Source organism: Lactuca virosa, chromosome 4, assembly GCF_052849685.1.
Source record: "Lactuca virosa cultivar CGN04683 chromosome 4, Lactuca_virosa_CGN04683_v6, whole genome shotgun sequence".
In the NCBI taxonomy this organism is placed as follows: domain Eukaryota; kingdom Viridiplantae; phylum Streptophyta; class Magnoliopsida; order Asterales; family Asteraceae; genus Lactuca; species Lactuca virosa.
In genome coordinates this window covers 515,180,404-515,252,492 of record NC_136429.1, presented here as the reverse complement: position 1 = coordinate 515,252,492, position 72,089 = coordinate 515,180,404, and the positions used below count along the sequence as shown (strand labels likewise).

The 72,089-nt window shown below is 37.4% G+C and overlaps 1 protein-coding gene across 1 annotated transcript; it reads right to left on the bottom strand.

Moving 5' to 3' along the window:
- Window positions 1–36,366: 36,366 nt before the first annotated feature.
- On the bottom strand, window positions 36,367–38,850 carry LOC145109409 (amino acid transporter AVT1I-like). Its single transcript, XM_079046559.1, has 3 exons — window positions 38,622–38,850; window positions 37,405–38,012; window positions 36,367–36,889 (listed from the first exon to the last, which is right to left on the bottom strand). The coding sequence occupies exons 1-3, from the start codon at window positions 38,794–38,796 to the stop codon at window positions 36,371–36,373; spliced, it is 1,302 nt and encodes a 433-aa protein (XP_078902685.1). The 5' UTR covers window positions 38,797–38,850; the 3' UTR covers window positions 36,367–36,370.
- Window positions 38,851–72,089: the final 33,239 nt, after the last annotated feature.

Sequence of the window (72,089 nt, the reverse complement as noted above, 5' to 3'; positions counted from 1 at the left end):
TTGTTGCATATGGACTTATTTGGTCCGGTTAACGTCCTCAGTATAAACAAAAATTCATACTGTCTAGTTGTGATCGATGACTTATCGCGGTTCACGTGGGTTTTCTTTTTTTCTAACAAGGCTAGGGTTGCTGACTTGATTAAGAAGTTTATTGTGATGATAGAGAACCAGACAAACCACCGGGTGAAGGCACTCAGTACCAACAATGGGACAGAGTTCAAGAATGCTGTTCTCGATCATTTTTGTGCTGAAAAGGGGATTGTGCGTCAATACAGTGCTGCTCGTACTCCACAACAAAATGGTGTTGCTGAGCGACGAAACAGAACTCTTCAAGACGCTGCGAGGATGATGTTATGTGACTCCAAACTTCCAGTTTTCTTTTGGGTCGAGGCGATCAACACAGCATGTTATGTTCAAAATCGTGTTCTGATCAACAAAGCTCAGATGAAAACTCCATATGAATTTCTTTACGGTCACAAACCATCTGTTAGTCATTTTCGTATCTTTGACTGTCCGTGCACCCTCCTTCATCTGGAATCCAACCCCAAATTCAATGCCAAAGCTGATGATTGTTACTTTGTGGGGTATGCTGCTCGCACGGCGTACAGGGTCTACAATAAGAAAACAAAGCAGATCGTGGAATCCTTCGACGTGCGCTGGTTGGAGGAGAACGAGACGGATGCTAGAGTTGGTACAGATTGGTTATTTGACTACACATCGCTTTTCAAACCATTCAATGGGTTTTCAAATGATTCATCTGGTTCCAGTTCTGGTTCGAATACTGTGATTGAAGGTGAAGACGAAGAAGTTGTCTACAGACCGCCGGTGGTGTCCTCTAAGACTCCTTCAGTGGATACATCTGTTCCAAGTAATATGTCTGATTCTCAAAGTCAAGAAAACAATCCAGATACTGATGCCACTCCTCTTACTCCTGATGAAAGAGAGTTCATGTCCAGAGAAGCTTCCGCTACTACACAAACGTTTATGAAACTTCTCTTTCCCGATCCAATCGATAACGAGTTCGTGGCAAGCCCCTCTCACGATTCTAGACCGTCTGAGGCGGATCATTCAGCAGGTGATGGATTTGTAAATATTCACAATCTTCCCGTAACGCTCAATGACATCAGCCAGGAGCTACCTTCCAGAATTCAACGCGATCACTTGATCGAAAACGTCATTGGTCAGTTGGGCGATGGTGTTCGAACGCGGAGGCAGAGTGGGGATGTAAATGCATGTCTCTATTCTTGCTTTATATCTTAAATAGAGCCAAAGAATGTTGAAATGGCTTTGAATGATCCCATCTGGGTGGATGCTATGCATAAGGAATTGAATCAATTTGAGAAGCTTGGGGTTTGGAAGCTGGTTGAGTTACCTAAGGGCAAGAAGTCACTCGACACGCGCTGGCTTTATCGAAACAAGCAAGATGATTCAGGGGTCATTGTGGGAAATAAGGCATGATTGGTTGTGCGTGGATTTCGTCAAATTGAGGGTCTTGACTACACCGAAGTTTTTGCTCCGGTAGCTCGCTTGGAGGCTATTCGCATCTTCCATGCGTATGCTTCTTACATGAATTTCACGGTTTACCAGATGGATGTCAAGACTGCCCTCTTGTACGACGCTGTGAAGGAAGAAATTTATGTTGATCAACCTCCTGGGATTGTCAATTCAAAGTTTCCAAATCACGTCTACAAGTTGGACAAAGCTTTATATGGGTTACACCAAGCTCCAAGGGCGTGGTATGCTACTCTTACGAAGCATTTGCTCGAGCATGGCTGTTCACGAGGGACAATCGATCAAACCTTATTCATTAAGCATGTTGGTACCGATCAGATTCTTGTTCAAATTTACGTCGATGATACCATTTTCAGGTCAACGAGTTCAAAGTTGTGCAAAGAGTTCGAAAGCGTTATGAAGAAGAGATTCGAGATGAGTTCTTTGGGGGAGATGACCATGTTTTTGGGGCTTCAGGTCAAACAAGAATCAACCGGAATCCTGCTACATCAAGCGAAGTATGTTGAAGATATGCTAGAGAAGTTCGGGTTTCGAGATGCAAAACCTGCACTGACGCCAATGGCTGAGAGACAACTATTGACTCCAGATATTGAAGGCGAATCCGTAGATCAAACTGATGGGTTTTGAGCATTCTAACACTTCCTAAGTGTACATGCAACCCTAATAACCTTGAATCTATGTTTTCTCTATATACATGCAAATTACTTTTTCAAGGTTATTTCCTAACTAGCATGGCATGAGGATTACATAAAACATAAAACTAGTAGAAATACATACCTTGTTGTTGCTTGGATTCCTTCAAGACTTTGTGAGCCTAGCACCCCAAATGTTGTGCCTCAAATGCTTCACACAACACCACAAGACTTGGAATAACTTGAGAGAATACTTCTAGCACTCAAAATTGGTTATGCCCTCTCTAGTAACACTATGTCCACTAGCTCCACTTTTTGCTAGCTATAGGGTTCCTTTTATAGTGTTGTCACAATTAGGGTTTACACATGAATGCCCTTAATTGTCATGACTCTTGATTTCCCATGACCCATGGATTTGTAACTCCCATGGACCATCCATGGAGCTCCATTTGGTTACATCCATAACCCATAAACTATGGATCATTAATCCACCATAAAAGAATTGATGATTGTCATAATCAACCCTATATATTTAATTAGTCTCACTTTGATCACCAAATTAATCCTAGATTAATACTTGATCAATACTAATTAAATAATACTATTATTAATATATTAGAACTTATAATATATTAATAATCATAAGTGCCTTATTCTCTCATTTAGTCTATCCAAGTATTGCAATGCCACGCAACCCAAATGGACAATGCCGGGTCGGGTCAAGTACATACCAAATAAAGTTATGGACTTAGACACTATATCCAACAGTCTCCCACTTGGATAAGTCTAATAACTATATTTGCGAATATGACTTCAAAATCCGACTAGCAATCGTAGCTCTTTCAAAGTCTCTCGGAACTGAGATGATGATGATACGCCATTTAAGATAAGTGATCATATAATCCTCTGTTCTCATAATATCAGCCGGACAAACACATGGAACATGGTCTTACTTATTGTCCAGCATTTGTTTCTCGATCTCTGATTTGTTTCGACATAGAACTAAATTGAACACATCAATTAGGTTCTGACCGGGCCCGGTACATAGGTCAAAACCAAATCATCGAGGGGCCCAGATATCGCTTCTATTTCTAGAAGGAACAGATAAACTTTGACTGATATGCTTGTACTAACTACTTGTTGAATTACTCACAAAGGCACGTTTTATGACATCGAGTTACCAATGCGTTTTCGTGCAATCAATGAATAACCAACTCATAGTCAACAACTCATATCTCTAGGTTTGAAGATTTATATGATATTATCGTCTCACGATCACTCGAGATAAATTCCATGAAGTGATGCAAGTGAGCGTGGGTTGGATCCAATACTCAGCCCTTATGAGTACTCATGAATGTTGTAGCAACCATTGCATTGTCCAAAGCACTTTTAGACAAATCATACAAGCCAAATTCATGACAGTCTTAAATCAATACTTACTTCCAAAGTTTGACTGACTGTGGATGGTTTGAATAATAACATAATTATTCTGGAAGTAAAAACATGCAAAATTGAAACATAGTAAACAATCAACATAAGATAGTAACACCTTACTCATAAATAAATAACAACTTTTATTTATCATCAAATGTCAATTACATTTTACAAGTTTCAGGAATCTAATTATTGAAACTAATATCATCCTTCAGCCCAATGCGCCTCGCATGCTGTAAATGCTTAACCCTGCTCAGTCCCTTCGTGAGGGGATCTGCCGGGTTCTCATCTAATGATACCCTCTTAGCCACGAGGAGTCCTTCTTCTATTCGATGTCTTATGAAATGGTATTTTCTGTCAATGTGCCTAGATCTCCCGTGATCTCTTGGTTCCTTAGCCAAAGCAACCGCACTTTCGCTGTCACAGAAAATTTCCATTGGCTCTTTTATAGCTGGTACAACTCCAAGGTCTCCGATGAAGTTCTTTAGCCATATCGCCTCCTTAGCTGCTTCACTTGCTGCTATGTACTCTGATTCACAAGTAGAATCAGCTACTGTCTCCTGCTTGGAACTTTTCCAAGTAATTGCCCCTCCATTTAGGATAAAGACCCAGCCTGACTGAGAGCGGAAATTATCCCTATCAGTCTGAAAGCTAGCATCGCTATATCCTTCCACTCTCAAGTCATCACTGCCCCCGAGGGTAAGGACCCAATCCTTAGTCCTCCGCAGATACTTGAGAATGTTCTTTACCGCTGTCCAGTGTGCCTTGCCAGGGTTCCCTTGATATCTACTGACCATGCTCAAAGCAAAGGCCACATCAGGGCGAGTACAAGTCATAGCATACATGATCGAGCCCACAGCGGAAGCATATGGTATATGACTCATTTCAGCTATCTCAGCCTCTGTACTCGGACTTTGAGTCTTACTCAGCTTGGCATTACTCTGGATTGGTAATTCTCCTTTCTTGGAATCTTGCATACTGAACCTCTTCAGTACCTTATCCACATAAGTACTTTGACTAAGTCCAATTAGTCTCTTACTCCTATCTCTCAATATCCTTATCCCTAGGATATAGGCAGCTTCCCCAAGGTCCTTCATAGCGAAACACTTCCCAAGCCAGGACTTAACCTCCTGCAAGGTTGGGACGTCGTTTCCTATGAGAAGTATGTCATCCACATACAACACCAAGAAGCTAACTATGCTCCCACTAGCCCTGACATACACACAAGACTCATCCTCACTCCTAGAAAAGCCAAACTCTTTGACTTTCTCATCAAAGCAAAGATTCCATCTGCGAGATGCTTGTTTCAATCCATAAATGGATTTATCAAGCTTACACACTCTATTAGGGTATCTTGTATCGACAAAACCCTCTTGTATCATGAAATGCAGCTATGGCTAACAATACTCTAATAGACTTAATTTTAGCTACTGGTGAGAAGGTGTCATCATAGTCAACTCCCGGAGTTTGAGTAAAGCCCTTCGCAACCAGTCGCGCTTTATAAGTGTGTACCTTCCCATCCATGTCGGTCTTCTTCTTGAAGATCCATTTGCACCCAACTGTCTTACGACCTGGTACATTGTTAACCAAGTTCCAAACTTGATTGTCATACATGGACTGAATCTCGCTGTCCATAGCCTCCTTCCATTTAGCAGACTCAGGGCCTGCCATGGCTTCCCTGTAATTATTAGGTTCATCCAAATCTATTAGTGTACTATCACTAATAAATGTATCACCTTCAGTGGTGATGTGATAACCATAATAAAAATCAGGTGTGTTCCTCACCCTAGTGGAACGTCTTGGAGGTACAGACTCATCTATCAGATCAACAGGAGTTTCCTCCTCAGGTTGGTCGATAGGATTAGAGGTTCCTTCACCACTTGACTCTTGAAGCTCTTCAAGGTCAATTTGCCTCCCACTGTCCCCTTGGCTTATGAATTCTCTCTCACGAAAGACTCCTCTTCTTGCTACAAAAACCACATTATCACTAGGTCTGTAGAAGAGGTAAGCAAAGGATCTCTGTGGGTAGCCGATGAAAAAACACCTCTCACTTCGAGGTTCAAGCTTATCATGAGTCTCACGCCTCACGAAAGCTTCACAACCCCAAATCTTGATGTGGTCCAAATTGGGAACTTTCCCAGTCCACATCTCGTGAGGTATTTTGGCAACCTTTTTAGTAGGGACTAGATTAAGGATATGGGCGGCAGTCTCTAAGGCATACCCCCAGAAAGAAATTGGTAATGAAGCTCGACTCATCATGGAACGAACCATATCCAACAAGGTTCGATTGCGCCTCTCAGCTACACCATTCAACTGTGGTGTTCTGGGTGGTGTCAATTGTGAGACAATCCCACATTCCTTAAGATAGTCAAGGAACTCAATGCTAAGATACTCTCCTCGATCGGATCGGAGCATCTTGATGTTCCTGCCCAATTGATTCTCAACTTCCTGCTTAAACTCTTTGAACTTTTCAAAGGTTTCTGACTTATGCTTGATTAAGTAAATATATCCATATCTACTATAATCATCAGTAAAAGTCACATAATAGCGATTAGCATCCCTTGTAGCAACTCTGAAGGGCCCACACACATCCGTGTGTACAAGGTCCAACAAACCTTCACCCCTATCACAAGTACCTGTGAAGGGTGACTTTGTCATTTTTCCAAGTAAACAAGACTCGCAACTATCATCTGACTTGAGGTCAAATGATTCCAAGACTCCAACCTTTTGGAGTTGGCCTATACGCTTCTTGTTAACATGTCCAAGACGACAATGCCACAAGGATGCTTTATCCAAGCTATCTGAAGAATCAATATACAACACATTATTTCCTAGATTGTCTACAACATTCACGGCTTCATATACACCATCACAAGGTAATGCTTTAAAGTAAAATACATCATTGTAATAAACATTAATAGCACCATTTTTATTATCAAATGAAAATGTAAAACCTTGTTTGTACAAGCCATGAAAGGAAATAATATTTCTCGCCATTTCGGGCGAGTAACAACACTTATTCAAATGTAACATTAACCCATTATTAAGCAATAAAGAATAAACTCCTATCTTGGTAACAGGTGATGCTTTCCTGTTGCCCATGACTAAGTTTATCTTCCTGTGCTCCACTTGCTCACTTCTTCTTAGTGCCTGCAAATCAGTACAAATGTGAATACCACACCCTGTATCAAGCACCCAAGAATTAGCATTAGATGAGTTGTTAGACAATATTGTGTAAATACCTGCATGGGTGGGTTTAACCTTCCCATCCTTTAGATCTTGCAGATATTTGGGGCAGCTTCGCTTGAAGTGTCCCTTATCCTGGCAATAGAAGCATTGTGCTTCCTTTGGGTTTGAAGAAGGAGTAATGGGACCTTTCTTTGTCCCACTTGAAGAGGAACCATCAAGAGTCTTACCCTTGGTACCCTTCGAATGGTTTTTCCTTTTCTTACCCTTTCCCTGCCCAATAGCCAGAACAGGGGCTGTTGAAGGAGTAGAAGTAGCAACCGCTTTACCCTTAAGGCCATTTTCAGCTGTCCTTAAGAGTCCTTGAAGTTTGCTAAGTGTGACTTCCTCCTTGTTCATATGATAAGTCATACGAAACTGATCATAACTTGGAGGTAAGGAATGGAGAATGATGTCAATCGCCATTTCCTCAGGAAAGTCAACATTTAGCTTCAGCAACCGGTCAACGAACCTTTGCATCTTCTGCAAGTGACCGATGATGGGTTCACCATCCTTCATCCTTGCGGTTATCATGGAGGAGATGATTTCATACCTCTCCTGACGCGCGCTCTGATGGTACCTTTCCATCAGATCCACGTGCATCTCATAGGGGTAGAAATCTTCATAGGATTTTTGAAGTTCAGGAGTCATGGTGGCCATCATGATGCATGCTACTTTAGTAGCATCCTTTTCATGTGCAACAAACTCCGCAAACTCTTCAGGAGTAGCAGTGGCTTCATTCACAACCTTAAGCTCCCTATCGAGGACATATTCTTTGTCCTCGTAGCGGGTAATCATTCTGATGTTTCTGATCCACTCATTGAAATTGGATCCATCAAAGATGACCTTACCACACAAGTTCATAAGGGAAAAGGAGCCTGTTGGGTTTGAGCCAGAAGCATTGTTGGAAGACATCTGAAAGGAAAGAAAGACAAGTTTCATTAGATTAGGAATCCTTAATAATTCACCCAAATGAAATATTAAGGCTAGGATCCAACAAACTATTTATAGTTGGAAGAGGGATGCCGTAATCCATACTATAAAATATTTGAAGGTAGGTAAATGACGATTTACCAATTTCCACCATAAGAACGAAATATTTTATTATTAGGTTTTATTGGTTTTGAAACTCCTAGATCTTTTGAGATACATTGAACTTTTCAATGGCATGTTTGAATCTCGATTGTGCCCTCTCAAGTTTGTGACTGGGATGCCGAGGATCACAAACAAGGTGTGAATAACCATACAAATTGACTTGGTACCCTCAACAATATTACCTAATCGATGTGCCGGTTAACCACACACGCTCCACCGATCTATAATAAAGTCAAGTTACCCTTTGCCACTCTTACTAGTCCATGTTAGTGTGCCGGTTAACCACACACGCTCCACTAACGACTTGGTAAGGTACAAAGTGTAATTTTATGGGCTAGCACCAATTTCACATTTTCCTAAAGTAACTAAGATTGGGAATTTATAATGTATAGTTACTTTATAATTCATTATACTTTTAACAAGTATTTAAAGTCGTATCCTACCCGTTCGGCTAACGACCCTCCACCGATCAAGGAAGCGGTGGGTGAGAGTGGACACCCATTAAGTCACCATTTTATAGGCAACAACCTTATACCCCCCTTATAGACCGGCTTCGTGAATAAGGCCTACTAACGGTAAGAATGACATATTCTTATACATATCTATATAATAAAATTATAATAATAGTATAAGTGTTGATTTTTAAACCTTTTTAAAAATCTAAGGTTTAATTTGGAATTAAAGTATTAAAGTATAAGACTTTTCAAATTCCAAAACTTGAGGGCAAGATTTGAAACTATTCCAAGTCTCTTCAATTTGTAACTTATGAGTTTTAATGGTTCATAAAAATGAAGACTCTTCATTTTATGAAACCTCTTTAGTTCTTTAATCATAATTAAAAGAAGTGACTTTTGGTTATCCATAACTTGAGGACAAGTTATGGACACCATCATAGCCATTAAGATCATGAATTAAACACACATGGTGGTTACACATAATTCCTATGATCTTCTAAAAACTCATAAGAACACAAATTCATATTAAGCAATTTCAAGAAATCATATAACTATATACAATACTTGAAAATTGATAAAAGCCATGTAAAATGGGTTAACATAATCATTATCATTTTGAAAAACAGATTTTACAAGTCCAAAACAGATTGGGATAATGATCTTAATCCATTTCCAGCAACAAAACTCGAAAAAAACTGCCCAGCACGCTCCTACTCGCCGAGTGCATTATTTTCGATTTTTAAGCAGTTTTGCATCAAGTATACAGAAAACAGTCCTAGGCTCTGATACCACTGATGGGTTTTGAGCATTCTAACACTTCCTAAGTGTACATGCAACCCTAATAACCTTGAATCTATGTTTTCTCTATATACATGCAAATTACTTTTTCAAGGTTATTTCCTAACTAGCATGGCATGAGGATTACATAAAACATAAAACTAGTAGAAATACATACCTTGTTGTTGCTTGGATTCCTTCAAGACTTTGTGAGCCTAGCACCCCAAATGTTGTGCCTCAAATGCTTCACACAACACCACAAGACTTGGAATAACTTGAGAGAATACTTCTAGCACTCAAAATTGGTTATGCCCTCTCTAGTAACACTATGTCCACTAGCTCCACTTTTTGCTAGCTATAGGGTTCCTTTTATAGTGTTGTCACAGTTAGGGTTTACACATGAATGCCCTTAATTGTCATGACTCTTGATTTCCCATGACCCATGGATTTGTAACTCCCATGGACCATCCATGGAGCTCCATTTGGTTACATCCATAACCCATAAACTATGGATCATTAATCCACCATAAAAGAATTGATGATTGTCATAATCAACCCTATATATTTAATTAGTCTCACTTTGATCACCAAATTAATCCTAGATTAATACTTGATCAATACTAATTAAATAATACTATTATTAATATATTAGAACTTATAATATATTAATAATCATAAGTGCCTTATTCTCTCATTTAGTCTATCCAAGTATTGCAATGCCATGCAACCCAAATGGACCATGCCGGGTCGGGTCAAGTACATACCAAATAAAGTTATGGACTTAGACACTATATCCAACACAAACTGCCTACAGATCAATGATCGGATCGTTGATGTTTTTAACTGCAAGCAGGCCAGACATCATGTTTGCGGTTTGTCAATACGCACGATATCAGGCTAATCCTAAACTTTCACATCTTATTGTTGTCAAAAGAATCTTTCGGTATCTCAAAGGCAGCCTAAAATTGGGTCTTTGGTATCCGAAAAATTCTGAATTTGATTTATATACTTTTGCTAACAGTAATTATGGAGGCTATGATCTTGACAGGAAATCAACGTCTAGAGGATATCAATATCTTGGTGATCGGCTGGTGTAATGGCAGTGCAAGAAACAGCATACAGTCTCCACCTCAACAACAGAGGCGGAATACGTAGCCGCTTCTGCTTGTTGTTCTCAAGTTATCTGGATACAACATCAGCTCATGGATTACGGTTTGAATTTTCTAGAAACCCCCATTTTTTGCGATAATGAGGCTGCAATACAAATTGCTAAAAATCCTGTCCAACACTCGAAAACCAAGCACATCGATATCAAAGTGCATTTTATCAGAGATTGTTATGAGTGTTCGCTCATTCGGTTAGAACAAGTTCCCATTGCTGATAATGTGGCGGATTTGTTCACAAAACCATTTAACAAAGCTCGATTCGATGTGCTTGTTGGATTTTTGAAAATGATACGCTTTGAGGACTAGTTTTTTGTTTTTTTTAGGTTAGTTTAAATTCGCGCATTTAGTTTTCATTCTTTCCCATGCACAAATTTAGGGGGCGAAATAAACAAAAATCAAAACAAAAAAATTAGAAAATTCAAAAAATCCAAAAATATTTTGTTTATGTTTTTTTTTCGGATCATATGAAAAACCCAAAAATATTGTGTGTTAACTTTGTTTTGTAGATGTTGTGATGGGAAGTGATATAAACTTGGTGATAACAGGTAATTTGAATTTGTGTAAAGTATCAAAGTTGAATTGTCTAGGCTCTGTGTTCGATGCGCTAGTAGGCACGAAAGATTTAAATTGGACTTGACTAGGCATAGATGAACTTAAGGAATCAAATGACTTGACAAATATTGACCTAGATAGACCCGTTTAGCTTGACAATACGATGCTCGGGTAGGTTGAGCAGGGAGATATACTGATAATCCATCGGTCACACTAAAGTAATCCATATCTAGAATCGTGGTTTAACTCTTCCTCGATGTACGGACTCTGTCCTTAATTCCGGTATTGATGGGGCGACTGGGGAATTCCGATAAAGTAGGTCTGTAGGAAATTATTTTCTTGCTTTCTTTCTGTTAGTCATATGTTGCCTCCTCTGTGTGATTGAAATACATCCGACCTGGACTACAACATATGCAATTCTATTTCTCTGCATCTTCTATCTATGCAATTCTTCCTATCCATTAGCCATATGTTGTCTCCTTTGTGTGACTAATAATCCGACCTGGTACACAGCATATGCACCATTCTACTTCTCAATCCCTCTAAATCTGGTAAGTCATATGTTTCACCCTCTGCGTGATCGGAAGATCCGACCTGGGTGTACAACATATGCATTCTAAATCCGTCTTCTCCCATAATAACTGTCTGCTCACCTAAAGTAAGGAGTATGAAGGGTCCAATTAATGGTTTGGTCTAGGCTTTCATTGTATTTTGTTCAGTATAAGTCTGTAATACAGTTTATGAGTTGTTTAAGTGTTTTTGGTCATTAAGTGTGTTTACGACCGTAAACTGTGTTTACGGCCGTAAACATGTTTACGACCGTAAACCCTGTTTACGGTCCTGTCTTGTATAAATAGTGGAGGTGTTGGTCTTTGTGTTGGTTGTGGATGCGATTGCGTTTACAGAGTGTTCCATCGAGTTGTACCTGACGTTTTTCTGAATATAAACGTGTGCAAGCTCGATTTCTTTTCATCTTATTCTTCTATTGTGGTTGTTTGTTGCTTGATTACTGGTAAAGATCCTTTTCAGGACCTTACAATTGGTATCAGAGCAAAAACCCGGTGTCAAAGCTTCATTCAATCGATTTTTGGGCTGTTTAAACTGATTTTCTTATTGTTCGAGCCTGGTTTTAGTGTTTTAGTGGTTGAAGGAACTGAATCTACTGCAAAAACATGTTTCTGAAGGCTTTTTGGGAGTTTACTGCCAACCGTAAACCCTATTTACGGTTGTAAACTCAAGATCTTGAAGAACCGTAAACTCTGAATCTTCAAAAACCGTAAACCAAGCTTCATTAACCGTAAACGTATAAACCGTAAACTGCTCAACCGTAAACACAGTTTACGGTCGTAAACTCTTCAACCGTAAACTCAGTTTACGGTCGTAAACATCATCAACCGTCAACACCTTTGTGACTTTAATTTGCTTCAATTTCAAATGGAATCTCAAAATCAAAATCATTTTCACGAACTTGATACTGTCATGGGCACTACTACGCGCATTCCAAGATTAATGTATGCAGATGGTTTCCCTGAGTGGAAGTATAGAATTGAAAAGTACATCAAAATGAAGGATTTTAAGGTCTGGAGAAGCATTCTTAGAGGACCTGTCAGAATCACTGTTATAGTTGGAGGACAGGTGATTGACAAGGCTGTTGAAAACTACACTGATGAGGAGTTTGAAAAGGTGGAAGAACATGAAAGGGCTTTAGCCACTCTAACCATGGCATTATCTCCTGATATTGCTCAAGGTTTCCGAGAGTACACATCAGCTAAAGATTTATGGGAAGCCGTAATTGAGGTATATGAGGGCAATGAAGATATGAAGGAGAGTCGCCAGGACATGTTGAGACAAAAGTTCAACATGTTCAACTACATTCCCGGAGAGACTCTTGAGACACAGCTGCAACGGTTCACAACTCTCACCACTGACATGAATATATCTGGGATTTTCTTGACCAAGTCAGAGATTAACAAGAAGCTTCTAAATGCTCTTCCTAGATCATGGGATATGAATGTCGCTGTGATTAAGAAGACCAAGGATCTAAACCGCCTTACTCTTGCTGAAATCATGGCAATCATCAAAGCTTGTGATATTGATGACAAGCAGAGAGAAATCAACCATGTGAACTCGTATTCTACTGCGAATCTTGGAATCTCATCCAACAATGCTCTCTCATCAATCATGACTTCCTCAGGCCAAGTGTTTGCTGCTCAACAACCTCAAATTCAAACTTTTGCTGCTACATCATCCATTCCACAAAGTCAGCCATTTGTCACTCCACAAGCTGTTCCCCATCCAAATGTACCAGTTGTAGCCTCTTCCTCAAACACAAAGGACACTGATGAAAATCTGGCTCTAGCCACTGGGCTTGTTAACTGCTACAATGCTTTCGTAGTTGGAGAGCTGCGACCTCAACTGTCATTTGCTGACCTGGATCAGATTCATCCAGAAGACGTGGAGGAGATGGATATCACATGGCAGATTGCTATGGCTGTCTTTAGGGCCAAGCAGTTTGCTAAGAAGACATGGAAGAGCAACTGGGGCATGAATGCTGACAAGAAGGTGGGATTCAACAAAAGGCATGCTACGTTGTTTCAACTGCCAAGAGCCGGGCCATTTTGCTCGTGAGTGTCCAAAGCCAGATCGTAGGACGAACAACAACAGGACGATGGTTGCAGTGGGAAACAACCGTGCAGGTGCTGCGGTTAATGGTGAAACTGTTATGGTCGCTTAATCTTTTGACTGGGAGGACCAGATTCAGGCTTTGAATATCTCAGGGCCAGAAAAAGCTCACCTAGCTCAGATTGATGATGCTTCCTTGAAGAATGATGCAGCTGATCCCGAAACAGAGATGATGGAGCTGCAGCATGCTCTAATGGTGTCTACTTCTTCCGAGCCCAGGAAAAGCGAGGTAAATCGACCGTCTTATTCTCAGGCCTGTAATGAATATGTTAAACTTCTACATGATGAAATTAAACTATTACGTAGAGAAGTAGAGGACCTTAGATATGAGGGCTACCAACTTAGGAAAGGACAAAAGCCCCTTAAGGCCCAGTTAGAAACTAAAATAAAAGATTTTAGAAGAATTCAGGCAGAATACAGTGAAAAGTGTGAGCTTTATGATTATGTTAAAAGACAAAATGATGCGCTAATTACCAAGCTTGATACATTAAAAGGACAATTTGAAACTGCAAATTTTGATTTTAGAAAATTTGATGGATCAAGCGAGGTAGTTGCCAACATGATTGATCACTGCATGCAGTTCAGACGAAATCAGTCAAAGGGTTTAGGATTTGATAGTGTACCTCCTCCTTATAATCATACATATCAGTATCAACCTTTGTCCAAGGATGAGATTGCCAATGAACCGTTTATGGTTTATGGCAAGCCATCTGGTTTCGTTTCAGGAGGATTTATTAATGTTGAAAGTACTGACATTTCTACTTCCCCTGCAGATCAACCATTAGATAAGGCAACGTGTGAAGCTAGAGAATCTGTTTCTGTTTCTGTTCCTAATTCTGATATTTTTGTTTCTGTTTGTGATTCTAATGTTAAGACTGATAATGTTTTGTGTGATGTTTCTACTTCTGATTCTGTTGAATTTAATTTCTTTGATATGTTTGATGAATTGTTTGGTAATTCTGATGCTTGTGATTCTCATGAAAAACCATCAATTCCACAAGTCACACCATCTGAGACACCCTCACTTATCTCACAACCTGTTTCTCATGCATGTTCTTCTGAGAAGAGTAAGAGTGTCTGTGAAGAAAATAAATCTGAGAAATGTAGTGCAAGTTCAAATAATAAACAGATTTGTTTTAATTGTGGTGTTGGTGGTCATATAGCTAGGAATTGTCAAAATAGGATCTTTGTGAACTATATGTCACCAAGAGGAGAGAATGAATCTCGAGGAAGGTCTTTAATTAGAAAATCCTCAAGAACTCGTTCTCGAAATGATGATTGGAAAGATGATCGAAGCAGAAAAGGGGCTGTTTTTCAAAAGAATAAAAGGGTTTTTACTAACAAATCTCCAAATAGTTTGCCAAAACCGAACAAGGCTCCGCCAAGATCGGTTTCGTCAAAAAGCAATTATAGGTCTTCCACCACTTCTGGTAGAACATCAAGAGGCTCAGTGCAAACTCATAAGAAACCTATTTCAAAACCACCTGAGAATGTTATAAAACCTAAATATCATTGGATGCCCAAAACAATTTCCAATCCCTCATTACCATTCTCTGAAGTGATTAGGAATGAGGATCCTAATTTGAAAACTTTAAAAGATAAATCAGAGAAAGTGAAAAGGAAACCCAGGACAGTGATGACCTGGGTTCCCAAATCTAAATGATTCCGCTCATTTTGCAGGGACAGTTGCGGAGGAATGTCGTTCGTCCTTGGTACGTCGACAACGGCTGCTCCCGGCATATGACAGGAGACATCTCCCAATTGAGCGAAATTCAATCTTTTAACGGGGGGTATGTTTCCTTCGCGGGCGGAGACGGTGGCAAGATCACTCAGAGAGGAACCGTTACAAATGGAGTGCTAAGCTTTGAAAAAGTCAACTTTGCTCCCTAGTTAAAGCACAACTTGTTGAGTGTTTCCCAAATTTGCGACAAACGCTATTCTACCCATTTTACCGATAAAGAATGCATGATACTCAAGCCAGGCATTGTCATCCCAAAAGAGTGGATTCTCGTCAAATCTAAGCGGGATGGGAATGCTTACATTATTGACATGAACAGTAACCTACCTGAACAAGTCACCTGCCTATTCTCAAAAGTCTCCGAACAAAACGCAATGCTGTGGCACCGAAGGCTCGGTCATGCTAACGCGAAAAACCTGAATCGCCTTGCTAAGAATGAGATGGTCCGAGGCTTACCTGTTATAGACTTTATTACATTTGAGAAGTGTGTGTCCTGTGCTCAAGGAAAACATCACAGAAAACCACACCTGCCCAAGCAAGTCAACTCAATCAGTCAGGTGCTCCAATTATTGCATATGGACTTATTTGGTCCGGTCAACGTCCTGAGCATCAATAGAAGCTCGTACTGTCTAGTTGTGATCGATGATTTCTCTCGGTTTACGTGGGTCTTCTTCTTATCCAACAAAGGGGGGGTTGCTGATCTGATAAAGAAGTTCATTGTGATGATTGAGAAACAAACCAACAACTAAGTAAAGGCGTTTCATACTGACAATGGAACTGAGTTCAAGAATGCAGTTCTTGACCATTTTTGCGCAGAAAAGAGGATTGTGCGTCAATACAGCTCTGCTCACACGCCTCAACAAAATGGCGTTGCTGAAAGGAGAAAGAGAACTTTAAAAGACGCCGCAAGGACAATGCTATGTGATTCCAAATTACCTATTTTCTTTTGGGCCGAGGCGATTAACACTGCTTGCTACGTGCAGAATCGTGTTCTAATCAACAAAGCACAGATGAAGACACCGTACGAGATTCTCTATGGACACAAGCCTTCAGTCAGCCATTTCCGCGTATTTGGCTGCCCTTGCACCCTTCTTCACTTGGAATCCAACCCTAATTTCAATGCCAAAGCCGATGATTGTTACTTTATAGGATATGCTGCGCGCACCGCGTATAGGGTTTACAACAAGAAGACTAAGTAGATTGTTGAATCCTATGACGTGCGCTGGTTGGAGGAGAATGAAACAGACGCTCGAGTGGGTCCTGACTGGCTATTTGATTACACGTCGCTTTTCAAATCCTTAAATGTGTCATCAGATGGTTCGAATGGATCCTCTTCTGGTTCGAAGATTGTTTCTGAAGACGAAGACGAAGAAGTTGTTTACAGACCTCCAACGGTTGAGGGGGAGTCCTCTGCTCCATCTGAGGGGGAGTCCTCTGCTCCACCTGAGGGGGAGTCATCTGATCGACCTACTGTTAACACGCTGTCGCGCACGTATTAAACAAATAAATTTATCACTGCTGGTTGCACTAAAAATATAGCACAGGGAAGCAGGGTCGAATCCTCAGGGACACAGCCTAAAAGTCAATGCCTTTTTGCATCAGGCGCATCTAGTCAAGAAACAGAATATAAAAAGGGGGGTTTTGATTAAAACTAATAACTAGAAATGCAGTGATAATAAAGTAAATGAAAATCAATAATAAAAATGGTTTCAGCTCTGCTGTGACTTTCCTAATCATGCAACTGATCCAGATCTGATTATTTGAGATGCGTTCTATCTAAGCTGGAACTGAGAAAAACTAACAAGCTCTAGTAATTTCTCTTTTACCTTATTTAGTTAACCAAAACAAGCTCTTCAATTAACCCTAACTTTTTACTGTCTAATCAAACAAGCTCTTAATTAAGATCAGAAAAGTTACATTAAGTTCTTTGTAAAATTCCCAACAATGCCCAATACTTCTCACAAGCTCGGAAGCATAAAGGTATGATTTTTACAGTTTATAATAAAGTCAAATCCCAAACACGGAACCGATTTATTACTTGTTACTTATTACCAATTAATTAGAAAAATTATGAATTCTATTAACTGATTAACTGGAATGATAAAACCCTAGCTAGGTGATCAGACTAACAAGAATTCAAATCAAACATTCATTAAGCTCAAAACTGAAGAATCTAGATAGAAACACAAATCAAAAACCAGATCTAATGATCAATCAAATGAAAAGTAATTGTCTTTGCAAAACTGAAAACTAGGGTTTAGCCAGACATGGCTAAAATTTGATCTAAAACAATAAAAAGAAACATTAAACTACTAAATCTTACTAAACTAAACGTAGGAGATGATCCACAGTCTTCAGATCTTAAAAAATCGCTAAAATCAGAGAAGAAACACCTCAAAAATCGTATTTTCGTCGTCTGGAACCTCTAGAATCGCCAACTTAGGTTACAGGAATGCTATCAGGGTCTATTTATATGTCCAGCAACAAAAACGGCGCACCTGCGATCACATGTACATAACCTGCGATCGCAGGTTTTGAAATAAACGCGTCTGGTGCCTTTTTAATGAAGTGGGATGCTATTTTGACATTTTTTGGCCAACCTGCGATCGCATGTACACAACCTGCAATCGCAGGTATTGAGTTTTCACTTCCGGATGAATTTTGGGCACAAAAGAACCTCGAAGACAAGTTGCGACCTAACCTGCGATCGCAAAAAGGGTCACCTGCGATCGCAAGGAGACAACCTGCAATCGCAGGTTGTGCCTATGACGTCCGAAATTTCGTCTACTTTTCAGATCATTTTGAATCGCGTCAATCGGAGTTACGGTTCTCGAGATATGGTCAAAATACTGACAGGGGGTCAAAGCTGCCAGCAACATCCTTTAACTTTAGATTGTAGATTCTTTCTTCGTGTGATCAATTCGATCGAATGCTTCTTGACCAAAGCATCTTCCAAACATTCCTCATAATCCTTCATAAGTCCCAAGCTCCATTTTAAGCTCCAAATGCGCATCCAACTGCTCCCAAAGCACTGCTCCACTCGAACTATCTGAAATTGACATAAAAACATGAGCAGTACGGGAATTCTAACGAAAGACATGAGCTGAACATTATTTAAATAAATGACATGGAAATATACAAAATATGATCCTAAATGATAATGAAAAGTACCCTAAAAGATGCATAAAATGACATCTAACAAATCTCCCCAAGCTTAAACCTTACTTGCCCTCAAGTAAGAAAAAGATAAAACATTATAAACAAATGGAAAGATGTAGATAACCAAAAAAGAAACTTAGAATTAAAAACTAAAACAAGATTAAGGAAACTAAAAATTTAAACTTTATCAAAACACTTCACTCTTTTTTTTGTCACATGATCAGATTTCACAACGAGGAAGCTCCAATGAAATCACTACCTAGACAACAGTCTCAATACTTAATATTAACGATTCATATTATATTTAATAAGTTAAACCAAGCTTGAGCAAATAATTTTACGTTGAATTAAATTTTTGAAAACAGTGTATTTTTAAAAATAATTTCACAAAAATTCGTTTATAAAAACTTAGCTTGTCCAACCCCTCCTTTTTTTCCGAACTCGTCCGGTAAACGCGGTAAGCTCCATTATGGACATAAAATCCAAGCTTACCCCTATGATTCCACTATCGAGGGATCAATATCATTATACCACACATCTTCTTTGTCTTGATCAACTCTTTAGATTTAACTTGCTTGCTTCTTGATTTTGACTTGAACTTGACTTTGATTTGACTTTGAATTGCAGATTTCTTCAAGTTGCTTGATATATCATTTCTAACATGTATATATTGACTGGGCGCGAATTTTACTTTGAGGCCCACCATATCTTCAATACTTCAAAAATGATAACAAATTGTAGGTATAACAAGAGTTCCCTCCCAACCTCAAAAGGCGCAGAAACTATAGCGTTCAGTACTTCAAGGAATGATAAGGGTTATCCAATCTAGGTTTTTTTTAAGGCATCTAAGGAAATTATTTTCAAAACACTGTTCGTTTTTCCATCCCACACTTCCATTGTAAAAAATATCTGACTCTTATGTTGGTTCATATTGAAAACATTTAAAGCACTTGAAAAGATAATTCTTAAAATTGATTGTAATGAGACCGTTATTTTTGGTAACTATCACACTTCATCTTAACAGAGCTATCGAATGTAAAAAAATATCCTCATCTCATGTAAAATATAAAATTTTTATTTTTTAATGATTTTTTTAAAATTTTTATATGCAGAAAATAAAAATAAAAATAACTAGAAATAAAATATTTTTGGGTTTTCTTTGTTTTTTTTTAATGCAGAAAAATAAAAAGGAAAATATAATATTTTTTGGATTTTCGAATTTTTATGTGCAAATACAATGCAGAAAATAAAATGCAAAAAGAAAAACTAAATTTGAAAATTTCAAATGAAAAACTGAAAATTTAAAATTTTAACAAAAAATGCAAAATTTTTACACTAACCCCCTCCGCAAGCTTAAAATGATGCATTGTCCTCAATGCTCAAAGAGGAATGAACAGCTCAATAAAGAAAATAAAAGCAAAAAGGGTGCAGCTAGGAAAGAATTTACCTGATAAGTTGGCAGAAATCTGATTTTGACGACAATGTAGCGGAAAATCTGAATTTTAGTAACTCCATCCTCTGATTTCCCCAAGCTTGCTTGGGACTGTGACCATCTCTTTATTGAAAGCATAAAACTAAAAACTACTCATCAGGTTGCCTCCCGGAAAGCCGCCCTTTTTTAAGGTCGTTGGCTCGACCATGTCTGAAGACTAGATTACCTGTACGTAAAGATTTTGGCACAAAACAATTAGCAGTACCGTGTCCCCGGCAACGGCGCCAATTTGTTAACACGCTGTCGCGCACGTATTAAACAAATAAATTTATCACTGCTGGTTGCACTAAAAATATAGCACAGGGAAGCAAGGTCGAATCCTCAGGGACACAGCCTAAAAGTCAATGCCTTTTTGCATCAGGCACATCTAGTCAAGAAACAGAATATAAAAGGGGGGGTTTTGATTAAAACTAATAACTAGAAATGCAGTGATAATAAAGTAAATGAAAATCAATAATAAAAATGGTTTCAGCTCTGCTGTGACTTTCCTAATCATGCAACTGATCCAGATCTGATTATTTGAGATGCTTTCTATCTAAGCTGGAACTGAGAAAAACTAACAAGCTCTAGTAATTTCTCTTTTACCTTATTTAGTTAACCAAAACAAGCTCTTCAATTAACCCTAACTTTTTACTGTCTAATCAAACAAGCTCTTAATTAAGATCAGAAAAGTTGCATTAAGTTCTTTGTAAAATTCCCAACAATGCCCAATACTTCTCACAAGCTCGGAAGCGTAAAGGTATGATTTTTACAGTTTATAATAAAGTCAAATCCCAAACACGGAACCGATTTATTACTTGTTACTTATTACCAATTAATTAGAAAAATTACGAATTCTATTAACTGATTAACTGGAATGATAAAACCCTAGCTAGGTGATCAGACTAACAAGAATTCAAATCAAACATTCATTAAGCTCAAAACTGAAGAATCTAGATAGAAACACAAATCAAAAACCAGATCTAATGATCAATAACATGAAAAGTAATTGTCTTTGCAGAACTGAAAACTAGGGTTTAGCCAGACATGGCTAAAATCTGATCTAAAACAATAAAAAGAAACATTAAACTACTAAATCTTACTAAACTAAACGTAGGAGATGATCCACAGTCTTCAGATCTTCAAAAATCGCTAAAATCGGAGAAGAAACACCTCAAAAATCGTATTTTCGTCGTCTGGAACCTCTAAAATCGCCAACTTAGGTTACATGAATGCTATCAGGGTCTATTTATATGTACAGCAGCAAAAACGGCGCACCTGCGATCGCATGTACATAACCTGCGATCGCAGGTTTTGAAATAAACGCGTATGGTGCCTTTTTAATGAAGTGGGATGCTATTTTGACACTTTTTGGCCAACCTGCGATCGCATGTACACAACCTGCGATCGCAGGTATTGAGTTTTCACTTCCGGATGAATTTTGGGCACAAAAGAACCTCGAAGACAAGTTGCGACCTAACCTGCGATCGCAAAAAGGGTCACCTGCGATCGTAAGGAGACAACCTGCAATCGCAGGTTGTGCCTATGACGTCTGAAATTTCGTCTACTTTTCAGATCATTTTGAATCGCGTCAATCGGAGTTACGGTTCTCGAGATATGGTCAAAATACTGACAGGGGGTCAAAGCTGCCAGCAACATCCTTTAACTTTAGATTGTAGATTATTTCTTCGTGTGATCAATTCGATCGAATGTTTCTTGACCAAAGCATCTTCCAAACATTCCTCATAATCCTTCATAAGTCCCAAGCTCCATTTTAAGCTCCAAACGCGCATCCAACTGCTTTCAAAGCGCTACTCCACTCGAACTATCTGAAATTGACATAAAAACATGAGCAGTATGGGAATTCTAACGAAAGACATGAGCTGAACATTATTTAAATAAATGACATGGAAATGTACAAAATATGATCCTAAATGATAATGAAAAGTAACCTAAAAGATGCATAAAATGACAGCTAACACCTACTAGTCCAGAGTCTAAAGTTCAAGATGGAACTCCTGATGCTGATGCTACACCTCTTACCCCTACTGAAAGAGAGTTCATGTCCAGAGATGCTTCCGCTGCTAATCCAACTTTTATGGAACTACTCTTTCCTGAAGAAATTGCTAATGAGTTTGTATCAGATTCATCCAATGTAGATCAATCAGCAAATGATGGAGGTTTCAACATTCACACTCTTCCTGTTTCTCTCAATGATATCAGCCAAGACATTCCTTCAAGAATTCAACGCGATCATCCGATCGATAACGTCATTGGCCAGCTGGGTGACGGAGTTAAAACTAGAAGTCAGAGTGGAGATGTCAATGCATGTCTCTATTCTTGCTTTATCTGTCAAATAGAGCCCAAGAACGTTGACATGGCTTTGAATGAGCCCAGCTGGGTAGATGCGATGCATGAAGAGCTGAATCAGTTTGAAAAGCTCGGGGTTTGGAAGTTGGTTGAGTTACCAAAGGGCAAAAGGTCTCTTGACACACGTTGGGTCTATCGTAACAAGCAAGATGATTCTGGTGTAATAGTGCGCAATAAAGCAAGGTTGGTGGTTCGCGGGTTTCGACAAATTGAGGGTCTTGATTATACTGAGGTGTATGCTCTCGTGGCTCGATTGGAGGCTATTCGTATCTTTCTCGCATATGCTTCTTATATGAACTTCACGGTCTACCAAATGGATGTCAAGACTGCCTTCTTGTATGGCAAGGTGAAGGAAGAAATTTATGTTGACCAACCCCTGGGTTCGTTAACTCAAAGTTTCCTAATCATGTCTACAAGTTGGACAAGGCGTTGTATGGGTTACATCAAGCTCCTCGAGCATGGTATGCGACTCTAACAAAGCACTTGCTCGAGCATGGATACTCTCGCGGCACTATTGATCAAACTTTATTCATCAAGCATGTTGGTAATGATCAGATACTAGTCCAGATCTATGTTGACGACATTATCTTCGCGTCTACCAGTCCACAACTTTACAAAGAGTTTGAAGGCGTGATGAAAAAACGGTTTGAGATAAGTTCACTAGGCAAAATGACCATGTTTCTGGGGCTTCAGGTCAAACAAAATCCAACCGGAATCCTGCTACATCAAGCTAAGTATGTGGAGGATATTCTTGAGAAGTTCGGGTTTGAAGACGCAAAACCTGCATCGACACCAATGGCTGAAAGACCCCTGCTGAATCCAGATATTGATGGCGAATCCGTAGATCGGACACACTACAGATCGATGATCGGATCGCTGATGTATCTTACTGCAAGTCGTCCTGACATCATGTTTGCAGTTTGTCAATGCGCTCGCTATCAGGCTAATCCTAAACTCTCTCATCTTATTGCTGTCAAAAGGATTTTTCGGTATATCAAAGGCAGCCCAAAATTGGGTCTTTGGTATCCGAAGAATTCTGAATTTGATTTATATGCTTTTGCTGACAGTAATTATGGAGGCTGTGAGCTTGACAGGAAATCAACATCGGGAGGGTGCCAATTCCTTGGTGATAGGCTGGTGTCGTGGCAGTGCAAGAAACAGCATACCGTCTCTACCTCAACAGCAAAAGCGGAATACGTTGCTGCATCTACCTGCTGTTCTCAAGTTATCTGGATCCAACATCAGCTGTTGGACTACGGTTTGAATTATCTAGAAACCCCAATTGACTGTGATAATGAGGCTGCAATCCAAATCACTAAAAATCCGGTCCAACATTCCAAAACCAAGCACATTGATATCAAAATTCATTTTATCAGAAATTGTTATGACCGCTCGCTCATTAGGCTAGAACAGGTTCCCACTGCAAATAATGTGGTGGATCTGTTCACCAAGCCTTTTAACAAAGCTCGACTCGATGTGCTTGTGGGATTTTTGAAAATGATTCGTTTTGAGGATTAAACTTTTTGTTATTGATTAGGCTTAGGTTAACTTTGCGCATTTTAGTCATTTCATTCTCTCCCATGCACAAATTTAGGGGGAGAAATAAACAAAAAAAAAACCAAACAAAGAAATTAGAAATTTAAAAATCCAAAAATAGTGTTATTTCTGTTTTATTTGTTTTCAGAAAACATTCAAAAATCCAAAAACATTAAAAATTCAAAAAAAATCAAAAATATTGTCGATTACAGTTTTGCTTGTTGATATAGTACTGGGAAGTGATATAATCATGTGATAACAGGCAATCTGAGTCTGCGTAACGTACCCAAAGTTGAAGGGTCTATGCTCTGGGTTTGATGCGCTGGTAGGCACGAAAGATTCTAAATGGACTTGACTAGGCAGAGTTCAACTTAAGGAATTCATAGTCTTGACAAATCTTGACCTAGTTAGATCCGTTTAGCCTGACAATACGACGCTTGGATAGATTGAGCAGGGAGATATATATGGGAATCTACTGGTCACATTAAAGAACCTGTACTCGGAACCGTGGATTAACTTTTCCTCGATTTGCGGATTCTGTCCTTAATTCCGGTATTGATGGGGTAACTGGTAAATTCCGATAAATTAGGTTTGTACAAAATTGTTTTCTTTCTATCTATCTGTTAGTCATATGTTGCCTCCTCTGCGTGATCGAAAGATCCGACCTGGAATGTAGCATATGCAATTCTATCTCTCTGCATCTTCTATCTATGCAATTCTTTCTATCTGTTAGCCATATACTGTCTCCTTTGCGTGACTCACAATCCGACCTGATACACAGTATATGCACCATTCTACTTCTCAATCCTTCTAAAACTTCAGTTAGTCATATGTTTCACCCTCTGCGTGATTGGAAGAGATCCAACCTGGGTGTATAGCATATGCATTCTAAATCTATCTTCTCTCTTAATAATTGTCTGCTCACCCGATGTAAGGAGTATTCTGGAAGTTCTTGATTACTGGAGCATATCAGGAAGCGGGAACCATGTTCTAGTACAATTAACAATTGAACACTTACAGATTGTCTATAGATCTCGTTGCTCGATTTCGGTGGACAACAATATCCCTGGTCGTCGTCAGTTGAATGGTCCTTAAGAAATAGTATCTAGGAACTTAGGATTACTTTGTCTTATAATTAATAGTATGTCCTAATTCTGTCACAATTTTTCGTGTTTAAGTGGACCACAATACCGGCGATCGACCAGACAAAGATGTGAAGATGAAAGGTACCGACAAGTGGATTAAGGCTGTCTAACAACTTTGATCCCAGTATCACAAGAAAAATTTTCAGTGAATTTTAAGATAAATTTTTGTCTGTGTTTATTCTTATTTTATTTTTATTTATTTTTATTTTAATTTTATTTTATTTTTATAATTGTCAAAAAATTTAATTTTTAAATCCTTTAATTCTTAAAATTTAGAAATTAGTTTATTTTATTTTTAGTTAAATTTTAATTTTATTTTATTTTAAATATCCTCAAAAGTTTTATTTTTAAATTTTTTTTCGGGATTTGAACTGTGTGGGAGACAGGTAATCTCGAAGGAAGTATAAAAGGTGGGGCTTACTACCGTAAACCCCTTTTCACCTCCATCTCTCCCTTTTACTACCGCAAACTCCCTCTCTCTCTCTACTCTCTCTCCTCGGAAATTTTTTTTGTGAGTTTTTGCGAAATCGACTAGTCCACTTCGAAGGTATGCTAAAACCGACTGGGGATATGCTATTTGTTCATCGAATCGACCAAAACTGGAGGAGTAATCGGGGTTTAAGAGTTCGTTAGCGTTTACGGTTCTGGGAGGGTTTACGGTTTGGGGAGATTCAAGAACCGTAAACTCATTTTGGCCTTACGACCGTAAACTCTTTTTGGCCTTACGACCGTAAACTCACTTTGGGTTTACGACCGTAAACTCCTCTGAGTTTACGACCGTAAACTCAGTTTACGGTCAGATGACCAGTTTGGACCGTAAACCCTGTTTGACAATTTTGACCGTAAACTCGATGTTTGACCAATTTTGACCGTAAACTCCAATTTTTGATCAAAATATTATTTTTAAGGCCAAAATAAAATTGTTTAATTAAGAAAATTTAAAGCTTTAAATTGTTTAAATACTTTGTTTTCTTACTTGGCATGTTTAGTGCAGATCAATGGCGAATCTTAAGTTTGCTGACATGCACAACCTGGCGATTGTGTTGGATGAACCTCCTGTTGCTCATGGAGACTTCAAATCAATGATCTACAGACTAAGAGAATGTTGCCTAGCTTGTGCCATCACTGTGAATCCTGTCATTTATCAAAACATTGTCCGGGAGTTCTGGCAGACGGCCAAGATGTCAAAAGAAAATGGTGCGATTGCTATTAAAGCTGAGGTCAAAGGATGCAAGATCGTAATCACCAAGCAGTATATCAGAGACACATTGCTGATCGATGATCAACCCGATTTTCCTACTGAAATTGGGATTGATGATGTTCAAAAGATTCTCAGAAGGATGGGTTATGAGGGCATCTATCCTCCCACGGTGAAGAAGCTTTTGCCTCCCTACTGGAGATTTTTAGCACATGTGTCCGTGAGCTGTATCTCGGGGAGGAGATCAGGAGCTGATGAAATCTCTCTCAGGAACACAGGGGCAATCATTTCATTGGCGGCTGGCATCAAATTCAACTTCTCGAAGTTCATTCTGGATGAATTCTTGGTGAATATCAATGCTATAAGCCGACAGACCAGAGATGCATTCTTGCTGTATCCCAGATTTATTTAGGTGTTCATCGATAACCAATTCCTGGAGATGATCAAAGATGGTGACAAGCTGGATATAAAGTCACTAGGCCCACACATTATTGGTCTAATCAAGCAGAATCGAAAGGGCAAAGTCGTCTTCCAGGGCTTACATCCTCTCGTGAAATTCGCTGAAATCAATGAATCTTCCGAATCTCATGGGACTTCAGACAAGATGTCATATGAACCCACTTCCTCCGAGAGAGTTGTTTCTGAAGATGTCATCACAGTTTCAGATCATGATGAAGAAGAAACTCCAGCTGCTAATGCTCAAGTAGCTGAGGAACACGAATTGACATCTGTTCAGGTTCAAGGAGACTACAATGAGGGGTCTGGAACAGAGACTGATTTGTACGAAGGCCTTGACCTCACAGGATTCGATAACGATGAAATTCCTCTAAACTTCGGTAGTAATGAAGATTTCATGTCCGGCGTAAACCTCAACACATTGCTTGACAATGTCGATGAAGTTGCTCATCCAGCAACAGAGACAAGGGAAACTGAAGACGTTCTCGAAGCTACGCCTCCTCCTACCAATCCATCGGCGGAAATAGCAACTCCTATGGTGACAGTATCAGGGATTCCTCCCCTTGATATCGTTTTACCTACTTCTGGGCCTTTGGAAAGTGATCATACTGCTACACAAGCCTCTCCTCCACCTCCAACTAAAAGACGAAGACTTGACCCTAGACAGGGAATTCCTGACTCGGGTTTACTTCCAGGTTTTACAGCTCAACCAACAACAACTCCAGTTATTGTCTCATCTGAACCTATCAGTGAAGGTCCTAGTACCTTCTTTGAAGCTGGTGGCTCTTCCTTCCCAACGGATTTCTCTCCTCCCAGGCCAGACCATGATGCTGCCTCGGTTAAGCTAGCCAGGCTTTTGGCCGTAGAATAATTTTCAACGCCTCCCCCACATGGCAAAGGAATTTCTATCGGGGGTGGTAGCTCAGGAGAAGAGAATCCTTCACTTCTTGCACTCCAGAAACAGATTGATGTTCTAAATCAGAAAAATGTTGATTTGGATCAGAGAAATATTGAGCTTGATATCAAGGTCGCAGACCTTCAGACTGAGAATACAAAGCTCAATATTCAAGTGGCCGAACTTATCGAAGACAAAGCTCTGAAGACAAAACAGATTACGGATCTTCAGACACATTTTGGCCAACTGACCGCCAGCTACTACGATTTAAAGAAGAAGCTGGAAGATAAATTTGGCGACGAATTCAAGTCATCCGTTGACGAGACAAAGATTTATCTTCCCGACCAAGATGCTCCCATAGTTCCTAACCCTAAAAGAACCACCATCGTTGTTAACCGTTTTGAAAAGGAACCGGCTCAAGCTCCAAGTATAATGGCTTTGAAACGTGCGAAGTTGGCCCAGTCAGCTGAAAAGGGTCAACTTTTATTCAAAAGGAGCTCAGAACATAATGCCCCCTGGGATCAACAAAAGATCACCGTTACGGATCTGGGCGAACATCGTTTCAGAGACGTTTACGGTGATAGGTCAGGAATCATCTCGTGGGGATTCCATGACACGATGAATATGTTTATGGTGAGAAGAAAGAGCGGCAATACTGAATTATACAAGGATGCTCACGATTTTAATTCTTTCACGAGGATTGATCTTACGGAGCTGTCCAAGGCTCCTTTCTCAAATCCATCAAACAATCCCAGGGCGGGTCAGTTCAAATCATTTTTGGAAGATCAAGTAGCTAAGGGTTTCCCTTCGATGAAGACTGCTGAGTCTATAATCAAGGTTTACTCTAATGTCATTGATCCCAAAACAAGTCAGCCCCTTCGGTCAGTGATGTGGCTTGCTACCGCTCAAGTTAAGCAAGTTCCCGTTCTTCAAAATTATCCAGACGGATCTCTCGCATCCATGCTATATTGGGTGTATGATGAATCCACTGATGCTGCTGTCATCAAGTTTAAAAACAATTGTATCCGCTTGGATGACAAAAGGGATTTGCTTCAATTTGGTAAGTGGGATATACATCAGCTCTCCATTCATCAGATCGTAGTGGCTGAAGAACTTTTTGAGTCCGCTGCAAAAGAATACACTTCAATGGTGGCTGAAATTATCGAGAAGGAAATGTGGAACAGAGCTATGGGAAAATCCGATGTGCTGGTGGTCGACAAAAGCTGAGTCCAAGCTAGCACCAAACCAAGGGGGAGATTGAAGGGTCCAGTTAATGGTTTGGTCTAGACTTTCATTGTATTTTGTTCAGTATGAGTCTGTAATACAGTTTATGAGTTGTTTAAGTGTTTTTGGTCATTAAGTGTGTTTACGACCGTAAACTATGTTTACGGCCGTAAACACGTTTACGACCGTAAACCCTGTTTACGGTTGTAAACCCTGTTTACGGTCCTGTCTTGTATAAATAGTGGAGGTTTTGGTCTTTGTGTTGGTTGTGGATGCCATTGCGTTTACAGAGTGTTCCATCGAGTTGTACCTGACGTTTTTCTAAATATAAATGTGTGCAAGCTCGATTTCTTTTCATCTTATTCTTCTATTGTGGTTGTTTGTTGCTTGATTACTGGTAAAGATCCTTTTCAGGACCTTACAGAGTATCTCGGAAGTTCTTGATTATTGAGGTATATCAGGAAGCGGGAAACATGTTCTAGTACATCTAAAATCAAAAAATTAATAGGTTGTCTGTAGATCTCGCTGCTTAATTTAAGTGGACAAAAATATTCGTGGTCGTCGTCAGATGAATGGTCCTTAGGAATTTTGTTTAGAATTGCAAAGTCACAATGTCGTGTCACTTGTAGTATGTCCTAATTTTGTCACAATCTTTCGTGTTTAAGTGGACCACAATACCGGCGATTGACCAGATCTATTCATGAAGGAGAAGGTACTGATAAACGGGTTCAGGCTGTCTAAGAACTTTGATCCCAAACTCACAATATATTATTAGCATTGGTAAAAGAGAAATTAGTGTTAATTCATTATTAATTTCAATTTTTTATTTTATTTTATTTTGCTAAAAATTAAAAAAAAAATAAAAATTAAATTCTTTTTTATTATTATTTTAGTTTAAAAATTAAAAGTTAAAAAAAAAAACTTTATGCTCACTTTTTGAATTTACGGCCGTAAACTCATCCATATCCTCTCATCAACTCTTCATCGGTCAATCAAAATTTGTGTTTATATCTCAAAATTGGTTGTTTGATCTTGTAGGTATGCACATTCCGACCATCAGAAAGGCATTTTAACATGAAATCGACTTTGAATCGAAGGATTAATCGAAAAAAATCGAACCGTCGGCGTTTACAGCTGTTGAGTCGTTTACGGCCATTTAAGAGTTTACAGCCGTACACCCTTTTATGTCCGTAAACCCCTTGTCTAACCGTAAACTCAAACTTTTGGTCAATTAAATCTGTTTTCTAACACTTAATCATTAATTAAGAGCCTAATTAAATTGTTTAATGAGTAAAACATTAATTTTAATTGTTTAAATCAATGATTTTCTCACTTGGCTCGGTTTGTGTAGGTCAAAATGGCTGAACTTAAATTTGCTGAAAGTCACAATCTGGCGATCTTGTTGGTTGACCCTCCTGTTGCACATGGTGAATTCAAGTCCATGATTCATGGCTTGAAGGAATGTTGCTTAGCTACCGCGCTAACCCTAAATCCATCAATTTATCAAAGTTTCATTAAAGAATTCTGGAAGTCTGCAGAAGTGAAGAAAGGGAATGATGACTCTGTGTCTGTTGAAGCTCTTGTTAAAGGATACAAGGTCATTGTAACAGAGCAAATTATCAGGGATGTTCTGAATATTGAAGATCAATCAAGTTTCCCAACCGAGATCGGAATAGACCAAGCTCAGGAACTCCTCAGTAAAATGGGTTATGAAGGCGAATTACCACCATATTGGAGGTTTCTAGCTCATGTTTTTGTGAGCTGTATTTCTGGAAGAAGATCTGGTGCGGATGAAATCTCGTTACGGAACACAGGAGCTATCGCCGCTCTTGCTGCAGGACTTGACTTTAATTTCTCCAAGTTCATTCTGGACGAGCTCGTTGTAAATATCAAAGGAAAGACAAGAGACAAGTTTCTGATGTATCCTAGGTTTCTCCAAGTGATTATCAATGAGCAATTTCTGGATATCATAAAAGAAAGAGAAACTTTGGACATGAAGTCTCTTGGATCAAACACCATCGGGTTAATTAAGCAAAACCGTAAGGGTAAAGTCACATTTCAAGGCAAATACCCTCTAGTGAAGTTCGGTATGTTTGCTGAATCAAGTGAAGCATCTGAGTCTTTCGAGTCTTCTGACCGTATAGTATCTGAGTCTCATGAGTCTTCTGACCGTTTGACATCAGAAGATGATGTGATAACAGTCTCGGATCATGAAGAAAACAGTGCTCCTCCGGTCGCAATCGTGGCCGAGGAACATGATTTAACGTCTGTGCAAGTTCAAAGTAATTTCAGTGAGAGTATGATGGAAGATGTAGTTGTGAATGATGATGAAGGAGATGAGGATGATTCTTTTAATGATATTGATCTCTCAGGTTTTAATAGGGACGACATTCCTTTAAATCTTAGCAATGACGGTTTCCTGTCAAATGCAGACCTCGACACTTTCTTTAACAATATCAATGATGTTGTTCATCAAGCAACGGACATAGGGGAAGCTGAAGATATTCAAGAAACGATGCCTCCTACTTCAAAACAGATGGCCGATACTTCAAGTCATATGGATGCAGCTTCAGGGATTCCTCCCCTTGATGGTGCGATTCCAACCACTGTGCCATCTGTGAGTGATTCGCTGACAACTCTAACCTCCCAGCCTCCGTTAAAAAGGAGAAGACATGATCCAAGGCCAGGAGTACTTATTCTCGAACAAGCCCCTCCAACGCAATCAACAACAACAACAACTGCTGCTGCATCACCCACGCTAACCCAAGAAGGTCCAAGCACTATGTATGAAACTGGAGGCTCATCAGCTGCTTAGGGATCGTATCCTCCAAGGCCTTTGCATGATGCTGCCTCTGTGAGGCTTGCAATGCACTTGGCACAGGAACAAAGTTCAGTGCCTTCCTCTCGTGAAAAAGGAATATCTATTGAGGAAGGCCATTCAAGGGATGATGATCCTTTAGTGTCCAAGCTTAGAGAAGAAATAGGTGTTCTCAACCAGAAAAACATAGAGAAAGACCTTCTAATTGGACAGCATGACATTTGAAGCAGATGTTGCTCAGAAGTCAGAGCAAATTTCAGATCTGCAGACGCATCTTGGAACTCTAACTGCATGTTACTATGATTTGAAAAGAAAATTGGCGGAGGAACTTGGAGACAAGTTCAAATCATCAGTTAAAGAGTTCAGTGCTTGCCAGTCTTCTCAAGACCCCCTGTTGACCCACCCACTATGAGAACAAATTGAATTGTTGATAGATTTGAAAAAGAACCAATTCAAGCTCCTCATATAGTTTCGGTAAAACGTGCCAAATTGGCAGTATCTGCTAAGAAACCGCAACTGTTATTTAAGAAGAGTTCAGATCAAAATACACGTGGAGATCAACCCAAAATCACTGTAACTGATCTTGAAAAGAAACAATTTGGTCACAAGTATGGTGATAGATCAGGAATTGTATCGTGGGGCTTTCATGACAGATTAAATATGTGGATTGTGAAACGTAAAAGTTCAAATGTGGAGTATTACAGGGACTTTCATGATTTCAACTCATGGACAAGAGTTGATCTCTCTGAACTTGCTAATGCTCCCTTCGCTAATCCATCCTATGATCCACGAGCAACTCATTTCAAGCTTTTCCTGGAGAATCAAGTAAAGAAAGGGTTTACTGATATGAAGATTGCTGAGTCTATCATCAAAACACACCGTTACATAGTGGATCCAAGGACTAATGAGCCCTTCAAGACGGTGTTGTGGCCACCTACCAACCAAGTGAGACAGATTCCTGTGTTGCAGAATTTTTGCGATGGTTCTCTGAGAAATATGCTCTACTAGGTTTATGATGAATCCACAGCTTCTGATGTCATCAAATTTCCAGATGGTTGCTTTCTCCTGTTTAACAAGAGAGATCTGCTTCAATTTGGAAGGTAGGATATTCACCAGCTGGCTCAACATCAAATCAAGGTAGCTGAAGAGTTTTTTGAGAATGCAGCTAAAGAATCCACTGCAATGGTTGCTGAGATCATCCAAAAGGAGATGTGGTTTGGTCCCATGGGGGGGTCAGATGTGCTTATCATTGAAAAAGACTGAGTCAATGCTAGCCTCAAACCAAGGGGGAGATTGAAAGGTCTTATTTTTGTGGTTTGGGCTCATAGGTCTTAATGGGTTTATGGTTATGTTTTGTTGATTGCAGTGTTTACGGCTAGGTATGTGTGTACGGTCGTAAACAGGTTTACGACCGTAAACCTGTTTACGGCCAACTATTCCCTATATATAGGGCTTGTCAGAGTCTGTCAGGGTCGTTGACGAACCGGAGTGACGTGTCTTATAGTTTACGGTCAGAGTGTGTGTAACCAAGGTGTATTTGATGTTTTTATGATATAAATGTGTGCATGCTTGGCTTAATTCTTCTTCTACTCCATTCTCATTGTGTTTGATTGCTATTTGTTTGATCACTGGTTCAGATCCTCAGTTTTAGGGACCTTACAATTTCTAAAGTGCATGTGTTTGATTTTGTGTTTGATTTGTATAAGATAAAATATGTTTTCATATTTTTGTAAAATATTTATGTTTCGCATGAACTTTTATATATATATATATATATATATATATATATATATATATATATATATATATATATATATACATGTTTTTTTAACTGTAAGTGTTGTTTGTTTTTTCTAAAAAACCACTTCGGAACACTTATTGTTGTGTCGCGTAGTACGCAACACTTTTCATGTGCTGCGTGGCGCAGCACTTGACCCTCTGCTTCAAACCTCTTCACATCTTACTTTAACTTATTACAGCAGTCTACAGATGTTAAAAAACAAACGGACTTTTTTTTACACGTTGCAGCCGTTTGGTCCCCTCTTCAGCTACACAGGGTTGCAGAAGTGGTCCGTAGACTTCAAGCATTTTCACTTCGAAAAAACAAGCAGCACCATAATTTCGTTTGAGTCTAGAAATTTATCTTCCATAATAGATCGACACTACTATAAATTGAGCATCTAGAGTGAACAACCATCTCCATTTGTCCATCACCAAGACATCAATATGGATTTTAGCAATGGTCTCTATCATAATATTATGCAATTCTTCTTTTTCAACTTCGTCTCACTGGTCTTCTTCACGTCCAAAACCATTGTCCATTCTGTAAATTATCTACCACACTACTATGAACCTACACATCGTGTGGAAAGAGATACCTTACAGAAGAATTACGGCACCACTTCTCAGACCAGAAATACGTATCAATACCAATATTGATATAATTTGTCAATCTCATCCTTGGTGTTAGAGATTAATATTAAGGTTTTTGTATTAAATATATTATTACATTTTTTTGGTTTGTTAACATTACTTGAACTAATTATATGTTATATGGGCTTAATTAGAGAGGTACTGGTTGAAGTACCTGGGAAATATGTGGGGCTCGCGTAGTAAAAAGTGAATATGGGTTGAGACATGAAGGGTTGTGTTGGAGATATGCTAAAGCTTCAAGGGTGTAATGTGTAACGTCTAAGAGAGCTTGTATATAAATGCTCTTTTGGTGTTTTGATGGAATTCGTTAAACATATTTTCTCCATCATTCCCTCTGGAGAGTTGTTAAGGTTTTCTTCAAGTGTGTGTGTATATATATATATATATATATATATATATATATATATATATATATATATATATATATATATATATATATATATATATATATATATATATATATATATATATATATATATATATATATATATATATATCATGGTTGCAGAAATCGGGATTAATCGGCGATTAATCGTGGATTAATCGTTTGGCGTTCTCCAACCGTCGAGGATTAGGCCATTAATCGGAAATTTAGGATTAATCGGGTTTGGCGGGATTAATCGGCATTGGCGGGATTAATCGGTCAACAAAAGTCAACAAAAGTCAAAAAAGTCGAAAAAAATCAAAAAAATGTCAAAAAATGTCAAAAAAATTTTAAAAAAAATTTTTAAAAAATTAAAAAAAAATTTCAAAAAACCAATTTTTTTTACTCCAAAATTTTCAAATTTTCAAAATTTCGAATATTATACCAAAATGTTCATATTTTCGTATTTCCAAATTACAATTTTTCTTATTTTCTAATTTTGAAGTACTTTTTTTTCTTAAGATATATTAATATTTAATTAATTTTAATATTTTATTAATAATCTATGGTCCCTGATTAATCCCCGATTAATCTCCGCCAAGACCGATTAATCTCTTAACACCAGTCGACCGTCGAGCGATTTTTACAACCTTGATATATATATATATATATATATATATATATATATATATATATATATATATATATATATATAGTGGCGGACGCAGAAGGTTTTAATAGGAGTGACACTAAAAAAAAATTTCGAAAAAATCTAAATTAGTAGTGGCACTCGTATTTTAAGCCGGTGCACCTAATAGAAAAAACATAAAAAAACATAAAAAAAAAATTAATAATAAATTTACACTGCGTGCCGGAATCGGAGCAGTGGCCCGGGACCCCTGGGCACCACTAAGGTCCGCCACTGTATAGTAATCTTATTGTATAAAGTTGTTACTGTCTTTGATCGAATTTTGTTACAGTTTGTTGATTGTATATGCTTATTCTATATAAACTCTTTTGAAAACATATAGTATTATTCGGTGATTATATAGCTTTGTTGTTAAAATTCGGTTTAAAGTCACTACAAGAAATCATGTCATTCTTGACAACACCTTTACCGGCACCACGGACTATTAGCGGCGACTCAAGCTTGAGTCGGTGCCAAAAATTTGTGTCACCGATAAAATATCGTCGGTAATGACTTTAGGACGGAATCCACGTGGTCCCTTTTTGGTAAACCCCATCTGTCTGATCAAGACTCTAATCCAATAATTGGGGTTCCGTTTCGCATAAACCAATAACGGCGACACCAATATCGGCGACTATTGTCGCCACTAATGGTAAAAAAAGAGACATGATAAGTTCCCTCCACATTTGTCGCCACAATTGATAGGATTCGCCGCTATTGTCTTTGTGTCGCCACTAAAAGCCATCGCAAATAAACACTTTTTAGCTTTATTTCTTCCCTCTTCTGCTTTCATTTCTCTCGACCTGTGACAAAACCTTGGATCTGTGATGATACCTTTAACCACCGGCTTCCATCTCTACTACCGGCGACCTCGACGACTGTTTTTATTCTCTGGCGACTAAGGTGCAATTCCTTCTTCATTTGTCTTTCTCTTTCTCTTGTAACGTTGATTTCCAGTTTCTAGTCGAGTTAATTGCAATATATATATATATATATATATATATATATATATATATATATATATATATATATATATAAACGTTTTACTTTTTTAAAACGTTTGATACTTCAAAATCTATATGAGGTATTAATCATCATCCACATTTAGCAAATTAACAAGACCAATTATCGCTTTCCATCCCAGAATCTGAGAATCTTGTATTTCTATGAAAAAAAATCCTTTCGAATTCATGCCAATTCCTAATTGCATTCCAAAAAATGTGATAGATGGAAATCACCTAATTCTATACTTCAAAGCACTTTGGCAACTTAAGTTATGTTAGGCTTGTTATTATATGGGTAATTAACTTTAAACATGAAGATTAACTATCCACAATTCAATAATCTAATAAAGGTGCCTTTTTATATCTAAAATTGATACATAAGTACCCACAATTGCTACAATAACCCCAATTAACCCAACAAACACAACAATCGTCATCTCAACCCCAATTCTTCTATAAATCCCTGAAATCTTCAAGTAACACAAGCATGGGATTGTGACTGAAACTGTAGCACTTAAGAGGGCTCCCACAAGTGCCATTAAATACCCGAAAAAAGGTAGCGATAGGGCTACAACTACTGTGCTTATCATTAAGATTGTTCTAATTATGAATGAACGAATCCTTTTGCTGTAAGAAGACTGAAATCGTGCTTCAATGGTATTGACAATTGGTGTTACCATTAGTGCATATTTAGCTATTGGAGTGACTAAGGTGGTGAATATGGCTACTTTTGAGCTTATGTTGTTGGTAGGAAGGTTTAAGGTAATCTCTGACTCTACATTTGACCCAAACATGAGGTAACCGATAACTGCCATTAATGAGTATGTAGCGGTACAAAAGGCGAAACATAGGAACAAGACCTACAATTAATTAGAACAACAAAACATATTTAGTAATAATGGAAACAAATGTTATTAAGATTTCTTTCTTTCATTACTCAATCACTTAATCTGGTAACCTATATATATATCTTTCTTTTAGAATTAATAAAGAAAAAACCATGTAAGAGAAAGTTAGAAAAAAATAAAAGGCTTTCCCCATTAAATCCTAACTTTTGACACATTAGGTTTGTGTCAAAATTTAGCCACAAGCTATTGCCAATTTTACACATAAAGTTGTAAGTATTTAGCCACAAGCTACTGCCATCACAACTATAGGTCCCTCGTCTTCTAATTCACACACCAAATAATTAACCTCTCAATTTTAACGTATTTGACAAGTAAACCATTTGAATTGGCATCCTACATGGACCTAAATCGGAAAAAACTTTTGAAAGTTTAATGATTTGGTGTGTACAATTAGAGGATGATGGGCCTAAATTGGCAAATAATTGTTCCTTTTTAAATTCATGCAGAAATAACTTCTTAATATGTACCTTTGAGAATTGACGTTGGTTTTTCATGGAAGTATATAGGGTAGGAAAAACGGGATGCGCACAATAGCAAAATGCATATAAGCTAATAGCCGAAGGGATTCCATTCCATTTTACCAAATTACCCTTCTCCTGAAAACCAATACCATCAAATGCACCACCCCAAAAGATAGATCCCAGAATAATCACAGAGGCTGCAACTCCACTTGCAGATATATATGAAAGAACACTCATGTTGTTCAACCAATTTGTAGGGAGTATAATGATTGCAACAAACACAATAAATCCACTTTTGGGATCAATATGAACACCAAAGATATCAAAATCTATATCTGGGAATAAGTTGCTTAAGTTATCACCTTCTAGGATTAGAAAACCTGTTGCTACTAAATAGAGCTCGATGTTCATGGTGATTGATACTAGGGTTTTGCCTGTTTTACCAAATGCTCGACCCCCAAGTTCGGAGTAATTTGTGATTGTTGGATCAGAATCCATGCATCTTTGAATTAGTAATCCTGTGTAGAACGTTGAGATGGCGATTAAAGGAAGTAGAAGTAAACTCAACCACCCTCCTGATGCTAATGCGTATGGTACTGAAAGTATTCCGACTCCTGAGAATCCCATCAAAATGAAAATTGCATGAATGGAGATTTTGACTTTCCTTTAGTCAAAATTAGAGCATCTATAGTACTCCAGTTTTGGGAGCTTTTTCAATAGCTTTTGAAAAACGATTACAAGTTTTTTCGGCCGAAGTTTTTCCAAAAAGTATGTTTGATTAACAAATACTCATTTTTATATCTATAACAGGAAACCTTTCAGATTGACTTTTTATAATTGGTTGAAACCAGATTATCGAAAAACTTTATGGGAAAAAACTTCTTGAAAAAATTTGTTTGAAAAAACTTTAATGAGCTCTTTTGGTTCATCTGGTTTCAACCCATTATAAATAAACAAGTTAAAAGCTTTTTATAGATAAAATGAGTTTTTTCTTTTGGAGTTTTTTAATAAAAAGATACGTTTTTTCTGAAAAAAAAACAAAAAACTACTTTTTCTGAAAAAAATAAACTGTTTTTTCATGAAAAAAACTGTTTTTTTCCTGAGCTGTTATGAGATTTTCCATGAAAAAGCTTGCTACTCTGGATTACGAAGATTAATACCCAAAGCCAAAATGTATGTGGATTAAAGGTAAAAAAATTGAAGAGAAGAGGTGAAGTAAGAACCTGAAAGACCATTGAGACAATTGAAACAAGTACTAACGAAAGAAGCAGTTCCGGTGGTTGTTCCTGTGGTTGTGTTGTTGATGTATTGCTCTTCTTTTACCTTCGTTCCCACATCTCCATTGTTAACAAGTAGTGGTATTGTAAGAGAGTAATCATCTTGCTTTTTAGCCTCCATTACAACTCTTCTTCTTCTTTTCTCTCGGAGGCTCTTAATGTTTTAACCTAAAACTATATTTGACTTTATTTAAAGCAAAGATTATGTCGACTATTACTTTTACCCAAAAAAAAGTAATGGTGCACACCTACCCGCCTTGGACCGGACATTTAAAAAATCCGGTTTAGTCTTTATTTTATATGCCTTTGTCACAAAATAAAAAATAGTGTAAAGTGTAAATTTTGTTTTTATGGTTTGGTGTTTTTTTTTATTGATACCGTTAAAACCTTTCCAACTTGCATCAAACGTACAAAAGCGAGAGTTTTCATTTTTATTTGTTTTTTCCAAATTTAAATAACTATTATATTCTTTTAATTTGTTTTTTATAGTTTTTTCTAACATTTATTTAAGGGATAATCAACCTAACGACCACATATGGTAAAGAGATATTAAATGTTAACTACAAATTCCAAAATATCAGCGTGCAATCCTTCTATCGGTAAAATAAACAAAAACATAGGCATCGGGTCTCCATGCTTTAGGCTAAGGGGAGTGGTAACACTCTTAGCACCTTGTCACATCATTTTTTTGAGTGCCACATCATTTTTCTTTCTTAGCAACTAACTCTTAACAACTGGTAGGGAGTGGCGGTGCGTTAAATTAATAGGATTTATTTTGAAGGAAAAAAAAGAGAAAAAAAAAGAAACAATAGCTATGAACCAATCATAATCAACCAATACATCTTCTCTCTCTTCTTTCCTCTCGCTACATGCTTGGCGACCAATTCTTAACACCTCCCTTGGCAAATCCAAAGGGGTGGTGTTTGATATGTTAGCACCTTGTTTGGCGAGAGGGGTGGCGAGTCCACTCCCTCAAGCCTTAGACCCCTACAAAATCCAACATTCATATGTATGGAGCCATTAACTAGAATATAAGACCTTTCATTCATAAGACATCCTGAAATCCACCGCCTCGATTTACAAATAATGCCCAACTTGTCCACGAAAAAGTTAAGAAATCCCAACATAGAGAATCTAGGCTTTCTCAAAGTCAACTTTGAAGAAAATAAGTCTTTTCTTACGTTTACGATACCACTCTATAACTTCATTCAACAAAATAGGTCATCTAGAATATTCATATCTTTAAGAAAGGCATATTGATCCCGACTAACATAGCTCCCAATAACCGCATTGAGCCAATTAGATAAAAGTTTACCAATAATCTTATATTGGAATCATACAAGACTAAACGAACAAAAATTTGTGTAACGTCCGATCCAGGTATAAATCAACTTTTATGTATAAATCTTAATTGGGGTGGCCACGGCGTTGTGGAGCATCACCACGACGTGCCAGAGTGTTTTGTATCGCGGCTTTTTAATGAGCATCACGGCGTGACAGCCTATAACCAAGGCGTGGTGGTGATTAAATAAGAAAACCTAATCTCCGGGGTTTGTGCCCCTATTTAAAGGAATGTGATGGATAGGGTTGCTCACCCTTTAGCCTCCATCACACACTCTTAGCCTCCAAGCAAACCCTAACCTCCAACTTGCCTTTTGAGCCTTTTGTGTTGACTTTTGGGTATTAGAAGACGAAGAATGTGACATTTAGGCTTGGAATCAGCAAGGGACTCTTCTCATCTTCTTGTTGTGCATCTTCTAGACTTTTGTAAGTCCTCAAGTTCCATGCTTTTAAGTTCTTTGTGCATAGATCTAGGTTTCTAAGCCTTATTCTTCATGTTGGGACTTATTAGCGAGTTGGAATTCCATAAAGTTGCCAACATTATAGATCCCCAAAGTCCCTTTGGGGTTAGTAGTGTTGAATCTGGAGTTTCTTAGAGTTTTGAACTCTTGCATGTGATATTGGCCATTTTTACTCTATTTTGACCTAGTTTGAGTTCAAGACATGTATTGGGCATGTATGTCTATAAAGAAAAGATTTCTATGGTTCATTGGATGAGAGAATGCCTTATAGGAAGTTGGAATGGTTAGCTTGATGGATTAAGGTCTTATTAAAATAAGTTGGTTTGAGCAGTCATCACGACGTAGTGCATGGTCACCACGACGTGGTGGATGGCTGCCACACGACTATTTCGTCTTCTAGTCACCACAGCGTGGCTGGAGCTAACCACAATGTGTCGACTGGCTAAGTTGACTTGTTGACTTTGACATTTGACCAGGGTTTGACCATGTTTGACCTAAGGGTATTTTGGGTATTTTGAGTGGTATTTGATATTGGTCATTTCTTAATGAATAGGTGACCAATTGAGCTTTCATTTGGAGTTGTATCCTATACAGAGATCTTTTTCAGACTGAGAGGTGAGTTTTCCTCATTGTACTTGCGGATCGAAGGCACCAATGTCGGCCCGCTGAGTTATGTACCCTGGTTTTGGGAATGTTGCCATGTTGTATTAATCTGTTAGAACTGAGTTCTGGTATATAGGACGTTATTATGCAGATGTGATCGGTAGATATGCCTGTGAGTATGTTGACTGGCTATATAATTATATGTCTGTTGAATATATGTTATATGTTATATGCTATATGTCGACATAGTATGGTTGGGTTGAGACTGTACTGCTTCGTGCGGTCAGTCAACAAACCCGAGGCAATCCAACCGGGAGGTTGTGGACCTAGTATGTTATTTCCAAGGCAATCTAACCGGGAGGTTGTAGGCCAGGGTAAGCCAACTGGGAGGTTGTGGACCCATCATGCATTTTATATATTTGTGTGGCTGTGTTATATGGTATTTTAGGGGAACTCACTAATCTTTGGCTTATAGCTTCAGTTTCTTGTTTCAGGTACCTTAGATGACTATGGAAAGGCGAAGGCGTGATCATACACATCCTTCGGTGACATATTTTTATAGATTTTATGTTACATGGATCTTGGGAATATTTGTATTGACACTTGATTTGATATGGTTTGGATTTGGAAACAATGGTTTCCTTTTAAATTAAGAATGAAAAATTTTATCGTGATTTTTGGGATGTTACAATTTGTGACAAATCGTGCATCAGTTGTTTTGGAATCAAGGCAACGAAAAAGTGGATGCGCCCTTTTGGCATATAAGCCAAATGAAAGAACTCATGCACAAAGCATATCATATGGCTCAACAATCGACCAGGTAGTTTTGAAGAAGTAAAAAGTAAAACCATTAGGCCCTGGAGCTCGATCGGCACCATAGTCCCACACTGTCTGCTTAATTTCCTCCCAGGAAAAGTAATCTTCAATGAACACCTTTTGATCCACGAACAAACAATTATGGAACTTCACCCCTAATCAAGGCCAAGAACGTACAATGGGGAAAAACGAGCCCGAAAATGATAAAAAAACATCAGATCTATCAAGGATATGGTCTTCGATATAAGAGTCGTTACGTAAAATATCTTTAATAAAAAGCTAACCATGCTTTTTCTTTAACGTACCATGGAAAAACTGCAAGTTCTCATCATCCTTACTAACCCACTTGACCTTACCTTTTTAAGCTAAGTCCTTAGCCTCAAGCCGATATATTTCATCAAATACTATTAACTAATCACTGCGGAGCACCATATCATCATATGTAGCAAGATCCTTGTCGATCTAAGCATCAATGAGAGCCACATAAATTTTGATGTTTAGCTTTTAACTCATTCGCACTTACCTACTTTAAGGAATTCTGATTATAGATCGCTCTTTTTAAGTTTTGAAGCTTTTTTCTTGAATCAAACCATACCATTTTTTCTTACAATGCCATCATCCCCCACGTTTCCACCATAAGTTGATGAAAACCGTCCATCTATTAAGAAGAATGGAAAAAACAAAACATAGTCAGAGCATAGTCCACAACCGACTCCTTACGAAGGATAGGACTATGATCTCGAGTAGTATGCACTAAGACCACACCAGTGGTGCTAGGAAAAGCATCATACATACCTTCCGAAACTAAAAATCTATCCAAATTACTCATCTTTGAGACACTCTTATCCGTCCAATTAAACAAAAAAGAACTAATGGAACATCAACAAGTTCAACATCATAAATAAACAAATTGAATAAATTAGCAAGCCTATCATTAAAAAACCAAACCAAACCGCTCTCCGGCCTCCCAAGCCTCATTGAAATCCCCCATCAACACCATTTCACCTCCCACCTCTGAACCAACACCAATAAGGAGCACCACATGACCCTTTTCATAGGTAACCAAATACAAAAAAAATACCCCTTGACATCCCTCTAGCTGAACTACATGAAAAATCAAAATGCAGGTTACCCCACACCTAACGAACATACCACAAATCAATACGCAAAAGCTTGGTTTCCTGCACTGCAAGAAGGTTAACTAGATGAAAGATACGTAAACTTTTTACACGTCACTTTTTATCAATATCCCAAGATCCTTACGCATTAATTGATTAAACATTCATTGATTAACTTCCATATCTCCATTTCCAACAATAATATATATCAGCAAGAGTCATTTCACATCCTACCATATCAAACTATAAAGCACTTTCTACTTTAATAATAGCTTCCAATTGTTTGATAATAGAAAACCCAGTTCTCTATTTTGGAGAATCAATTAAATACAAAGAAACAGGATTGGTGCTCGTAGGTACTATCCAGTGCTAGATAACCATAGTCAACCACCAGACAGCCATGTTTAGTAGCTACCAGAGCTTCCATGTCGACTGTCGGACAATCTTCATCCACAGTTAGCTACATCGGTTGTACCGTAGCATCAATGACATAATCAATCGATCTACCTTTTCGCTTTTAAACTACTAAACAACCTCCATCATCATGAGGTGTAAAACTCAGCAGAAAGAAAGGCTCTTATGAGGCATTACCAGTGTTGTAAAACTCGGCATACACTGTTAAGTACTTGGATGAATACTCAGACGGGTACTCTAAATCGGGTATATGTCGATACGATTTTTTAAGAATCATGCAAAAACCTCGGAATCGATGAAATCGGTCCAACTCAAAGAAAATCGGTGAAATTTGGAAAAACTCTTTCAAATCGGTCAAACTCAGGAATTTTGATTTTTTAATACAAATTATAATTTTTATTGATATTCATCTATTTTGTTATAAATTTTAATGAAATTATGATATATATATGTTGTAAAATACGACGGATCCAAATTGACTTAAATAATATTAGCTCAATGCGGAATGGGATCAACAATTATCAAAGCGTAATAATCACAACGTAATACGAATAAAATAAATAGAATAGAGACACAGGAATTTACGTGGAAACCCAAATCGGGAAAAAAACCACGGGCGGAGGAAGCCGAGAAACAATTCACTATAATTTGCAGTGTTTACAGGGATTATGAAAGAGATTACAAATAGAGTGGGAGAGCTAAAATATACGGTGGTGTATAAGTATATATATATATGTAATGCTTTTCTATATATACTTCAATGATTTTTGGTTGTGTTCTTTCCTCTGGTTCATGGCTTAGGCTATTTATAGCCAAAAGCAATATCATATGAAAGGAAAGAAGAAAAGCCGTCCAAATTGTAGGCGGACAATTGTTTTTAGGCGCCTTACTTTGACCACATATATACACCGTCCAATTCTTCATTCAATTCACATATATATTACTATTCATAGTCAAACTATGAATAGTAAATGATAAGTTACTGAAATAACCCCTGAACTATTTGCCACTTGCTAATTTTGGAGGCAACTTTTCCACAATCTCCACCTTGACGTCAAAATTAAGCAAGTCATGCTTTACGATTAGTCAAAACATATAGCTCATCAAACTCTAAAACTTCCATAAGAACCTGCAAATTTTATATAGAGACAAAATTGTTTCCGAAAAATAAATAATACTTCCTCCACCACGAGCCTTCAGGCTCAACTGCGATCAGAAACACCCACCATGTCCAAACATAATTTGAACTTGGCTATAGGAAGACTTTTGGTGAACATATCAGCGGGATTATAATCTGTATGAATCTTGTCCACAACACAATCACCTTTTTCAATGATATCCCGCACAAAATGATAACGAATATCAATATGCTTTGTTCGGTCATGAAACATTTGATCTTTACTCAAGAAGATAGCACTCTGGTTGTCACAGAAAACTGTGGTCACCTTTATTCTATCATTGAGTTCTCCAAATAACCCCTTCAACCAGATATCTTCCTTAACTGCTTCTGTAATCGCCATGTACTCTGCCTCGGTAGAAGACAGGGCAACTGTAGACTGTAACTGGGCTTTCCAACTAACAGCACAACCATTTAGAGTAAACACATACCCTGTAATTGATCTTCGTTTATCTAAATCTTTGCCATAATCTGAATCAACATATCCGAACACCCTAGTGTTAGATTTACCAAAACGTAAACACATAGAAGACGTACCGCGTAAATAACGAAAAATCCACTGTACTGCTTTCCAGTGTTCTTTCCCCGGGTTCGCCATGTATCTACTAACCATGCTAACAGCATAAGCCAAATCAGGGCGCGTGCAGATCATAACATACATCAAAGATCCAACAGCACTAGAGTATGGAACACGTGCCATGTAAGCCATATCAGTCTTATTAGTAGGACTCAAAGCGGATGATAGCTTGAAATGAGCTGCAAAAGGTGTGTTGACAGACTTTGCTTCGTGCATACTGAAGCGTCTTAGGACTTTCTCAATATAACTTTTCTGAGAAAGATGCAAGATCCTAGACTTCCTGTCACGAATAATTTCCATACCTAAAATCTTTTTGGCAGCTCCTAAGTCCTTCATTTCAAATTCAGCTTTCAACTGGTCTTTTAACTTCTGAATCTCCTTCATATCTTTCGCTGCAATCAACATGTCATCCACGTACAAGAGTAAGTAGATCTTTGAACCATTGTCACCTTTCTTGAAATAAACGCAGCTATCATAGGTGCACCTGCTGAATTTGTGACTGGTCATGAAAGAATCGAACCTCTTGTACCATTGTCTAGGAGACTGCTTGAGGCCATAAAGAGATTTGTTCAATTTGCATACGTAATTCTCCTTTCCAGGAACTGCAAAACCTTCAGGTTGTTGCATAAAAATCTCTTCCTCAAGCTCACCATTTAGGAAAGCTGTAGTGACATCAAGTTGTTCTAACTCAAAATCATTAGAAGCAACCAACCCCAACAATACACGAATGGAAGTATGTTTGACAACTGGGGAATAAATGTCAGTGTAATCAATACCAGGAATCTGACTGTAGCCTTTAGCTACTAACCGAGCTTTGTATCTTGGTTTATCATTTGGGTTGACAGGTTTCTTGAGCTTGTAGACCCACTTGCATTTAAATGTTCTCTTCCCTTTCGGAATAGGAACTAAATTCCAAGTACTGTTTCGCTGCAAAGATTCCATCTCATTTTGCATAGCGAGCATCCAATCATTTGAGTCTTCAGATTTGATAGCCTCGTCATAATTTGCAGGCTCCGTTACAGACTCAATATTATCAGCAACAATAAAAGCATAGGCAACCAAATCAGATTCAGCATACCTCTTCGGAGGAATAATCTGTCTTCTCGGTCTATCTCTTGCAATGCTTGGAGTAGTAGCTTGTGGTTGTGAAGGTGTTGAATCTTCACCAACAACATGCTCATCCGACGAAGAAGAATCTTGATGCTGATTTGTACTCTGATTAGTGGTAGGTGAAGTAGGAAGCTCCACCTCCATTTGAGCATTCTCTTTATTTGCTTCGGATGATACATCTGATGCATCTATTCTTTTAGAAGAGTCAGCAACTGGTTGAATTATAGCAGACTCATCAAAAGTAACATCTCTTGAGATGATAATTTTCTTCAAATCAAAGCTCCATAACTTGTAACCCTTTACACCTTGATTGTACCCAAGAAAAACGCATTTAATTGCTCTTGGTTCTAGCTTCCCATTGTCAACTCGTGCATACGCTGGACATCCGAATGGTTTTAAATCTGAATAATTTGCAGGTTTACCGGACCATAATTCAAACGGAGTTTTCTTCTCGATTGCTCGTGACGGTGATCGGTTGATAACATAGCAAGCAGTCGAAGCAGCCTCCGCCCAAAAAGACTTTGGCAATTTGGAATTAGAAAGCATACACCGGACCTTCTCCATAATGGTGCGATTCATTCTTTCAGCTACACCATTTTGTTGAGGTGAATGGACTACTGTGCGATGTCGAGTAATGCCTTCCTTTTGACAATAGACATTAAACTCTTCTGAGCAAAACTCAAGTCCATTATCCGTACGAAGATACTTTACCACCAGACCTGATTGCTTTTCAACCTGAACTTTCCAATTTCTGAAGGTAGAGAAAACGTCTCCTTTATTTTTTAAGAAGAAAGACCACACCTTCCTGGAGAAATCATCAATAATAGTGAGCATATAAATATCTCCACCTTTTGAAGCAACTCGAGCCGGTCCCCACAAATCCGAGTGAACATAATCAAGTGGTCCTTTCGTTGTATGGATACCACTTGCAAACCTCACTCGTTTTGCCTTGCCATATACACAGTCTTCACAGAAATCCAAATCAACAATCTTTTGTTGACCAAGTAAACCTCTTCGACTCAATTCTGACATGCCTTGAAAACTCATATGGCCGAGTCGAAGGTGCCAAAGACGGGACTGATCTGGATCAGAAAAAGACTTTGACACAACAGCAGCATCACTCGAAATTGTTTGCCCGTCAAGAAAGTAAAGATCTGAGGTTTTTCGTTCGGCTCTCAGTTTGTCGGAACCGTCTTTGAATACCCTGAGAACTCCACCTTTACCAGCAAACTCGTATCCCTTTTTGTCAAAGGAACTGAGAGATAACAAGTTTCTTCTGAGGTCAGGAACATATCTAACATCCCCCATGGTTCGAATAACTCCGTCAAACATACGGATCCTGACTGAACCATGTCCAAGAACTGGACATGTAGTATTGTTACCCATCAACACATAGCTGGTTAACCTTTTCAAATGTGTAAAACCAAATTTTGTTGTGACACATATGAAAAGTACAACCAGAGTCGAGTATCCAATCACCAGTGGAATCCAGTTTATCTGAATAAACTGTCAAAAGTTCTCCAATACCTTCGACCTTAGCTAGATCGGCTTCACCCGAAGTGCTAGCTTGTTTACCATTTGCTGCCGTCTTCTCTTTTTCTTTGTTCTTCAACTTGAAGCATTCTTCAAGCACATGTCCCTTCTTGTGACAATAGTTGCAAAACTTTCGTTTGCCTTTTGACTTGGATCTGGTTCTGTTGGAAGATTGAGAAGTTCTACTTCTCTCTGTTGTTCTTCCTCTGGCATTCAAACCTTCGGCTTTAGCATCACTTGAACCACCACCAGTAATATGCTTCATCTTATCTTTTGAATCCAAAGCTGTATAGACTTCATCTAAAACTAGAGTGTCACGGCTATAGATAATAGTATCACGAAAATGGCTATAGGATTCTGGCAACGACGATAGTAAGAATAGAGCCAAGTCTTCATCTTCATACTGAACATCCATATTCTCTAAGTTATTTACTAACTCTTTAAATGTGGATATATGTTCAGTTAAAGAGCCTCCTTCAATCATCTTGAGATTGAACAACCGTTGCTTCAAATGCAACTTGTTTGGTAAGCTCTTGGTCATTAACAGTTGTTCCAACTTTAGCCATAAAGAAACCGCTGACGTTTCTTTTAGAACATCTTGCAAAACATCGTTTGACAAGTGCAAACGAATTTGGGATAAAGCCTTCAGATCTTTCATCTCCTTTTCTTCTTCGGTCCATGTATCGGGCATCTTATTGAAACCCAAGAGCGCCTTGTGTAAATCCATCTGAATGAGAATGTCTCTCATCTTTACTTGCCACAACGGAAATCGGGTGTTAGGATCCAGTAGTGGAATACCGTATTTTACCGAAGACATGATTAATTACTTGATAAAATGATCCCAACGAGCTAATATCACAACCTGGATGCTCTGATACCAATTGTTGTAAAATACGACGGATCCAAATTGACTTAAATAATATTAGCTCAATGCGGAATGGGATCAAAAATTATCAAAGCGTAATAATCACAACGTAATACGAATAAAATAAATAGAATAGAGACACAGGAATTTACGTGGAAACCCAAATCGGGAAAAAAAACCACGGGCAGAGGAAGCTGAGAAATAATTCACTATAATTTGCAGTGTTTACAGGGATTATGAAAGAGATTACAAATAGAGTGGGAGAGCTAAAATATACGGTGGTGTATAAGTATATATATATGTAATGCTTTTCTATATATACTTCAATGATTTTTGGTTGTGTTCTTTCCTCTGGTTCATGGCTTAGGCTATTTATAGCCAAAAGCAATATCATATGAAAGGAAAGAAGAAAAGCCGTCCAAATTGTAGGCGGACAATTGCTTTTAGGCGCCTTACTTTGACCACATATATACACCGTCCAATTCTTCATTCAATTCACATATATATTACTATTCATAGTCAAACTATGAATAGTAAATGATAAGTTACTGAAATAACCCCTGAACTATTTGCCACTTGCTAATTTTGGAGGCAACTTTTCCACAATATATATATATATATATATATATATATATATATATATATATATATATAATATTTATTTCTTTACAATTTACCCAATCTGAGTACTCCCCTCCTAGGCCGAGTACTCGCTATCCACTGATCGACCGACCTAGGAACACCTAACGACTTCTGCAACACCGATCGCTCTTCTTTTCAGCATTAGGTAAGTCATTAGCATGAGTCGTGAAAATATCCAATAAATCTCTTCCTTCATACTTGTCCTCATTAAACGATGTGATAGTTTCATTAACATTCACTTGGGCATTTTGAAAAATATCTTAAACCGACTACACTAAGCCTTCCTCGTCACTTTCCTTGTCCTGTTTTCTATCATCACCAACCTATTCTAGTTCCTCAATATCACTATTAGCAACAATAAAATCCAAGAGTCTGACAACTAAACTCCCTAACCCATATATGGTATTCTACATCAAGAAGTTAAACAAGAATTATCTCAAACACTAAAAATACAAGAGTATATTTAACACATAGATGTATACTAGTATGTTATGTACATATGTATCATATATAAAAACCATCTCAACCCACTTGCTTACAATCTGCTTGAACGTGGAAGGATTCCATGCTAGAAGTGGAACACCCTCGACGTCAAGCCAAGTCAAGTGTTCCTTAAAGTGTAAAATCGTCATGTCATGGCTTCAAAATCAAGAACCACGAATTAGCTCCTGCATGATTAAGAAAAATATCTCTTGCCCTAAGAGCAAGGAAGTTTAAGAGCACCCATAAACCACAAGCGTATTTTGGTTCAACATCTAAAAAACCTTCACCCTTACAGAAAAACTCTTGTATTAGCAATCGAAAAAAAAAAGTCTTTCAAGCTTCCAAGTAATGTTAAAGGAAAGCCATATTGTCTCTCCCGTAATTATCAATAATAACCTTCAAAGAATCAGAATCACTCATCTCGCCCTTAGCATTTAAATCTCCTGTACCTTTCACCACATGAGGCCTTACCATTAAAAGCATTGCTTTTCATAATATGGACTTCCACCTGAGAAAAAGAAGGTTTATGTTTTGCAACATCTCCATCAAATATCACCATGTTTTCATACAAACACAATTTCCCAATCCAAACCTTACATTACGAATTGATGATATTCATCTGGTCAACCACCCTAGTGAACAGGCAAAACGCAAACAACTACCTTAGTTTGTTTTTATGTTTTGCAATAAAGACATCAATAAGAACCCACATCTTGCCACAAGTATTCCATAATTTATGTATTGTTAAGTGTGAAGGGTGTGAGTGTAAACCTACTTGGGTGTGAACCTGCCATGAGTAGCTGCACCACCCTCTTTTGTTGACAAATGAATGCCTCCTTTGTTGACAATAACAACTAGAATTGGCAGCTTCTTTATTTCACACGGTGAACACAATAAATTATCACAGTACTTATAGTGGCTAGCTTTAGTATAAATAGAAGTTGTAATATCAGTTGTAAGACACCACAAACAGAGAGTGTAGTGTGTAATACTTAGAGTGAGTATTAGAGGGTTGTTTCTTTTTTTTTGTAATATTGAGTGTGTAAGCTCTTCTCTTTTGTTCTAGTTCTGAATAAAAGTGTGTTTCAACCCCAACAAGTGGTATCAGAGCTTGGTTAAGCTCCGGGGGAAGCATTCTTTGTTTTTTGGTCGAAATTTTTTTGTCTCAAAAACAATTTCGGAGTACACCGTTGGAAAGGTCTCGTTCTGAGGATTCCGAAAATATATTTTTTTGAATTTTTTGACCACCGGAAGGCCTCCAAATCACCGGCCAAAGTTGGTCAAATCTGCCGGAAAAGTCGCCGGAAAAACCAGGGTTCGCCGGAGAAGACGACACTGTAGCAAGCACTGTAGCAGTGACATCAGCAGTGATGTCAGCAACTGACCAAAGTTCTGGAAATTGCAGTTTAGCCCCTGTTCTTCCGGAAAGTGCAATTTGGTCCCTGTTTTTCAGAAAAATTGCAATTTTGGTCCCGTTTTTCAGAAAAATTTCAATTTAGCCCCTGTTTTACTTCTGTAAAAGTTCTGTTTGCCCCCTGAACTTCTGAAAAGTTCATATTGGTCCCCGTACTTCAAAAAAAAATATTCTTACTCGTGTATGCCCAAGTATATGCCAAGAATGACTACACCAACCTCGTCATCTTCTCAAGCCGGAGTTGAAAGTTTTCAAAGGACCGCGAAAGACGGTAGCGTTACGTTACACTATCCACTGCTCACGAAGATGAACTACGCGGTGTGGGAAATAAAAATGCGAGTGAATTTACAAGCACAAGGAGTATGGGATGTAATTAAAAATGCAGAAACGGACGAACGTAAAGATCGGATGGCTCTTGCGGCTATTTATCAAGCAATTCCAGAGGACGTACTTCTGATGTTAGCTGAGAAGGACACAGCTAAAGAAGCATGGGAAACGCTCAAGATGATGCACATGGGAGCCGATCGGGTCAAGGAGGCTAAAGCTCAAACCTTGAGAAGTGACTTCGAGGTGATCCGGATGAAAGACAGTGAATCGGTAGATGATTTTTCCATGAGATTGAATACTATCGTAACCGGTATTCGATCTCTAGGTGAAAAGATTGAAGAAATTACGGTTGTGAAGAAGTTTTTGCGAGCCGTACCGATACGATTTATACAAATCGTAACATCGATCGAGCAATTCGGAGATTTGAAGAATATGACGGTGGAAGAAGTTGTGGGTCGTCTTAAGACCCATGAAGAGAGACTTCGAAGCTATGGAGAAAAAGAAGAAGGACCTTCTCTATTGCTTACACATGCCGAGTGGGCATCTCGTTCGAAGCAAACTGGCGAGAGAAACTCGTCAAATACTTCAAGAGGACGAGGAGGACATGGTAACCGAGGCCGGGGACGAGGCCGAGGTCGTGGACGTGGCCAAGGAGGTGGACGCGAGTACAATACAAATCGGAATGACCATAATCCTTCTTGAAAGGATAAAAGTAAAGTCAAATGCTTTACTTGTGAACAATTTGGTCATTATGCTTCGGAGTGTCCAAACAAGAATCGAGGTGAGGAGGCAAACCTCACTCAAGCCAACGAAGAAGAGCCTATTTTAATGATGGCAACCTCACAAGAATATGCACACAAAAAAGTGTCTCTAAGAGAGAAGATTTGTGTTAATCTTCTTGCATCGGGAGAAAGTCGAGTCGAGTCTGAGGTATGGTATCTCGACAACGGTGCTAGCAATCACATGACTGGAGACCGCTCAAGGTTTCGCGAACTAGATGAGCACGTTACGGGCCATGTGAAATTTGGGGATGGTTTGACCGTCGCTATTTTGGGAAAAGGGTCGATTTTATTCGATAGCAAAAATGGCGACCAAAGACTCCTTAATGAGGTATATTTCATTCCAAGTCTAAAAAACAATATTATTAGTTTTGGACAAATGACGGAGGAAGGGAGTCGGGTCATAATGGATGGGTCGGATCTGACATTGTTTGACAGAAGCAAAACTCTATTTTTGAGAGTTAAACGATCCCCAAACCGGTTATATAAAACTCCTTTAAGGACCGGTAGACCGACTTGTCTTTTAGCAACAAAAGACGAACCAGCTTGGATATGGCATTCTAGACTCGGTCATGTTAACTTTATCGCCTTAAAGAAGTTGTCCGAAAAGAATATGGCAATCGGAGTCCCAAAGATTGAGCACCCAAACCAAGTATGTGAAGGGTGCGTTCTTTCCAAACAAACCCGAATTCCTTTCCCGGATCATGCAGTTTTTCGGGCTCAAAAACCTCTACAACTTGTTCATGCGGACTTATGTGGTCCGATCACACCTACGTCTGTTGGAGGGAGTAAATATTTTCTCCTTTTAGTAGACGATTTTAGCCGGTGGATGTGGGTTTACATGCTATCGGAGAAGTTTCAAGCCTTGAGCGCTTTCAAACGGTTCAAGTTGATGGTTGAAAAGAATTCGGGTTATAAAATAAAGACACTTCGAACGGACCGAGGGGGAGAGTTCACTTCAAAATAATTCTCATTATTTTGTGAAGAAAATGGTATTCAAAGGCATCTTACGACACCATATTCGCCTCAACAGAACGGAGTTGTAGAAAGGCGAAATCGGACCGTTATGGACATGGCAAGAAGTCTGCTCAAAGGTAGAAATGTTCCGGGAGAGTTTTGGGGAGAAGCGGTTAGACATGCAGTTTATCTTCTCAACCGCCTGCCAACAAAAGTACTTCCCGACAAGACGCCTTATGAAACGTGGTTTGGCAAAAAGCCCAACCTTGAACATCTAAAAGTTTTTGGTTGTGTTGCTTTTGCTAAACTTGTAGGTGGTCACTTGAAGAAGCTTGATGATCAAAGTAAGAAGATGGTGTATTTAGGTGTGGAAGATGGAACTAAAGGCAACCGTTTGTTTGATCTGCAAGACCGAAAGTTGCGAGTTAGTCGCGATGTTGTTTTTGACGAAAAAGAAGAATGGAATTGGTACAAAAACAAAGAAGAAGAGATGCCGACTCCTAAGACCTTTACCATAATTGAACCACAACCCCAAATACACCTCGAAACACCTCAAAATGACCCCGAAATCAATCCGGAACAACCAAACAGCCCAGGAATCGACTATGGAAGAGGTCGTGAAATTGAAGATTTGGTTGGTTTTACCGATAGTGATCTTGGAGGTGACCCTGTTGATAGCAAGAGCACAAGTGGAATGATTTTCTATCTGGGAAGGAATGCGATAACTTGGCAATCCCAAAAGCAAAAGACTGTTGCTTTGTCCACGTGTGAAGCCGAGTTCATGGCAGCTACAACAGCAGTATGTCAAGCCATTTGGCTTGCTAATCTCGTGAAGGAGCTCACGGGACATCATATTATGCCTATCACCTTATATGTCGATAACAAGTCAGCAATCGCATTGATGAAAAATCCTGTGTTTCATGGTCGAAGCAAACACATTGACATTCGTTATCACTTCATACGAGAATGTGTTGAACGTGGGCAAATTATAGTGGAATATGTCAACTCGAAGGATCAACGGGCGGACATCTTTACAAAGGCTTTAGCATACGTGAAACATGGTGAAATGCGAAACATGATCGGAGTGACGAATCTCGAGCCCAGTTAGGTTTAAGGGGGAGAATGTGAGTGTAAACCTACTTGGGTGTGAACCTGCCATGAGTAGCTGCACCACCCTCTTTTGTTGACAAATGAATGCCTCCTTTGTTGACAATAACAACTAGAATTGGCAGCTTCTTTATTTCACACGGTGAACACAATAAATTGTCACAGTACTTATAGTGGCTAGCTTTAGTATAAATAGAAGTTGTAATATCAGTTGTAAGACACCACAAACAGAGAGTGTAGTGTGTAATACTTAGAGTGAGTATTAGACGGTTGTTTCTTTTTTTTTTGTAATATTGAGTGTGTAAGCTCTTCTCTTTTGTTCTAGTTCTGAATAAAAGTGTGTTTCAACCCCAACAAAGGGAAGTTAGACACATACATCATGAGTGCAAGCTTCTAATTGTCGTTCTTTTGATTCCCATTATTGTTTGTGTGTCCCTAACCACTCGAACACAACTTTTTAATTTCTTTGATTCACTATTTTCCATTATTTATCTCCCACTATTTTCTTTCACACATAAGAGAAAATCAGAAACTCAAAAAAATCAGTCGACATGGTCTGATCCTACTGGTGAAACTCATGTCGTCACCCTTGCCTATAAACATTTTTAGGCTGCTCGGTATGGGTAGTATGGACCACAATGACACGTCACCATCTTCTCTCCACCACTCCTAGAGGGGATGGTATTCGTTCAGAACCACGACATCGTGAGACCAAGAAAGAAGAAAAGGCAGAGGAATGAATAAAGGAAGAAAAAGAGAACGGGTTGTTGCATTGCATCGAGCTCTCAACGCATTGCTACGAGGCGTTTGGTCTGGGCGGTGTTTCTAGCTCCTCTATGCCATTGAAGATGGCCAGAACAGCCTCCCAACGGCGTTACGTGGACTATATCCAATAGCCTTATGACTGTCGAATTTTTTCATTTGTTTTCAAACTACTTTTTCTTGTTAAATGTAAAATGAAACGATATAATATAGATGAGAAAAAAAATATTCTAAACTAAATTTTTAGAATGAAATTATAAGGAAAAAATGAAAAAGAAAAAAATGTATTTTAAAAAATAGAAAAATTGTTCAAAAATCGAATTTCCAAAATAGATTGTTATAAAGTCAAAAGGGTAAGATGTTAGGAGACTATTACCCAAAAAATGCACAAAAGAACAAACAGAAAGAAATTTGGCTGAGGCTTGTGTTTAACACAATTTCCTTCAAAAAATCGCCTGATATGGGTGTTTGTTTCCCAGGATACAACACGAGAAAGTGACTCTTCAAGGTCACTCGAACTCTTACTTACCCGGAAAATACCTTGGTTACTGCAATAGTTGAAAAACAAACCAGGAGCGTTGGAGATGAAGAGAATTATTTCGTTTCATTCAGTGCAACTACATCGATCACATGCACTACATCGATCACAGAGGTGCAATATTTATACTGCAATATTTAACCGATGTATTAAAACGAAATCATAACAGTCAAATTAAGAGTAGAATTTAAATGAAGAATCAAAACTGAATTCTACAATTAATAGCTCTTAATTCGTTTTATAAGTGTTAAACTAGAAAAGAAATATTATTTCGTTTCATTCGGTGCAACTACATCGATCACAGAGGTGCAATATTTATACTGCAATATTTAACCGATGTATTAAAATGAGGTGCAATATTTATACTGCAATATTTAACCGATGTATTAAAACGAAATCATAACAGTCAAATTAAAGAGCAGAATTTAAATGAAGAATCAAAACTGAAATCTACAATTAAAAGCTCTTAATTCGTTTTATAAGTGTTAAACTAGAAAAGAAATAATTGCATACAATTAATAGCTCTTAATTCGTTTTATAAGTGTTAAACTAGAAAAGAAATAATTGCAAAAATGTCCTTGAACTTTTCTGGTTGACAGATGGTGCATTCGTACCCGCAGAATTAATAGCTCTTAATTCGTTTTATAAGTGTTAAACTAGAAAAGAAATAATTGCAAAAATGTCCTTGAACTTTTCTGGTTGACAGATGGTGCATTAGTACCCGCAGGACGCACGCTAGCACACAAGTTTAGTGAACCGAAGCCAAATCTACTCGCATTTGCAATCCCCCCTCCCCCCTCATGTGTGTCCGTGCAAGAAAGAACATTGGTTCTATAAGTCTTACAAAGTTAGCTAGGTTTTGTAGTTATAAACCCGTTTTCTTTTCATACTCTCGCCAATGTGGTATGAGTTTAAACCCACTTAACAAATTTATTATTCTCTTCCAACTAACCTACTTTGACAAGTAATTTCTCATTCATTTTTAATCCGTTTTGGACGTGTGGTATATCGAAACGAAGATATCACGAAGTAGAACACAAATATATAATAATTCATCTATTGTATTTATACTTAGAGTCCAAAATTCATGTTCAAAAATGGGAAAACCCCATTTTTGAAAATTAATAAAAATAACTTTCCAAAATAAGATATATATAATTTTTTAAAACCATTTCTAAGAAAATCGTAGAGTGAGTATCCTTTTATTTAATACTTTTGTAATTATAAGGTTAGGGTGTATTATCCTCTTTTTTACTTTGTCATTTAGGTGTCACGTTATTTTTCTCTGATTCTCCCTTCACTCCTTAAAACCTTGGAAATTGTCATATTTGCTTCCCATTCTATTTTCTATTTTATTTAGATAAAATTAAATATTATAATTTAAAAAACATATAAAAATGGAATTTTTCATAACTTCAAAATCAGGAGTGCATAATTAAAACAAGAAAGGAAACTAAAAGATAACAATAACTAAAATACTAGATCACGATGAATCGTTGTCCATATCGTCGTCTGATTCCTTGCCTGAATCATCGTCGAAATATATGTATGAATCTTCATTTGTATCCTTGTTCAAATCCTGGTCGACGGGATGTATGTAAGCTCTGTAATTATGTTCCATAAAATCATCGTGAAGGGTGTGATGTGTATCATGGACATGTACTTCCCTGCTAATTGTCATGTATTGTGGCGTACCAATATCTACTCCTTTAAAGGCTAGAAAACTTTCGTCTTCATCATAGCAACAAATCGTTTTTCATTTATCTTCTAAAATCATATTATGTAATATGATGCACACATACATTATGTTTTGCAATCTTTTGGGATTATATGATTGTGCCAAGAGTTTGAGTATCTGCCAACGCTTCTTACGGATATCAAATGCTCATTCCACATCCTTCTTATCTACTTTTTGGGTCGTCTTAAACTTTAATCATTTATCATCGTTTATACTATTCAACTGAATATAGTTAACTCGGGATATATATCGTCATTAAGATAGTACCCACACTTGTATGATACTTCATTCGCTCGAAACAGTACATTATGCGCCTTTCCAAGATACATGTCGTTGAATATCGGCAACTGGTTAACAACGTTGATGTCGTTGTTAGAACTCGCGAAACCAAAGAATGAATGTCATATCCAAATATCATTAGACACAATTACTTCTAGAATTATTGTCGGTTCTTTAAGATCACATCGCATATGTTGATCGTGCCATGCATTTGGGCACATTGTCCACGCCCAATGCATACAATCAATGCTACCTAGCATTCTAGAGAAAACATGTTTGTTTTCATGTGCTGTTGTCACACCCCCAGCCATCGGCGGAAACACCAGGTGGTGTAACGTCATTCTTCATATCACAATTATATAACATACATTGAACAGTACTAAAGAAAATACATACCTTTATTGATAACTGAAATATACATAACTGTTTTTCTAGGACCTATTACATAATATCCGACTATGGCATACTTCTTAATGAACAAAAAGGCAATAGTAAAACTTCTTCTGTTCGAATACATACCAGCTTTTCAAGTTCCTGAAAACACATGCATTTTAAAATACGTCAACATAAAGTTGGTGAGTCCACAGGTTTTGACTCCATAAAATAATACATTTTCCACGTTCAAAAGTATAGTTTTGAAAGTATCATTTTGACTCTCCAACGTTTAGTATATATATCCTAGGTATAATGGTTTACTTACCAAATAAGTATATACCTATAAGTCTCATATATTATAAATATAAATGTTTGTAATTCCATATAAATGAAAGTTACTACGTATAAATCTTATTTCAATTCTATACAAGTATGTGTGTTAGGTATAGTTATCTACTTAATATACAAGTAGTACCTAGGGTATAAGTAGGGGGAAACTTATACTTAACATTAATACTTGTATACGACAAAGTATAATGTTTCTAACAATTTGCTACCATGAGCCTGTAACCACTGCTATGACATAATACCTCTGATAAAACACACTCATGATTTACCATGAGAAATAACATACTCATGATTTACCATGAGAAACAACACCGTACGCTTCATCGATGCCGGAACAATAAAAAGTAAAAGGATAGTTCATCACTCGCTTTTGGTTGACTGTAGCTAACAGTCACAAGTGGGGTGGTCAACCCGTATACTAATTATACACGACTTCCTCGCTCACACGGGATTAACGGTTACAATTCAGAGGATTTCCGCTAAGATCCCAAATCTTAGTTGATGAATACAATTACTCATGTAGACTTCGACGGCTTCCTATAGCTCTAACAACAAAAGCATTCTCATGTCTAAACCCTAAGTTACTAGACTATGCTTTTAAACATTACTCCTAATCTCATAACATTTAGGCAGTATAACAGCTATAGCTTGAAGTAAAACCAGGTTTCATCTTGACATAAAACCAATAACAACAACAACATATAACCTACCAAGTTTTATCTTATCATAAAGCTAATAATAACAACATACTTTATAAATTAACATATAGAACTTCCGTATATAACTTCGGAACTATATCACACACAACATATATATAGCATCCTAAGTGTAACTCAAGATCTACATTAGTATAATAACATGCTGATAAGTTGATAATAGTTGTATATATTCAAAGATATTATATTTAGAATAACTATACCCCGGCTATTATAACTAAATACTATCATATAGACATAATAGTAATATGTATACAATATTTAGCATGCGTTTTCCCCCAAAATATTAGAAAGTGGGGCCGTGAAACTCACCCTAGTAGCGTGATTTTATGTAATCTAAGCAGAAACGGTCAGCGTACGAGGTCGTCGGGGCTCGGGATGCAAGATGGCTTCAGCAAAGGAGAGAGGAGAAAGGGAAATAATGTAAGGAATAGCTGAAGTCGGACCTGCTATTTATAGTGAGGATTTTGGACTCTCACGTCGTGAGTTTTATAAGGCTCACGTCGTGAGTCATGCATGCTCATCCCGTAGACTTGCCATTTGCGCCCCTAGCTTCGGAAGGTGTCCCTTTGACTCCTCACGACGTGGATCAATCCTTTCTCACGTCGTGAGTTTGGATCTTATCCCCTCATAGCCTCGTCACATCTTCTAGATTCCGAGATGTGGCAAAATGACTCATCACGTCGTGACTTCTGTGCTCACGTCGTGAATTCAGTCAGATTAGGGTTTCTGACAGCGGAATCTTCGGAAGGTCGTAACTTTCACATACAAACTCCGTTTTTAACGTTCTTTATATGCACGCGTAGGTATTTACAAGTACTACGACTATCTTTTAGACTCCAATAGCTAATTCTAAGTCTATTTTAAATTCCTCTTATTATAGAGATTTATAGTGTTCGGTTAATCATAACTTCTTCATGCGAAGTCAGATTCAGACATTCTCTATATTTTTGGAATCGTATGGACATATACTTTGAGTTGTATCATAAAGAAAGTTCATATTTGTATTAGAATTTCTCATGAACTACATAGCACTCTTATCACATTACTAGTTTAACAAAATCACATTACATGATTGGCATAATCACATGTGATTGTTTATTGACCTATTTTGACTAATGTTACAGCCGTGTACATCTGGTAGGTGTCATTATTCGTAGGTTTGCACAAGTATTGTTTTGCATAAACCATAACCAATGTTGTAGCAAACTTGTAAGCATTATCTCATGTGGGCCGCTCAGACCTCCTCAAATACTCGACTAATGAGTTTACTCCCGTTCCCTAAGCTAACTGGCGAATTGCGGTTGTGCCTTTTTGTAATGGAGAAAAACATTTCCTACCTCCAACATCTCATTTTAATTGAAAATATGGAAATCGGCTATTCAAGTCATCAAATACATATAGGAATAATTATTTCCTCATCTAAACCGTTGTTTAAACTTTTCAGGGTACCCATCATCATCGACAAAGTAGTTTTCTATGAGACGATTGTGTCCGACTTCACGATTTCTCCATAAAAGACTTTTTCTTGTTCTCAAACATGAACTTTGAGCTTCTTGTACTTAATAATACGTTATTGTTTTTTCCATAATTTTTCAAATAAAATTTGACTCCCATAATTCCAATGCATTCGACGGAGTACAAGATGATGATGACATTGAGAAATTGTCAAAATAAATATAGAAGTGATGAGTATTTGTGTTGTGGTAAGAAAAAGATTGAATGTGATTGTTATTTATAAAGTTTGATAAAATAAATATAGAAGTGATGAGGATTTGTCGTGTGGTAAAAACGAAATTTATAAGTCTCTTAAAAAAATAAGATAAAGAGTTTTTGTCTTACCTTTTATTAATGCTATTCACATTTTCCTCCAACCTCATATCCACGTTTCCTATTTTATAACACTCCATGTAAGATAGGACAGGACTTTATCTCACGACTCACAGGAACCACTAAACTTTTGTGGTCTATGTTATGTTTGTACTCGATCTCTAACTACCCTATAGTATACCACCTTTACATTAAATTAAAACCTTGTAGTTGTGTGTTTTAAAACTTTATAAAATCACACCAATTAAGTAAAATCAAATATATATATATATATATATATATATATATATATATATATATATATATATATATATATATATATATATGCCTAGGTTATTATATTCAAACTAATTATTGTGTTATTGTATGCATAAATATGGGACAATCAAATTTATTTATTTTAAGAAAGTGATTAATATATATTACTGAATTAAATATAATTGAAAATATCATCTTAATTAATTACAAGGATAATTTAGTCAATTAATACAGATTTAATAAAGGAAAATTGCATTTTTTAAGAGATCATAGATTCTATTAATTTTAAAAATCCGATTTTACGTATTATAATTTTTTTAATTCGGACATTCTGACAGAATATGTTTATGAGTATATTAAAAAATAAAAATATTCTTGAACGATAAATAATAAAAATATTCTTGAACCTATTTGTTGATCATGAATTTAAAAACTTCTTGTAGAATAACAAATCCTTGAATAATCAATTGAAGAATAAAAACAAAAAACACATTATTTCTTATAGAATACGGGTAACAATTGTTAAGAATTACATTTATTGTTAAGGAATAAAACTAAAAAACAATCAAAACAGGAAAGAAAACATCAAAATCTAACAACGACTAATACATTCTAAAAGAATAATGTGGTCCGTTTCAATTTTGTGGTCTGTTCTTCAAGCATCAACATCTGTGATTCCAACAGAATTGGAATTCGTCTTTCCATTCCAATAGAATTGGAATTCGTGATTCCATTCCAATAGAATTGGAATCTCACCAATATCATCCATTGAATCATCTACATAAACACTCTTCCATTCTCTATTCTTTTCTGCATCGATTCACAATCAATATTTAATACAAAAGAAAAATCACCCCTGCATTCCTTCTCTTCTTCGTTTTCACTCAAGAACACACCACCTAAGTGTATGTTTTCTAGTGCAAACCTGAATGAAGAGTGTCTTGAAAAGGGTCTCAGGAAAAGCAATGATGTTGGCAGTGACAACATTGAGCTTCAAAGATTCAAAAACCTCACAAATCTTGACCACCGTGTCTCTTCTTTTCCTGCATTTCAAACTCACCAAGGCTATCTTCTCTCCCACGTATGACACTTTTAACTGTTAATTAACAGTTTACCACAATCATCAACTTGAGATAAAATCATGAGAGTACGTAAAAACAGTTCAAGACTTTGACTTACTTCAATAATTTCAATCGGAAAGGCCCTTGAATCACTTGTATCTGGAGATTGCTGAATCCTTTTCTTCTTTGATTTTTCCGTTGACATGAACACTGTGTCCTGATCAAAATCGTAAACCCCAGATTCTGATTTTTGAGACTATAGTTTCATTATCTCCTCTTGAATAATCCTCCCTTGGAGGCCGCCGACGACTGAGTTTCGTTCGGCGAACTTGAATCACAGTAGCCGAAAAATGTTTCCTCCAATCCGCCCCAACTGTATTTCAGAAATTGCAGAAGAAAACGATGGATTCAGGTTTAAACAACAAAGAGAAAAGGAGAAGATCATATGATTAGTTAATTAGTATGATTACCTATCGAATTCTTCGGTTTGGAGAAACATATTGGTCTCCCAATAGTTTTTATACTCACCTGCGCCGCTGCTTCGCTGCTCCTTGTCGAGAGCTCCGTTTCTAGGGTTTGTAATTTGAGAGCAGCTTGAGCTTCGTCATCCGACTCCGAGCCGGAATCGGAACTTGATGCAGACTGGAATAAAGGGGAAATGACGGCTGGAGGGACAAGGGTGGGGGTGTCGATTTGTTCAATTTAGGGTTTTTAGAAATCGGTTTTTAGATAAAGAGGGGAAGGAGATTTAAACTGGAGAGATACCATGATTATAGGGATTATTTTTGGAAGTTATTAAACAAATGACTAATTTACCCTTATTTATTTATTTAATTATTTAATTTTTTATTTAATTTTCATTGGCCCACATTTATGCATACGATAACACAATACTTAGTTTAAACAAATGAACCTAGCTCTCTCTCTCTCTCTCTCTCTCTATATATATATATATATATATATATATATATATATATATATATATATATATAGTATTATGAGATGTTTGCTTAACAAAGTATCGTAATGGAAGATGATAATTTATGTTTTCAATTAACATAGTGAAAATAAAATTTTAAATTGTGTTATGATTAGGAGAGACTTTCGTTTCAAGGGTAAACCTTTTGCGTGATGACATATTGTCGACATTGTAGAGGACCTTTTTATTGAGGACATGTCGTTGAAGTGTTTTTCAAATGTCTTAAAATTTTCGTCAAACAGAACATAGGGGAGATCTTTTTAACAATTTGTAGTTGTAATTTAGAGGATCCACAATGCATTGAGCTTTATAAAGTTTTTTCCTATGATACATTGAACTCTACAAAGTTCAATGGAACATATTTAAACATTTATTTAAGAACTAGATGTAAGACTCATGTATTATATGGGTTAATTAATAAAATTAAATATAAAAAAATATTTATAAATTTTAGATTTATAAGAAAATAAAAAAATAATGAATTATCAAAATTGATTTTTTTTTTCTTTTAAATTTGAATAAATAAACAAAATAAACTAATTAGCTTTAATTTAGGAATTTTGAAATAAGAAGGTAAATCCACCAATGAAATTGATATTCATTTATTACTACATTTTCGTAATTATTACATTAATGTTATGTGAAATTTATTAAAATAGAAAAACCCATAAAATGACATGTGGAAAAGAAATTAATTCAAAATAGCAACAAAATGATATTTGGCAAATTGAATACGAGTATGACATGTGTCAAAAAAAACATTCATTTTCTCAATGAAGAGTCCAATGACCATATAAACTCGAAATTTATTGAATGTCAACATAGCATATGATAATGATAAAGTTTTATCTATTGAATGACAATTAATTTTGTCATCTGAATAACTCTCATTAAACTTTTCATTATGGATGCTCACTTTTTTTTTAAATGAAATGGAAAATATAAAAAGTTCAAAAAACTTCCAAAAATTAGAAAATGAGAATAATATGTGTTCTTTATTTGTTATTATTTTATTAATTTGTCATTGCCAACTTTTTATTCCCAAAATATGTTATTATCCTATTGTTTTGTCGTTATCAAATATGGGGAGCTTCTTAGGACCAAAATATGTTAGTGGTTTGATAATACATTGTTCACAACTAGGCAAAATTTTCTTAAAATTTAATCCATAACAATTTTCGCATTCAACCCACAATGTCGGTATTGTTGAGTTACACCCAGATTAGTAGAACTTTATGATATAGTTCAATCACTCTCCTTGTTTTGACTACTATTTTCATTTTCATCATAAATAGAACTAAAAATGTAATTGTTATGACACTTTGTAATAACTTGTCCTTGCGTAGAACTAGTAATCTATTTCTAGCTATATTTTTGTTAGTACCAAATTTTACGACAAGCAGTTTTAGGACTTCGTTTAAATTTTAGAAGTATTTGAGAACTAAAAAGTACATCTTGTCAGGAGAATCTATGTCGAGTTTTGATTGTAACAAGGTTATCATTATTATGTCTTGAAGTTGAAAGCTCTAGTATGTCCAAAAGTCATTATAGAATGATATTCTTAATAACATATGATCTTATATGACCACACCTTATAGCAAGTTACCGTCAATTGATTATTTATTAGTATGATTTGATTATTAATAAATATATCAACACATGTATTTAATTGGAAAATTATTATTTCATGGAAATAATATTTTACTAAGGGTGTGTTCGGCACGGAGCGTTTTGGAAGCGTTTGAGAGCTTCTAGCTTCGAGCGTTTCCGTTTTGAACAGAAAGTATTGTTTGGCACTACAAGCTTCTAGCGTTTAGTTTAAACAAAACGCTCCAAATCCAAATGCTACTTCATGTAGCGTTTAACAAAACGCTACAAGCTACAAGCTACCCGCCACCCGCTACCCGCTACAAGCTACCTGTTACCAGCTAATTTTGCCGAACACGCCCTAATTAGGAATTTATTATTTGTGGAAATAATATTTATTGGAGAAATAACAACGTACACAATATATCATAAAGTATGATTATTTATAAGTTATATATAATTATATCTTAATAAACTAGTTAGAGTTTATTTATAATAAAAGGTGGTTTTATATATAAAAGATATATTCATAACTAGTTATATGTTAAATAAATATTAGAAACACTTTATATAAATGATAGGCTTTATATATAAAATATGTATATTTCAATAAACACTTAACTAGCCCTGAATAAAGTAAAAGTGACTTCTTTTTGTCTCCTAAAGCACCATGGCCAAAAATGTATAGGTGCATGGCTAGGTGATATCGTTTGCTTATTTTATTCAAGCATGCTTGTCCTTTGAGACCATGCTTTGACTAGCTAGAAGGTATGGTCTTCTCTTGCTTTTTGTCTAAGCATATACGCATGTGTATGAAGAGTTTTGAGGTTAGTTCTTTTCTCTCTTTTTCTCCTCTTTTCTTCTTGTTTTTTGGAGCCCAAAAAACGTAAGCTACATGAGCTTACAAGGGCTGCCAAATTTCGAGATTTTGGCTTTCCTTTCTACTCTATTTTCTTGCAAATTGGTGCCAAATTTATGTCCCTTTGTTGGTTCACCTTTGAACATATATTTGGTATATATTTCAAAGGCTTATGAACAACAAATTACAAGTGTATAATAAAATGTTTTGATGGTTCTAATCTTTCTTGGTGGATACTTCTAGAGAGCTCTTAATTTAGAGCTTAATGTCATCTTCATCAACTTCCAACCTCCCATGAGGATCAATGTCTTCAAAGGTTGTTATGTTTTCTCTTCTATAGTTGTTTTAATATTTCTAACTCTTGCAAAAGATCATTGATTGTTTAAAATGGTTTTACTTTATTTAACAATTTTAAAGCTTCCATTGTCGTTTTTACCATTTGTGAAAACGGATTTTTGAATAAAAACCCAACAAAAGTATCGAAGAAACAAGTTATGTGATTCAAATATCACACCAACTTTAGCTTTAGACTCGACAGTGTGGGCATGGTATGGACTGTGATTTGCCACGGTGGATATTGGGAACACCTCCCCACCCTGCGGTCTGCACTGCGGTTTCGCCGCATGTGGCTTGAATTGGCCGCACTCTATCTCTTCCTTTCTCTTTTCCCAACGTTTGAACGGTCAAAAATTTAAATTTTAAATTTTTTTCCATTTTTACCTATAAATAAAACCTAACAACCCTTAATTTACCACACTTAAATTAATTTTTTTTACCATTCTATATCTTTCTCTCAAAAATCTTAAGATGTCTTCTTCCAACAACCCAAAAAACCAAAAACACCCACTGGAAAACACCTCACGACCTTCTTATGATCAACCGATTTACTCGCCCCCATTTATCACTATGGCGGTATGCTATCGTATTATCCGCAACAATACCCAAAACAATAACTACAACCACAAACACAAATCGTACCTCACACTGACTTTAACCGTTTGATTTTTTGTCTCACCCGCATTGTTCAAGAAACTAAAGCACCCTTTTCGATTCTGAACCCGAAATAGTTCAAGAAACCCAACACACCAAAGAAGCAAAAAAAAAAAAGCGGCGGCGGCGAAATAATGGGAACCCGAAGAAGTGTTAGCATTGACACAGACATGGATCGATGTTTCCGAAGACGCAAAGACAATAAAAAGACCAAAAACATGATTATTTCTGGAGGCAAGTTACAAAAAGGTTTCACATATGAATGAAGCTTGCAGGGTATCGTTCAAAAGACCAAGTATATTACAAATGGGGGAAGACAAAAAAAAAGGAAGTCATGTTGTTTAATGATTTGTATAACGACATGAAACATCAATGGAAAAGAGGAGAAAGTGATGAAGTGATTTTGAAGAAAAGTTCTAAACGTGTACCATCAAGAAAATAGGAAGGATTTCAAGTTTATTGGGTTTTGGAATGTCTTTAAAGATAACAAAAAATGGAAAAAGAGCAAAACATCTGACGACCATATCGATAGTGATTCAAAATGCTTAAGAACATACGAATCCAACCACACTACATTGGATGCTCATGTTAGGATCGACCTCAACGGTGATGAACTCGTTCAAGTTATACCATCTTCCCAACCAATGGGAAGGGTAAAGAAAAACGCAAAGACAAAGGCAAAACGTTAGATTCGGGTGATTTAAAAGAGACGCGGGACAAGGTGAAAGGTATAAAAGAAAGAATGGACAAATTTTTGCAAATTGCTTTCGAAAAAGAGCATAGGAAAAAAAGGGATATGTGACAACCCCAAAATCACGGCCAGAAAAGACCGGTTTCATTTATGCTTTTAAAATAATTTCAGAGTAAATCCATTGATTTAAAAGAGTTGCGGAATTTGTCCCCAAAACAATACATGATAAAATAAGGTTTATCAAAGCATTTCTTAAAGAAATGTATTTTCATTGTATATCAAAACTCGGGATGTCATGTTCCGATACAGACACAAAAGTATAAACAATAAAACATAGACCTTACACAGTTATACACAACTACTGGTCTATAAACAAAAACATCTTCACAAGTTCTCCAACTTATGCTCTCGCGCCACTACCTGTAATACAAAGAAACTGAATGGGTCACGCTTGGGAGCCTGGTGAGCATATAGGGTTTTCAACCCACAATAAATAATTATATTTAATTTCACCAACCAACAATAACCCGACTACCCATTCCCGTTATCCTCACTTTTACGTCCCTATGACAACAACTATTACAAGGGACCTAATCTAGGATTTTCATCGGGACGGACACTACTGCAAAGGGGTTTCCTCAGCAATGAATGTCCTAAGGCAACCATGAGGGATATAGAATAGAGCGAATGAACACCCAAGTTCACCAACACCTATAGGTTATGAGCCTGCCAGCATTCCACAGAACTGTCTAGAAAAGTCCGTGGTCGTCATCCATATTTTGCTGAATGACTAGATCACAATCGCATCTAGGCCTCTCATCATTTTATTTCATCACACAACAACTGTCTACCCATGTTCTACCCAACATATTAGTAGATAAAAATATATACATTTATATACAGCTTAAAACCTGTACAAATCATTCATTTAATAAATATTTCAAATAAGGAAATAATATACAAACACATAACACATATTTTGTAGAGAATACTTCGTATCTATGTGTTAGAAGAAAAGGAATATACACTCACGTGATAAGATGATGCTCGGACAACACTACGACTCTTAAAATAATAATCTTCGATGAAACCGGGATATCTTCCAAAAACTGGGCTTCTTGGGGCAGAGTTTCGGCTCAGAAACTTTACTTCTCGCGATCCTCAGGGCTTCGGGACTTGCTTCGGGTCTCGGGAATGATATCGGGGCTTCGGGGTATAACTTGCACGCAAAACGAGGCAATAACGAGTGAGAGGAAAGAAATGAGCAACAAAACTCGGCAGCCCTTGAGTTCTATTTATAAGGGCTGATCCCTGCGATTACGCTGGGTGTAACTTCAGAGTACGCTGGGCGTACTCCCTCTACAAGCAGTACGTTGGGCGTATTGGCTCGTCGACATGTACGCTGGGCGTACTCTCCAACTACGCTGGGCGTACTAAATGGATCAGACCGGAACAACCACCACTTATATGATGTTTTGTTGTTAGATCTGATAAGATGTGATGAAATCGCCTTCTACCGGAACCAGATTTATAGTCGTTCGACACACCAAAGTCCGATCTACAAGTTCTGATGACTAACGATACCAGATCTACAAGCCCTGGCGAATGGTCATAACTTATTCGTTATAACTCGGATTTCGACATTCTTTAAATATCCGGAACCCTTGTCACGACCACTACAACTTCCTTCATAGATATTGGGCTTATCTAATATTTTATTATTACGCTTATTTTTAGTCTTAATTCATTTAAGCCACACAATTAAGCATAAAACACATAATACTCAAATAATACATTCTTATTATTTCAAAATGAGTTACAAAGTTTAACCTAGACTATTACATCAACATTAATGCCTAGCCCAAAAACACGGACGTTACAATTCTCTCCACCTTAGGATGATTCCGTCCCCGTAATCACACATCAACAAACAAATGCGGATAGCGACTCATCATGTCACTCTCCGTTTCCTAGGTGAGATTTGGCCCATTCGTATGTTTCCAACGGACAAGCACTAATTTGACCATCTTGTGTTGTAACTTCTTAGTATTTCGGTCAACGATCGCCTCTAGTTCTTCAATTAACCTTTTGTTCTCATCAATTCTTAACTCAGAAATTGGAATTATGTCGGGAACTTCTCCAGTAAAGTTCCTCAAATAACACACATGGAAAGTGTTATGAATTCCATTCAGTTCTTCGGGTAATTCGAGCTTGTATGCTTGGTTCCCAATCTTCTGAAGAACTTTAAACGGTCCAATAAACCTTGGGCTTAACTTTCCCCTTTTTCCAAACCTTATAAGTCCTTTCCACGGCGAGACTTTAAGCAAAACCGAATCTCCAACTTCAAAAGTCATCGGTCGTCTTTTCTTGTCAGCATAGCTCTTTTGACGATCCTGAGCTGCTAACATTCTCTCCCTAATCACTTTCAACTTTTCAGCAGTCTGTGTTGGATATAGTGTCTAAGTCCATAACTTTATTTGGTATGTACTTGACCCGACCCGGCATGGTCCATTTGGGTTGCATGGCATTGCAATACTTGGATAGACTAGATGAGAGAATAAGGCACTTATGATTATTTATATATTATAAGTGCTAATATATTAATAATAGTATTATTTAATTAGTATTGATCAAGTATTAATCTAATATTAATTTGGTGATCAAAGTGAGACTAATTAAATATATAGGGTTGATTATGACAATCATCAATTCTTTTGTGGTGGATTAATGATCCATGGTTTATGGGTTTGGTTATAACCATATGGAGCTCCATGGATAGTCCATGGGAGTTACAAACCCATGGGTCATGAGAAATCAAGAGTCATGACAATTAAGGGCATTCATGGGTAAACCCTAATTGTGACAACACTATAAAAGGAACCCTATGGCTAGCAAAATCGTGACCTAGTGTTTCTAGTGAGGGCATAACCGATTTTCAAGTGTAAGAAGTATTCTCTCAAGTTATTCCAAGTCTTGTGGTGTTGTGTGAAGCATTTGAGGCACAACATTTGGGGTGCTAGGCTCACAAAGTCTTGAAGGAATCCAAGCAACAACAAGGTATGTATTTCTACTAGTTTTATGTTCTATGTAATCCCCATGCCATGCTAGTTAGGAAATAACCTTGAAAAGAAATTTGCATGTATATAGAGAAAACATAGATTCAAGGTTATTAGGGTTGCATGTACACTTAGGAAGTGTTAGAATGCTCAAACCCCATCAGTGGTATCAGAGCCTAGGATTGTTTTCTGTATACTTGATGCAAAACTGCATAAAAATCGAAAATTCTGCACTCTGACGACTGGACTCGCCGAGTCCATGGGGAGGACTCGCCGAGTCCATGAACAAATTCATCCTACTCGACGAGTAGAATAATGCACTCGACGAGTAGGAGCGTGCTGGGCAGTTTTTTCGAGTTTTGTTGCTGGAAATGGATTAAGATCATTATCCCAATCTGTTTTGGACTTGTAAAATCTGTTTTTCAAAATGATAATGATTATGTTAACCCATTTTACATGACTTTTATCAATTTTCAAGTATTGTATATGTTTATATGATTTTCTTGAAATTGCTTGACATGAATTTGTGTTCATATGAGTTTAGAAGATCATAGGAATTATGTGTAACCTCCATGTGTGTTTAATTCATGATCTTAATGGCTATGATGGTGTCCATAACTTGTCCTCAAGTTATGGATAACCAAAAGTCACTTCTTTTAATTATGATTAAAGAACTAAAGAGGTTTCATAAAATGAAGAGTCTTCATTTTTATGAACAATTAAAACTCATAAGTTACAAATTGAAGATATTGAAGACACTTGGAATAGTTTCAAATCTTGCCCTGAAGTTTTGGAATTTGAAAAGTCTTACACTTTAATACTTTAATTCCAAATTAAACCTTAGATTTTTAAAAAGTTTAAAAATCAACACTTATACTATTATTATAATTTTATTATATAGATATGTATAAGAATATGTCATTCTTACCTTTAGTAGGCCTCATTCACGAAACCGGTCTATAAGGGGGGTATAAGGTTGTTGCCTATAAAATGGTGACTTAATGGGTGTCCACTCTCACCCACCGCTTCCTTGATCGGTGGAGGGTCGTTAGCCGAACGGGTAGGATACGACTTTAAATACTCGTTAAAAGTATAATGAATTATAAAGTAACTATACATTATAAATTCCCAATCTTAGTTACTTTAGGAAAATGTGAAATTGGTGCTAGCCCATAAAATTACACTTTGTACCTTACCAAGTCGTTAGAGGAGCGTGTGTGGTTAACCGGCACAATAACATGGACTAGTAAGAGTGGCAAAGGGTAACTTGACCTTATTATAGATCAGTGGAGCGTGTGTGGTTAACTGGCACATCGATTAGGTAATATTGTTGAGGGTACCAAGTCAATTTGTATGGTTATTCACACCTTGTTTGTGATCCTCGGCATCCCAGTCACAAACTTGAGAGGGCACAATCGAGATTCAAACATGCCATTAAAAAGTTCAATGTATCTCAAAAGATCTAGGAGTTTCAAAACCAATAAAACCTAATAATAAAATATTTCGTTCTTATGGTGGAAATTGGTAAATCGTCATTTACCTACCTTCAAATATTTTATAGTATGGATTACGGCATCCCTCTTCCAACTATAAATAGTTTGTTGGATCCTAGCCTTAATATTT

Excerpts from the sequence above, each read along its gene's own strand:
- LOC145109409 (XM_079046559.1), bottom strand. The coding sequence starts at position 38,796 with ATGGAGGCTAAAAAGCAAGATGATTACTCTCTTACAATACCACTACTT. Across the intron at positions 38,013-38,621 it reads TTGTCTCAATGGTCTTTCAG|GAGTCGGAATACTTTCAGTA; the intron begins GTTCTTACTTCA and ends TGGGATTCTCAG. Across the intron at positions 36,890-37,404 it reads ACCAACGTCAATTCTCAAAG|GTCTTGTTCCTATGTTTCGC; the intron begins GTACATATTAAG and ends AATTAATTGTAG.